Source organism: Eschrichtius robustus, chromosome 9 (assembly GCF_028021215.1).
Source record: "Eschrichtius robustus isolate mEscRob2 chromosome 9, mEscRob2.pri, whole genome shotgun sequence".
NCBI lineage: Eukaryota > Metazoa > Chordata > Mammalia > Artiodactyla > Eschrichtiidae > Eschrichtius > Eschrichtius robustus.
In genome coordinates, this window is record NC_090832.1 from 97,532,239 (window position 1) to 97,604,327 (window position 72,089).

The following is a 72,089-nucleotide window of genomic DNA, read 5'->3' on the forward strand; positions in this document are numbered from 1 at the left end:
GTTATAAGTAATAATCCTAGTTATTACTTTAAAATGTATATCTCAAAAATAACTAACTTTCTTGTCAACTGCATTATTATGAACTTTCATCAAATCTTTAACAGTGGTCATTTTGAAGTCTTTTGTCATTTACAGACAGTTCTGGGCGTACTCTGATGCTTTTGCAAATATGTTCCTACAAAAGGCTTTCATCTTCAAGAAATTCATGGAAAAGGCTCTGACAAGTACAGGTTTCTGGTAACTGACTGTACTGCTGAACTGAATGAATAAGCATTTTCAGAACTCTAATGAAAAACTGATGAACTCATAAAAGTGCTAACAAAAGATCAAGATGAAAAAAAAATTAATTACATGGGACTGAGTGAACTGATGAGGATGAGTATAATTTTTGTGACTTTCTGTCTGAATTAAAAAACAATCCCACAAGGACTCAGAGGCAAAGAATATAGAAATCAATTTTCACTGCAAAGTAAAGGAGCTGTTACAGTGGAGTATTACTGGTCTGAATGTCAATATTATGACACAGTATGAGTGTGTTTCATGTTTGGTAATGGCAATCATTGTTGCTTTTGTTGTGGTCATCCATGTACAATGCTTGGTGTCAGTCTATTTATCTCTTGTAAAAATAAAATACAGTGTGTGTGTGTGAAAAAAAAAAGAGAATCCTAATGTGATTTCTTTATAATGTGTGTATTCCTTATCTTATCCTAGTGTCTAAACTCTTCTCCATGGCTGGACCACAAATAATATTCCTTTACATGCTAAGTGGTATCTAGAGAGTGGGATAGGTTTAATAATTACCCTTACCCTAACGCATACCCTAACCCTAACCGCTATCCTAACCCTAACACGTAACCTAATCCTAACCCGTACCCTAAGCCTAGCCCTAATCCTAAATCTAACCTTAACCCATACCCTACGCCGTACCCGAACCCGTACCCTAAGCCGTACCCTAACCCTAACCCTAACCCTGAGCTTCCCTTGACTGCTTCTGCCTCCAACAGATTTCCTAAGCTCTAGTGTTTTAAGGAACAGGTTAAAAGGGAATCCTAATGTGATTTCTTTATAATGGGTGTGTTCCTTATCTTATCCTAGTGTCTAAACTCTTCTCCATGGCTGGACCCCAAATAATATTCCTTTAACTGCTAAGTGGTATCTAGAGAGTGGGATAGGTTTAATAAATACCCTAACCCTAACGCGTACCCTATCCCTAACCGCTACCCTAACCCTAACACGTTCCCTAATCCTAACCCATACCCTAAACCGAGCCCTAACTCTAAACTAACCCTAACCCATACCCTACGACTTATCCAAACCCGTACCCGAACCCGTACCCTAAGCCGTACCCTAACCCTAACCCTAAGCTACCCTTGACTGCTTCTGCCTCCAATAGATTTCCTAAACACTAGTGTTTTAAGGAACAGGTTAAAAAGAGAATCCTAATGTGATTTCTTATAATGGGTGTGTCCCTTATCTTATCCGAGTGTCTAAACTCTTCTCCATGGCTGGACCCCAAATAATATTTCTTTAGGTGCTAAGTGGTATCTAGAGAGTGGGATAGGTTTAATAAATACCCTAACCCTAAGTCGTTCCCTAACCCTAACCCCTACCCTAACCCTAACACGTACCCTAATCCTAACGTGTACCCTAAACCCAGCCCTATCCCTAAAACTGACCCTAACACTAACCCTAACCCATACCCTACACCGTACCCGAACCAGTACCCTAAGCCGTACCCTAACCCTAACCCTAACACTAAGCTACCCTTGACTGATTCTGCCTCCAATAGATTTCCTAAGCACTAGTGTTTTAAGGAAAAGCAAAAGAAATAAAAGGAATACAAATTGGAAAAGAAGAAGTAAAACTGTCACTGATTGCGGATGACATGATACTCTACATAGAGAATCCTAAGACTGCCAGCAGAAAACTGCTAGAGCTAATTAATGAATATGGTAACGTTGCAGGATACAAAATTAATGCACAGAAATCTCTGGCATTCCTATACACTAATGATGAAAAATCTGAAAGAGAAATTATGGAAACACTCCCATTTACCATTGCAACCAAAAGAATAAAATACCTAGGAATAAACCTACCTAGGGAGACAAAAGACCTGTATGCAGAAAACTATACGACACTGATGAAAGAAATTAAAGATGATACCAACAGATGGAGAGATATACCATGTTCTTGGATTGGAAGAATCAACATTGTGAAAATGAGTATACTACCCAAAGCAATCTACAGATTCAATGCAATCCCTATCAAATTACCAATGGCATTTTTTACGGAGCTAGAACAAATCATCTTAAAATTTGTATGGAGACACAAAAGACCCCGAATAGCCAAAGCAGTCTTGAGGCAAAAAGATGGAGCTGGAGGAATCAGACTCCCTGACTTCAGACTATACTACAAAGCTACAGTAATCAAGACAATATGGTACTGCCACAGAAACAGAAGCATAGATCAATGGAACAAGATAGAAAGCGCAGAGATTAACCCACGCACCTATGGTCAACTAATCTATGACAAAGGAGGCAAAGATATACAATGGAGAAAAGACAGTCTCTTCAATAAGTGGTGCTGGGAAAACTGGACAGCTACATGTAAAAGAATGAAATTAGAATACTCCCTAACACCATACACAAAAATAAACTCAAAATGGATTAGAGACCTAAATATAAGACTGGACACTATACAACTCTTAGAGGAAAACATAGGAAGAACACTCTTTGACATAAATCACAGCAAGATCTTTTTTGATCCACCTCCTAGAGTAATGGAAATAAAAACAAAAATCAACAAATGGGACCTAATGAAACTTCAAAGCTTTTGCACAGCAAAGGAAACCATAAACAAGACGAAAAGACAACCCTCAGAATGGGAGAAAATATTTGCAAACGAATCAACGGACAAAGGATTAATCTCCAAAATATATAAACAGCTCATTCAGCTCAATATTAAAGAAACAAACACCCCAATCCAAAAATGGGCAGAAGACCTAAATAGACATTTCCCCAAAGAAGACATACAGACGGCCACGAAGCACATGAAAAGATGCTCAACATCACTAATTATTAGAGAAATGCAAATCAAAACTACAATGAGGTATCACCTCACTCCTGTTAGAATGGGCATCATCAGAAAATCTACAAACAAATGCTGGAGAGGGTGTGGGGAAAAGGGAACCCTCTTGCACTGTTGGTGGGAATGTAAATTGATACAGCCACTATGGAGAACAATATGGAGGTTCCTTAAAAGACTAAAAATAGAATTACTATATGACCCAGCAATCCCACTACTGGGCATATACCCAGAGAAAACCGTAATTCAAAAAGACACATGCACCCGAATGTTCAATGCAGCACTATTTACAATAGCCAGGTCACGGAAGCAACCTAAATGCCCATCAAGAGACGAATGGATAAAGAAGTTGTGGTACATATATACAATGGAATATTACTCAGCCATAAAAAGGAACGAAATTGAGTCATTTGCTGAGAAGTGGATGGATCTAGAGACTGTCATACAGAGTGAAGTAAGTCAGAGAGAGAAAAACAAATATCGTATATTAATGCATGTATGTGGAACCTAGAAAAATGGTACAGATGAGCCGGTTTGCAGGGCAGAAGTTGAGACACAGATGTAGAGAATGGACATATGGACACCAAGGGGGGAAAACTGCGGTGGGGTGGGGATGGTGGGGTGCTGAATTGGGCGATTGGGATTGACATGTAGACACTGATGTGTATAAAATTGATGCCTAATAAGAACCTGCAGTATAAACAAACAAACAAACAAAACAACTAATACTAAACTTTCATTGGGTTATTTGTATGGAAATATGTTAATATAAATGTTTCAGACATTACATGAAATTTCTAAAAATCTTATATTCATATTTGTATGGAAATATGTTAATATAAATGTTTCACACATTATATGAAATTTCTAAAAATCTTATATTTGTATTTGTATGGAAATATGTATGGAAATATGTTAATATAAATGTTTCAGACATTACATGAAATTTCTAAAAATCTTATATGTTCTGGTATAATGTTATAAGTAATAATCCTAGTTATTACTTTAAAATGTATATCTCAAAAATAACTAACTTTCTTGTCAACTGCATTATTATGAACTTTCATCAAATCTTTAACAGTGGTCATTTTGAAGTCTTTTGTCATTTACAGACAGTTCTGGGCGTACTCTGATGCTTTTGCAAATATGTTCCTACAAAAGGCTTTCATCTTCAAGAAATTCATGGAAAAGGCTCTGACAAGTACAGGTTTCTGGTAACTGACTGTACTGCTGAACTGAATGAATAAGCATTTTCAGAACTCTAATGAAAAACTGATGAACTCATAAAAGTGCTAACAAAAGATCAAGATGAAAAAAAAATTAATTACATGGGACTGAGTGAACTGATGAGGATGAGTATAATTTTTGTGACTTTCTGTCTGAATTAAAAAACAATCCCACAAGGACTCAGAGGCAAAGAATATAGAAATCAATTTTCACTGCAAAGTAAAGGAGCTGTTACAGTGGAGTATTACTGGTCTGAATGTCAATATTATGACACAGTATGAGTGTGTTTCATGTTTGGTAATGGCAATCATTGTTGCTTTTGTTGTGGTCATCCATGTACAATGCTTGGTGTCAGTCTATTTATCTCTTGTAAAAATAAAATACAGTGTGTGTGTGTGAAAAAAAAAAGAGAATCCTAATGTGATTTCTTTATAATGTGTGTATTCCTTATCTTATCCTAGTGTCTAAACTCTTCTCCATGGCTGGACCACAAATAATATTCCTTTACATGCTAAGTGGTATCTAGAGAGTGGGATAGGTTTAATAATTACCCTTACCCTAACGCATACCCTAACCCTAACCGCTATCCTAACCCTAACACGTAACCTAATCCTAACCCGTACCCTAAGCCTAGCCCTAATCCTAAATCTAACCTTAACCCATACCCTACGCCGTACCCGAACCCGTACCCTAAGCCGTACCCTAACCCTAACCCTAACCCTGAGCTTCCCTTGACTGCTTCTGCCTCCAACAGATTTCCTAAGCTCTAGTGTTTTAAGGAACAGGTTAAAAGGGAATCCTAATGTGATTTCTTTATAATGGGTGTGTTCCTTATCTTATCCTAGTGTCTAAACTCTTCTCCATGGCTGGACCCCAAATAATATTCCTTTAACTGCTAAGTGGTATCTAGAGAGTGGGATAGGTTTAATAAATACCCTAACCCTAACGCGTACCCTATCCCTAACCGCTACCCTAACCCTAACACGTTCCCTAATCCTAACCCATACCCTAAACCGAGCCCTAACTCTAAACTAACCCTAACCCATACCCTACGACTTATCCAAACCCGTACCCGAACCCGTACCCTAAGCCGTACCCTAACCCTAACCCTAAGCTACCCTTGACTGCTTCTGCCTCCAATAGATTTCCTAAACACTAGTGTTTTAAGGAACAGGTTAAAAAGAGAATCCTAATGTGATTTCTTATAATGGGTGTGTCCCTTATCTTATCCGAGTGTCTAAACTCTTCTCCATGGCTGGACCCCAAATAATATTTCTTTAGGTGCTAAGTGGTATCTAGAGAGTGGGATAGGTTTAATAAATACCCTAACCCTAAGTCGTTCCCTAACCCTAACCCCTACCCTAACCCTAACACGTACCCTAATCCTAACGTGTACCCTAAACCCAGCCCTATCCCTAAAACTGACCCTAACACTAACCCTAACCCATACCCTACACCGTACCCGAACCAGTACCCTAAGCCGTACCCTAACCCTAACCCTAACACTAAGCTACCCTTGACTGATTCTGCCTCCAATAGATTTCCTAAGCACTAGTGTTTTAAGGAAAAGCAAAAGAAATAAAAGGAATACAAATTGGAAAAGAAGAAGTAAAACTGTCACTGATTGCGGATGACATGATACTCTACATAGAGAATCCTAAGACTGCCAGCAGAAAACTGCTAGAGCTAATTAATGAATATGGTAACGTTGCAGGATACAAAATTAATGCACAGAAATCTCTGGCATTCCTATACACTAATGATGAAAAATCTGAAAGAGAAATTATGGAAACACTCCCATTTACCATTGCAACCAAAAGAATAAAATACCTAGGAATAAACCTACCTAGGGAGACAAAAGACCTGTATGCAGAAAACTATACGACACTGATGAAAGAAATTAAAGATGATACCAACAGATGGAGAGATATACCATGTTCTTGGATTGGAAGAATCAACATTGTGAAAATGAGTATACTACCCAAAGCAATCTACAGATTCAATGCAATCCCTATCAAATTACCAATGGCATTTTTTACGGAGCTAGAACAAATCATCTTAAAATTTGTATGGAGACACAAAAGACCCCGAATAGCCAAAGCAGTCTTGAGGCAAAAAGATGGAGCTGGAGGAATCAGACTCCCTGACTTCAGACTATACTACAAAGCTACAGTAATCAAGACAATATGGTACTGCCACAGAAACAGAAGCATAGATCAATGGAACAAGATAGAAAGCGCAGAGATTAACCCACGCACCTATGGTCAACTAATCTATGACAAAGGAGGCAAAGATATACAATGGAGAAAAGACAGTCTCTTCAATAAGTGGTGCTGGGAAAACTGGACAGCTACATGTAAAAGAATGAAATTAGAATACTCCCTAACACCATACACAAAAATAAACTCAAAATGGATTAGAGACCTAAATATAAGACTGGACACTATACAACTCTTAGAGGAAAACATAGGAAGAACACTCTTTGACATAAATCACAGCAAGATCTTTTTTGATCCACCTCCTAGAGTAATGGAAATAAAAACAAAAATCAACAAATGGGACCTAATGAAACTTCAAAGCTTTTGCACAGCAAAGGAAACCATAAACAAGACGAAAAGACAACCCTCAGAATGGGAGAAAATATTTGCAAACGAATCAACGGACAAAGGATTAATCTCCAAAATATATAAACAGCTCATTCAGCTCAATATTAAAGAAACAAACACCCCAATCCAAAAATGGGCAGAAGACCTAAATAGACATTTCCCCAAAGAAGACATACAGACGGCCACGAAGCACATGAAAAGATGCTCAACATCACTAATTATTAGAGAAATGCAAATCAAAACTACAATGAGGTATCACCTCACTCCTGTTAGAATGGGCATCATCAGAAAATCTACAAACAAATGCTGGAGAGGGTGTGGGGAAAAGGGAACCCTCTTGCACTGTTGGTGGGAATGTAAATTGATACAGCCACTATGGAGAACAATATGGAGGTTCCTTAAAAGACTAAAAATAGAATTACTATATGACCCAGCAATCCCACTACTGGGCATATACCCAGAGAAAACCGTAATTCAAAAAGACACATGCACCCGAATGTTCAATGCAGCACTATTTACAATAGCCAGGTCACGGAAGCAACCTAAATGCCCATCAAGAGACGAATGGATAAAGAAGTTGTGGTACATATATACAATGGAATATTACTCAGCCATAAAAAGGAACGAAATTGAGTCATTTGCTGAGAAGTGGATGGATCTAGAGACTGTCATACAGAGTGAAGTAAGTCAGAGAGAGAAAAACAAATATCGTATATTAATGCATGTATGTGGAACCTAGAAAAATGGTACAGATGAGCCGGTTTGCAGGGCAGAAGTTGAGACACAGATGTAGAGAATGGACATATGGACACCAAGGGGGGAAAACTGCGGTGGGGTGGGGATGGTGGGGTGCTGAATTGGGCGATTGGGATTGACATGTAGACACTGATGTGTATAAAATTGATGCCTAATAAGAACCTGCAGTATAAACAAACAAACAAACAAAACAACTAATACTAAACTTTCATTGGGTTATTTGTATGGAAATATGTTAATATAAATGTTTCAGACATTACATGAAATTTCTAAAAATCTTATATTCATATTTGTATGGAAATATGTTAATATAAATGTTTCACACATTATATGAAATTTCTAAAAATCTTATATTTGTATTTGTATGGAAATATGTATGGAAATATGTTAATATAAATGTTTCAGACATTACATGAAATTTCTAAAAATCTTATATGTTCTGGTATAATGTTATAAGTAATAATCCTAGTTATTACTTTAAAATGTATATCTCAAAAATAACTAACTTTCTTGTCAACTGCATTATTATGAACTTTCATCAAATCTTTAACAGTGGTCATTTTGAAGTCTTTTGTCATTTACAGACAGTTCTGGGCGTACTCTGATGCTTTTGCAAATATGTTCCTACAAAAGGCTTTCATCTTCAAGAAATTCATGGAAAAGGCTCTGACAAGTACAGGTTTCTGGTAACTGACTGTACTGCTGAACTGAATGAATAAGCATTTTCAGAACTCTAATGAAAAACTGATGAACTCATAAAAGTGCTAACAAAAGATCAAGATGAAAAAAAAATTAATTACATGGGACTGAGTGAACTGATGAGGATGAGTATAATTTTTGTGACTTTCTGTCTGAATTAAAAAACAATCCCACAAGGACTCAGAGGCAAAGAATATAGAAATCAATTTTCACTGCAAAGTAAAGGAGCTGTTACAGTGGAGTATTACTGGTCTGAATGTCAATATTATGACACAGTATGAGTGTGTTTCATGTTTGGTAATGGCAATCATTGTTGCTTTTGTTGTGGTCATCCATGTACAATGCTTGGTGTCAGTCTATTTATCTCTTGTAAAAATAAAATACAGTGTGTGTGTGTGAAAAAAAAAAGAGAATCCTAATGTGATTTCTTTATAATGTGTGTATTCCTTATCTTATCCTAGTGTCTAAACTCTTCTCCATGGCTGGACCACAAATAATATTCCTTTACATGCTAAGTGGTATCTAGAGAGTGGGATAGGTTTAATAATTACCCTTACCCTAACGCATACCCTAACCCTAACCGCTATCCTAACCCTAACACGTAACCTAATCCTAACCCGTACCCTAAGCCTAGCCCTAATCCTAAATCTAACCTTAACCCATACCCTACGCCGTACCCGAACCCGTACCCTAAGCCGTACCCTAACCCTAACCCTAACCCTGAGCTTCCCTTGACTGCTTCTGCCTCCAACAGATTTCCTAAGCTCTAGTGTTTTAAGGAACAGGTTAAAAGGGAATCCTAATGTGATTTCTTTATAATGGGTGTGTTCCTTATCTTATCCTAGTGTCTAAACTCTTCTCCATGGCTGGACCCCAAATAATATTCCTTTAACTGCTAAGTGGTATCTAGAGAGTGGGATAGGTTTAATAAATACCCTAACCCTAACGCGTACCCTATCCCTAACCGCTACCCTAACCCTAACACGTTCCCTAATCCTAACCCATACCCTAAACCGAGCCCTAACTCTAAACTAACCCTAACCCATACCCTACGACTTATCCAAACCCGTACCCGAACCCGTACCCTAAGCCGTACCCTAACCCTAACCCTAAGCTACCCTTGACTGCTTCTGCCTCCAATAGATTTCCTAAACACTAGTGTTTTAAGGAACAGGTTAAAAAGAGAATCCTAATGTGATTTCTTATAATGGGTGTGTCCCTTATCTTATCCGAGTGTCTAAACTCTTCTCCATGGCTGGACCCCAAATAATATTTCTTTAGGTGCTAAGTGGTATCTAGAGAGTGGGATAGGTTTAATAAATACCCTAACCCTAAGTCGTTCCCTAACCCTAACCCCTACCCTAACCCTAACACGTACCCTAATCCTAACGTGTACCCTAAACCCAGCCCTATCCCTAAAACTGACCCTAACACTAACCCTAACCCATACCCTACACCGTACCCGAACCAGTACCCTAAGCCGTACCCTAACCCTAACCCTAACACTAAGCTACCCTTGACTGATTCTGCCTCCAATAGATTTCCTAAGCACTAGTGTTTTAAGGAAAAGCAAAAGAAATAAAAGGAATACAAATTGGAAAAGAAGAAGTAAAACTGTCACTGATTGCGGATGACATGATACTCTACATAGAGAATCCTAAGACTGCCAGCAGAAAACTGCTAGAGCTAATTAATGAATATGGTAACGTTGCAGGATACAAAATTAATGCACAGAAATCTCTGGCATTCCTATACACTAATGATGAAAAATCTGAAAGAGAAATTATGGAAACACTCCCATTTACCATTGCAACCAAAAGAATAAAATACCTAGGAATAAACCTACCTAGGGAGACAAAAGACCTGTATGCAGAAAACTATACGACACTGATGAAAGAAATTAAAGATGATACCAACAGATGGAGAGATATACCATGTTCTTGGATTGGAAGAATCAACATTGTGAAAATGAGTATACTACCCAAAGCAATCTACAGATTCAATGCAATCCCTATCAAATTACCAATGGCATTTTTTACGGAGCTAGAACAAATCATCTTAAAATTTGTATGGAGACACAAAAGACCCCGAATAGCCAAAGCAGTCTTGAGGCAAAAAGATGGAGCTGGAGGAATCAGACTCCCTGACTTCAGACTATACTACAAAGCTACAGTAATCAAGACAATATGGTACTGCCACAGAAACAGAAGCATAGATCAATGGAACAAGATAGAAAGCGCAGAGATTAACCCACGCACCTATGGTCAACTAATCTATGACAAAGGAGGCAAAGATATACAATGGAGAAAAGACAGTCTCTTCAATAAGTGGTGCTGGGAAAACTGGACAGCTACATGTAAAAGAATGAAATGAGAATACTCCCTAACACCATACACAAAAATAAACTCAAAATGGATTAGAGACCTAAATATAAGACTGGACACTATACAACTCTTAGAGGAAAACATAGGAAGAACACTCTTTGACATAAATCACAGCAAGATCTTTTTTGATCCACCTCCTAGAGTAATGGAAATAAAAACAAAAATCAACAAATGGGACCTAATGAAACTTCAAAGCTTTTGCACAGCAAAGGAAACCATAAACAAGACGAAAAGACAACCCTCAGAATGGGAGAAAATATTTGCAAACGAATCAACGGACAAAGGATTAATCTCCAAAATATATAAACAGCTCATTCAGCTCAATATTAAAGAAACAAACACCCCAATCCAAAAATGGGCAGAAGACCTAAATAGACATTTCCCCAAAGAAGACATACAGACGGCCACGAAGCACATGAAAAGATGCTCAACATCACTAATTATTAGAGAAATGCAAATCAAAACTACAATGAGGTATCACCTCACTCCTGTTAGAATGGGCATCATCAGAAAATCTACAAACAAATGCTGGAGAGGGTGTGGGGAAAAGGGAACCCTCTTGCACTGTTGGTGGGAATGTAAATTGATACAGCCACTATGGAGAACAATATGGAGGTTCCTTAAAAGACTAAAAATAGAATTATTATATGACCCAACAATCCCACTACTGGGCATATACCCAGAGAAAACCGTAATTCAAAAAGACACATGCACCCGAATGTTCAATGCAGCACTATTTACAATAGCCAGGTCACGGAAGCAACCTAAATGCCCATCAAGAGACGAATGGATAAAGAAGTTGTGGTACATATATACAATGGAATATTACTCAGCCATAAAAAGGAACGAAATTGAGTCATTTGCTGAGAAGTGGATGGATCTAGAGACTGTCATACAGAGTGAAGTAAGTCAGAGAGAGAAAAACAAATATCGTATATTAATGCATGTATGTGGAACCTAGAAAAATGGTACAGATGAGCCGGTTTGCAGGGCAGAAGTTGAGACACAGATGTAGAGAATGGACATATGGACACCAAGGGGGGAAAACTGCGGTGGGGTGGGGATGGTGGGGTGCTGAATTGGGCGATTGGGATTGACATGTAGACACTGATGTGTATAAAATTGATGCCTAATAAGAACCTGCAGTATAAACAAACAAACAAACAAAACAACTAACACTAAACTTTCATTGGGTTATTTGTATGGAAATATGTTAATATAAATGTTTCAGACATTACATGAAATTTCTAAAAATCTTATATTCATATTTGTATGGAAATATGTTAATATAAATGTTTCACACATTATATGAAATTTCTAAAAATCTTATATTTGTATTTGTATGGAAATATGTATGGAAATATGTTAATATAAATGTTTCAGACATTACATGAAATTTCTAAAAATCTTATATGTTCTGGTATAATGTTATAAGTAATAATCCTAGTTATTACTTTAAAATGTATATCTCAAAAATAACTAACTTTCTTGTCAACTGCATTATTATGAACTTTCATCAAATCTTTAACAGTGGTCATTTTGAAGTCTTTTGTCATTTACAGACAGTTCTGGGCGTACTCTGATGCTTTTGCAAATATGTTCCTACAAAAGGCTTTCATCTTCAAGAAATTCATGGAAAAGGCTCTGACAAGTACAGGTTTCTGGTAACTGACTGTACTGCTGAACTGAATGAATAAGCATTTTCAGAACTCTAATGAAAAACTGATGAACTCATAAAAGTGCTAACAAAAGATCAAGATGAAAAAAAAATTAATTACATGGGACTGAGTGAACTGATGAGGATGAGTATAATTTTTGTGACTTTCTGTCTGAATTAAAAAACAAACCCACAAGGACTCAGAGGCAAAGAATATAGAAATCAATTTTCACTGCAAAGTAAAGGAGCTGTTACAGTGGAGTATTACTGGTCTGAATGTCAATATTATGACACAGTATGAGTGTGTTTCATGTTTGGTAATGGCAATCATTGTTGCTTTTGTTGTGGTCATCCATGTACAATGCTTGGTGTCAGTCTATTTATCTCTTGTAAAAATAAAATACAGTGTGTGTGTGTGAAAAAAAAAAAAGAGAATCCTAATGTGATTTCTTTATAATGTGTGTGTTCCTTATCTTATCCTAGTGTCTAAACTCTTTTCCATGGCTGGACCACAAATAATATTCCTTTACATGCTAAGTGGTATCTAGAGAGTGGGATAGGTTTAATAATTACCCTAACCCTAACGCATACCCTAACCCTAACCGCTATCCTAACCCTAACACGTAACCTAATCATAACCCGTACCCTAAGCCTAGCCCTAATCCTAAATCTAACCTTAACCCATACCCTACGCCGTACCCGAACCCGTACCCTAAGCCGTACCCTAACCCTAACCCTAACCCTGAGCTTCCCTTGACTGCTTCTGCCTCCAACAGATTTCCTAAGCTCTAGTGTTTTAAGGAACAGGTTAAAAGGGAATCCTAATGTGATTTCTTTATAATGGGTGTGTTCCTTATCTTATCCTAGTGTCTAAACTCTTCTCCATGGCTGGACCCCAAATAATATTCCTTTAACTGCTACGTGGTATCTAGAGAGTGGGATGGGTTTAATAAATACCCTAACCCTAACGCGTACCCTATCCCTAACCGCTACCCTAACCCTAACACGTTCCCTAATCCTAACCCATACCCTAAACCGAGCCCTAACTCTAAACTAACCCTAACCCATACCCTACGACTTATCCAAACCCGTACCCGAACCCGTACCCTCAGCCGTACCCTAACCCTAACCCTAAGCTACCCTTGACTGCTTCTGCCTCCAATAGATTTCCTAAACACTAGTGTTTTAAGGAACAGGTTAAAAAGAGAATCCTAATGTGATTTCTTATAATGGGTGTGTCCCTTATCTTATCCGAGTGTCTAAACTCTTCTCCATGGCTGGACCCCAAATAATATTTCTTTAGGTGCTAAGTGGTATCTAGAGAGTGGAATAGGTTTAATAAATACCCTAACCCTAAGTCGTTCCCTAACCCTAACCCCTACCCTAACCCTAACACGTACCCTAATCCTAACGTGTACCCTAAACCCAGCCCTATCCCTAAAACTGACCCTAACACTAACCCTAACCCATACCCTACACCGTACCCGAACCAGTACCCTAAGCCGTACCCTAACCCTAACCCTAACACTAAGCTACCCTTGACTGATTCTGCCTCCAATAGATTTCCTAAGCACTAGTGTTTTAAGGAAAAGCAAAAGAAATAAAAGGAATACAAATTGGAAAAGAAGAAGTAAAACTGTCACTGATTGCGGATGACATGATACTCTACATAGAGAATCCTAAGACTGCCAGCAGAAAACTGCTAGAGCTAATTAATGAATATGGTAACGTTGCAGGATACAAAATTAATGCACAGAAATCTCTGGCATTCCTATACACTAATGATGAAAAATCTGAAAGAGAAATTATGGAAACACTCCCATTTACCATTGCAACCAAAAGAATAAAATACCTAGGAATAAACCTACCTAGGGAGACAAAAGACCTGTATGCAGAAAACTATACGACACTGATGAAAGAAATTAAAGATGATACCAACAGATGGAGAGATATACCATGTTCTTGGATTGGAAGAATCAACATTGTGAAAATGAGTATACTACCCAAAGCAATCTACAGATTCAATGCAATCCCTATCAAATTACCAATGGCATTTTTTACGGAGCTAGAACAAATCATCTTAAAATTTGTATGGAGACACAAAAGACCCCGAATAGCCAAAGCAGTCTTGAGGCAAAAAGATGGAGCTGGAGGAATCAGACTCCCTGACTTCAGACTATACTACAAAGCTACAGTAATCAAGACAATATGGTACTGCCACAGAAACAGAAGCATAGATCAATGGAACAAGATAGAAAGCGCAGAGATTAACCCACGCACCTATGGTCAACTAATCTATGACAAAGGAGGCAAAGATATACAATGGAGAAAAGACAGTCTCTTCAATAAGTGGTGCTGGGAAAACTGGACAGCTACATGTAAAAGAATGAAATTAGAATACTCCCTAACACCATACACAAAAATAAACTCAAAATGGATTAGAGACCTAAATATAAGACTGGACACTATACAACTCTTAGAGGAAAACATAGGAAGAACACTCTTTGACATAAATCACAGCAAGATCTTTTTTGATCCACCTCCTAGAGTAATGGAAATAAAAACAAAAATCAACAAATGGGACCTAATGAAACTTCAAAGCTTTTGCACAGCAAAGGAAACCATAAACAAGACGAAAAGACAACCCTCAGAATGGGAGAAAATATTTGCAAACGAATCAACGGACAAAGGATTAATCTCCAAAATATATAAACAGCTCATTCAGCTCAATATTAAAGAAACAAACACCCCAATCCAAAAATGGGCAGAAGACCTAAATAGACATTTCCCCAAAGAAGACATACAGACGGCCACGAAGCACATGAAAAGATGCTCAACATCACTAATTATTAGAGAAATGCAAATCAAAACTACAATGAGGTATCACCTCACTCCTGTTAGAATGGGCATCATCAGAAAATCTACAAACAAATGCTGGAGAGGGTGTGGGGAAAAGGGAACCCTCTTGCACTGTTGGTGGGAATGTAAATTGATACAGCCACTATGGAGAACAATATGGAGGTTCCTTAAAAGACTAAAAATAGAATTACTATATGACCCAGCAATCCCACTACTGGGCATATACCCAGAGAAAACCGTAATTCAAAAAGACACATGCACCCGAATGTTCAATGCAGCACTATTTACAATAGCCAGGTCACGGAAGCAACCTAAATGCCCATCAAGAGACGAATGGATAAAGAAGTTGTGGTACATATATACAATGGAATATTACTCAGCCATAAAAAGGAACGAAATTGAGTCATTTGCTGAGAAGTGGATGGATCTAGAGACTGTCATACAGAGTGAAGTAAGTCAGAGAGAGAAAAACAAATATCGTATATTAATGCATGTATGTGGAACCTAGAAAAATGGTACAGATGAGCCGGTTTGCAGGGCAGAAGTTGAGACACAGATGTAGAGAATGGACATATGGACACCAAGGGGGGAAAACTGCGGTGGGGTGGGGATGGTGGGGTGCTGAATTGGGCGATTGGGATTGACATGTAGACACTGATGTGTATAAAATTGATGCCTAATAAGAACCTGCAGTATAAACAAACAAACAAACAAAACAACTAACACTAAACTTTCATTGGGTTATTTGTATGGAAATATGTTAATATAAATGTTTCAGACATTACATGAAATTTCTAAAAATCTTATATTCGTATTTGTATGGAAATATGTTAATATAAATGTTTCACACATTATATGAAATTTCTAAAAATCTTATATTTGTATTTGTATGGAAATATGTATGGAAATATGTTAATATAAATGTTTCAGACATTACATGAAATTTCTAAAAATCTTATATGTTCTGGTATAATGTTATAAGTAATAATCCTAGTTATTACTTTAAAATGTATATCTCAAAAATAACTAACTTTCTTGTCAACTGCATTATTATGAACTTTCATCAAATCTTTAACAGTGGTCATTTTGAAGTCTTTTGTCATTTACAGACAGTTCTGGGCGTACTCTGATGCTTTTGCAAATATGTTCCTACAAAAGGCTTTCATCTTCAAGAAATTCATGGAAAAGGCTCTGACAAGTACAGGTTTCTGGTAACTGACTGTACTGCTGAACTGAATGAATAAGCATTTTCAGAACTCTAATGAAAAACTGATGAACTCATAAAAGTGCTAACAAAAGATCAAGATGAAAAAAAAATTAATTACATGGGACTGAGTGAACTGATGAGGATGAGTATAATTTTTGTGACTTTCTGTCTGAATTAAAAAACAATCCCACAAGGACTCAGAGGCAAAGAATATAGAAATCAATTTTCACTGCAAAGTAAAGGAGCTGTTACAGTGGAGTATTACTGGTCTGAATGTCAATATTATGACACAGTATGAGTGTGTTTCATGTTTGGTAATGGCAATCATTGTTGCTTTTGTTGTGGTCATCCATGTACAATGCTTGGTGTCAGTCTATTTATCTCTTGTAAAAATAAAATACAGTGTGTGTGTGTGAAAAAAAAAGAGAATCCTAATGTGATTTCTTTATAATGTGTGTGTTCCTTATCTTATCCTAGTGTCTAAACTCTTCTCCATGGCTGGACCACAAATAATATTCCTTTACATGCTAAGTGGTATCTAGAGAGTGGGATAGGTTTAATAATTACCCTAACCCTAACGCATACCCTAACCCTAACCGCTATCCTAACCCTAACACGTAACCTAATCCTAACGCGTACCCTAAGCCTAGCCCTAATCCTAAATCTAACCTTAACCCATACCCTACGCCGTACCTGAACCCGTACCCTAAGCCGTACCCTAACCCTAACCCTAACCCTGAGCTTCCCTTGACTGCTTCTGCCTCCAATAGATTTCCTAAGCTCTAGTGTTTTAAGGAACAGGTTAAAAGGGAATCCTAATGTGATTTCTTTATAATGGGTGTGTTCCTTATCTTATCCTAGTGTCTAAACTCTTCTCCATGGCTGGACCCCAAATAATATTCCTTTAACTGCTAAGTGGTATCTAGAGAGTGGGATAGGTTTAATAAATACCCTAACCCTAACGCGTACCCTATCCCTAACCGCTACCCTAACCCTAACACGTTCCCTAATCCTAACCCATACCCTAAACCGAGCCCTAACTCTAAACTAACGCTAACCCATACCCTACGACGTATCCAAACCCGTACCCGAACCCGTAACCTAAGCCGTACCCTTACCCTATCCCTAAGCTACCCTTGACTGCTTCTGCCTCCAATAGATTTCCTAAACACTAGTGTTTTAAGGAACAGGTTAAAAAGAGAATCCTAATGTGATTTCTTTATAATGGGTGTGTCCCTTATCTTATCCGAGTGTCTAAACTCTTCTCCATGGCTGGACCCCAAATAATATTTCTTTAGGTGCTAAGTGGTATCTAGAGAGTGGGATAGGTTTAATAAATACCCTAACCCTAAGTCGTTCCCTAACCCTAACCCCTACCCTAACCCTAACACGTACCCTAATCCTAACGTGTACCCTAAACCCAGCCCTATCCCTAAAACTGACCCTAACCCTAACCCTAACCCATACCCTACGCCGTACCCGAACCAGTACCCTAAGCCGTACCCTAACCCTAACCCTAACACTAAGCTACCCTTGACTGATTCTGCCTCCAATAGATTTCCTAAGCACTAGTGTTTTAAGGAAAAGCAAAAGAAATAAAAGGAATACAAATTGGAAAAGAAGAAGTAAAACTATCACTGATTGCGGATGACATGATACTCTACATAGAGAATCCTAAGACTGCCAGCAGAAAACTGCTAGAGCTAATTAATGAATATGGTAACGTTGCAGGATACAAAATTAATGCACAGAAATCTCTGGCATTCCTATACACTAATGATGAAAAATCTGAAAGAGAAATTATGGAAACACTCCCATTTACCATTGCAACCAAAAGAATAAAATACCTAGGAATAAACCTACCTAGGGAGACAAAAGACCTGTATGCAGAAAACTATACGACACTGATGAAAGAAATTAAAGATGATACCAACAGATGGAGAGATATACCATGTTCTTGGATTGGAAGAATCAACATTGTGAAAATGAGTATATTACCCAAAGCAATCTACAGATTCAATGCAATCCCTATCAAATTACCAATGGCATTTTTTACGGAGCTAGAACAAATCATCTTAAAATTTGTATGGAGACACAAAAGACCCCGAATAGCCAAAGCAGTCTTGAGGCAAAAAGATGGAGCTGGAGGAATCAGACTCCCTGACTTCAGACTATACTACAAAGCTACAGTAATCAAGACAATATGGTACTGGCACAGAAACAGAAGCATAGATCAATGGAACAAGATAGAAAGCCCAGAGATTAACCCACGCACCTATGGTCAACTAATCTATGACAAAGGAGGCAAAGATATACAATGGAGAAAAGACAGTCTCTTCAATAAGTGGTGCTGGGAAAACTGGACAGCTACATGTAAAAGAATGAAATTAGAATACTCCCTAACACCATACACAAAAATAAACTCAAAATGGATTAGAGACCTAAATATAAGACTGGACACTATAAAACTCTTAGAGGAAAACATAGGAAGAACACTCTTTGACATAAATCACAGCAAGATCTTTTTTGATCCACCTCCTAGAGTAATGGAAATAAAAACAAAAATCAACAAATGGGACCTAATGAAACTTCAAAGCTTTTGCACAGCAAAGGAAACCATAAACAAGACGAAAAGACAACCCTCAGAATGGGAGAAAATATTTGCAAACGAATCAACGGACAAAGGATTAATCTCCAAAATATATAAACAGCTCATTCAGCTCAATATTAAAGAAACAAACACCCCAATCCAAAAATGGGCAGAAGACCTAAATAGACATTTCCCCAAAGAAGACATACAGACGGCCACGAAGCACATGAAAAGATGCTCAACATCACTAATTATTAGAGAAATGCAAATCAAAACTACAATGAGGTATCACCTCACTCCTGTTAGAATGGGCATCATCAGAAAATCTACAAACAAATGCTGGAGAGGGTGTGGGGAAAAGGGAACCCTCTTGCACTGTTGGTGGGAATGTAAATTGATACAGCCACTATGGAGAACAATATGGAGGTTCCTTAAAAGACTAAAAATAGAATTACTATATGACCCAGCAATCCCACTACTGGGCATATACCCAGAGAAAACCGTAATTCAAAAAGACACATGCACCCGAATGTTCAATGCAGCACTATTTACAATAGCCAGGTCACGGAAGCAACCTAAATGCCCATCAAGAGACGAATGGATAAAGAAGTTGTGGTACATATATACAATGGAATATTACTCAGCCATAAAAAGGAACGAAATTGAGTCATTTACTGAGAAGTGGATGGATCTAGAGACTGTCATACAGAGTGAAGTAAGTCAGAGAGAGAAAAACAAATATCGTATATTAATGCATGTATGTGGAACCTAGAAAAATGGTACAGATGAGCCGGTTTGCAGGGCAGAAGTTGAGACACAGATGTAGAGAATGGACATATGGACACCAAGGGGGGAAAACTGCGGTGGGGTGGGGATGGTGGGGTGCTGAATTGGGCGATTGGGATTGACATGTAGACACTGATGTGTATAAAATTGATGCCTAATAAGAACCTGCAGTATAAACAAACAAACAAACAAAACAACTAACACTAAACTTTCATTGGGTTATTTGTATGGAAATATGTTAATATAAATGTTTCACACATTATATGAAATTTCTAAAAATCTTATATTTGTATTTGTATGGAAATATGTATGGAAATATGTTAATATAAATGTTTCAGACATTACATGAAATTTCTAAAAATCTTATATGTTCTGGTATAATGTTATAAGTAATAATCCTAGTTATTACTTTAAAATGTATATCTCAAAAATAACTAACTTTCTTGTCAACTGCATTATTATGAACTTTCATCAAATCTTTAACAGTGGTCATTTTGAAGTCTTTTGTCATTTACAGACAGTTCTGGGCGTACTCTGATGCTTTTGCAAATATGTTCCTACAAAAGGCTTTCATCTTCAAGAAATTCATGGAAAAGGCTCTGACAAGTACAGGTTTCTGGTAACTGACTGTACTGCTGAACTGAATGAATAAGCATTTTCAGAACTCTAATGAAAAACTGATGAACTCATAAAAGTGCTAACAAAAGATCAAGATGAAAAAAAAATTAATTACATGGGACTGAGTGAACTGATGAGGATGAGTATAATTTTTGTGACTTTCTGTCTGAATTAAAAAACAATCCCACAAGGACTCAGAGGCAAAGAATATAGAAATCAATTTTCACTGCAAAGTAAAGGAGCTGTTACAGTGGAGTATTACTGGTCTGAATGTCAATATTATGACACAGTATGAGTGTGTTTCATGTTTGGTAATGGCAATCATTGTTGCTTTTGTTGTGGTCATCCATGTACAATGCTTGGTGTCAGTCTATTTATCTCTTGTAAAAATAAAATACAGTGTGTGTGTGTGAAAAAAAAAAGAGAATCCTAATGTGATTTCTTTATAATGTGTGTGTTCCTTATCTTATCCTAGTGTCTAAACTCTTCTCCATGGCTGGACCACAAATAATATTCCTTTACATGCTAAGTGGTATCTAGAGAGTGGGATAGGTTTAATAATTACCCTAACCCTAACGCATACCCTAACCCTAACCGCTATCCTAACCCTAACACGTAACCTAATCCTAACGCGTACCCTAAGCCTAGCCCTAATCCTAAATCTAACCTTAACCCATACCCTACGCCGTACCCGAACCCGTACCCTAAGCCGTACCCTAACCCTAACCCTAACCCTGAGCTTCCCTTGACTGCTTCTGCCTCCAATAGATTTCCTAAACTCTAGTGTTTTAAGGAACAGGTTAAAAGGGAATCCTAATGTGATTTCTTTATAATGGGTGTGTTCCTTATCTTATCCTAGTGTCTAAACTCTTCTCCATGGCTGGACCCCAAATAATATTCCTTTAACTGCTAAGTGGTATCTAGAGAGTGGGATAGGTTTAATAAATACCCTAACCCTAACGCGTACCCTATCCCTAACCGCTAACCTAACCCTAACACGTTCCCTAATCCTAACCCATACCCTAAACCGAGCCCTAACTCTAAACTAACCCTAACCCATACCCTACGACGTATCCAAACCCGTACCCGAACCCGTAACCTAAGCCGTACCCTTACCCTAACCCTAAGCTACCCTTGACTGCTTCTGCCTCCAATAGATTTCCTAAACACTAGTGTTTTAAGGAACAGGTTAAAAAGAGAATCCTAATGTGATTTCTTTATAATGGGTGTGTCCCTTATCTTATCCGAGTGTCTAAACTCTTCTCCATGGCTGGACCCCAAATAATATTTCTTTAGGTGCTAAGTGGTATCTAGAGAGTGGGATAGGTTTAATAAATACCCTAACCCTAAGTCGTTCCCTAACCCTAACCCCTACCCTAACCCTAACACGTACCCTAATCCTAACGTGTACCCTAAACCCAGCCCTATCCCTAAAACTGACCCTAACCCTAACCCTAACCCATACCCTACGCCGTACCCGAACCAGTACCCTAAGCCGTACCCTAACCCTAACCCTAACACTAAGCTACCCTTGACTGATTCTGCCTCCAATAGATTTCCTAAGCACTAGTGTTTTAAGGAAAAGCAAAAGAAATAAAAGGAATACAAATTGGAAAAGAAGAAGTAAAACTATCACTGATTGCGGATGACATGATACTCTACATAGAGAATCCTAAGACTGCCAGCAGAAAACTGCTAGAGCTAATTAATGAATATGGTAACGTTGCAGGATACAAAATTAATGCACAGAAATCTCTGGCATTCCTATACACTAATGATGAAAAATCTGAAAGAGAAATTATGGAAACACTCCCATTTACCATTGCAACCAAAAGAATAAAATACCTAGGAATAAACCTACCTAGGGAGACAAAAGACCTGTATGCAGAAAACTATACGACACTGATGAAAGAAATTAAAGATGATACCAACAGATGGAGAGATATACCATGTTCTTGGATTGGAAGAATCAACATTGTGAAAATGAGTATATTACCCAAAGCAATCTACAGATTCAATGCAATCCCTATCAAATTACCAATGGCATTTTTTACGGAGCTAGAACAAATCATCTTAAAATTTGTATGGAGACACAAAAGACCCCGAATAGCCAAAGCAGTCTTGAGGCAAAAAGATGGAGCTGGAGGAATCAGACTCCCTGACTTCAGACTATACTACAAAGCTACAGTAATCAAGACAATATGGTACTGGCACAGAAACAGAAGCATAGATCAATGGAACAAGATAGAAAGCCCAGAGATTAACCCACGCACCTATGGTCAACTAATCTATGACAAAGGAGGCAAAGATATACAATGGAGAAAAGACAGTCTCTTCAATAAGTGGTGCTGGGAAAACTGGACAGCTACATGTAAAAGAATGAAATTAGAATACTCCCTAACACCATACACAAAAATAAACTCAAAATGGATTAGAGACCTAAATATAAGACTGGACACTATAAAACTCTTAGAGGAAAACATAGGAAGAACACTCTTTGACATAAATCACAGCAAGATCTTTTTTGATCCACCTCCTAGAGTAATGGAAATAAAAACAAAAATCAACAAATGGGACCTAATGAAACTTCAAAGCTTTTGCACAGCAAAGGAAACCATAAACAAGACGAAAAGACAACCCTCAGAATGGGAGAAAATATTTGCAAACGAATCAACGGACAAAGGATTAATCTCCAAAATATATAAACAGCTCATTCAGCTCAATATTAAAGAAACAAACACCCCAATCCAAAAATGGGCAGAAGACCTAAATAGACATTTCCCCAAAGAAGACATACAGACGGCCACGAAGCACATGAAAAGATGCTCAACATCACTAATTATTAGAGAAATGCAAATCAAAACTACAATGAGGTATCACCTCACTCCTGTTAGAATGGGCATCATCAGAAAATCTACAAACAAATGCTGGAGAGGGTGTGGGGAAAAGGGAACCCTCTTGCACTGTTGGTGGGAATGTAAATTGATACAGCCACTATGGAGAACAATATGGAGGTTCCTTAAAAGACTAAAAATAGAATTACTATATGACCCAGCAATCCCACTACTGGGCATATACCCAGAGAAAACCGTAATTCAAAAAGACACATGCACCCGAATGTTCAATGCAGCACTATTTACAATAGCCAGGTCACGGAAGCAACCTAAATGCCCATCAAGAGACGAATGGATAAAGAAGTTGTGGTACATATATACAATGGAATATTACTCAGCCATAAAAAGGAACGAAATTGAGTCATTTGCTGAGAAGTGGATGGATCTAGAGACTGTCATACAGAGTGAAGTAAGTCAGAGAGAGAAAAACAAATATCGTATATTAATGCATGTATGTGGAACCTAGAAAAATGGTACAGATGAGCCGGTTTGCAGGGCAGAAGTTGAGACACAGATGTAGAGAATGGACATATGGACACCAAGGGGGGAAAACTGCGGTGGGGTGGGGATGGTGGGGTGCTGAATTGGGCGATTGGGATTGACATGTAGACACTGATGTGTATAAAATTGATGCCTAATAAGAACCTGCAGTATAAACAAACAAACAAACAAAACAACTAACACTAAACTTTCATTGGGTTATTTGTATGGAAATATGTTAATATAAATGTTTCACACATTATATGAAATTTCTAAAAATCTTATATTTGTATTTGTATGGAAATATGTATGGAAATATGTTAATATAAATGTTTCAGACATTACATGAAATTTCTAAAAATCTTATATGTTCTGGTATAATGTTATAAGTAATAATCCTAGTTATTACTTTAAAATGTATATCTCAAAAATAACTAACTTTCTTGTCAACTGCATTATTATGAACTTTCATCAAATCTTTAACAGTGGTCATTTTGAAGTCTTTTGTCATTTACAGACAGTTCTGGGCGTACTCTGATGCTTTTGCAAATATGTTCCTACAAAAGGCTTTCATCTTCAAGAAATTCATGGAAAAGGCTCTGACAAGTACAGGTTTCTGGTAACTGACTGTACTGCTGAACTGAATGAATAAGCATTTTCAGAAATCTAATGAAAAACTGATGAACTCATAAAAGTGCTAACAAAAGATCAAGATGAAAAAAAAATTAATTACATGGGACTGAGTGAACTGATGAGGATGAGTATAATTTTTGTGACTTTCTGTCTGAATTAAAAAACAATCCCACAAGGACTCAGAGGCAAAGAATATAGAAATCAATTTTCACTGCAAAGTAAAGGAGCTGTTACAGTGGAGTATTACTGGTCTGAATGTCAAAATTATGACACAGTATGAGTGTGTTTCATGTTTGGTAATGGCAATCATTGTTGCTTTTGTTGTGGTCATCCATGTACAATGCTTGGTGTCAGTCTATTTATCTCTTGTAAAAATAAAATACAGTGTGTGTGTGTGAAAAAAAAAAAGAGAATCCTAATGTGATTTCTTTATAATGTGTGTGTTCCTTATCTTATCCTAGTGTCTAAACTCTTCTCCATGGCTGGACCACAAATAATATCCCTTTACATGCTAAGTGGTATCTAGAGAGTGGGATAGGTTTAATAATTACCCTAACCCTAACGCATACCCTAACCCTAACCGCTATCCTAACCCTAACACGTAACCTAATCCTAACCCGTACCCTAAGCCTAGCCCTAATCCTAAATCTAACCTTAACCCATACCCTACGCCGTACCCGAACCCGTACCCTAAGCCGTACCCTAACCCTAACCCTAACCCTGAGCTTCCCTTGACTGCTTCTGCCTCCAATAGATTTCCTAAGCTCTAGTGTTTTAAGGAACAGGTTAAAAGGGAATCCTAATGTGATTTCTTTATAATGGGTGTGTTCCTTATCTTATCCTAGTGTCTAAACTCTTCTCCATGGCTGGACCCCAAATAATATTCCTTTAACTGCTAAGTGGTATCTAGAGAGTGGGATAGGTTTAATAAATACCCTAACCCTAATGCATACCCTATCCCTAACCGCTACCCTAACCCTAACACGTTCCCTAATCCTAACCCATACCCTAAACCGAGCCCTAACTCTAAACTAACCCTAACCCATACCCTACGACGTATCCAAACCCGTACCCGAACCCGTACCCTAAGCCGTACCCTAACCCTAACCCTAAGCTACCCTTGACTGCTTCTGCCTCCAATAGATTTCCTAAACACTAGTGTTTTAAGGAACAGGTTAAAAAGAGAATCATAATGTGATTTCTTTATAATGGGTGTGTCCCTTATCTTATCCGAGTGTCTAAACTCTTCTCCATGGCTGGACCCCAAATAATATTTCTTTAGGTGCTAAGTGGTATCTAGAGAGTGGGATAGGTTTAATAAATACCCTAACCCTAATGCATACCCTATCCCTAACCGCTACCCTAACCCTAACACGTTCCCTAATCCTAACCCATACCCTAAACCGAGCCCTAACTCTAAACTAACCCTAACCCATACCCTACGACGTATCCAAACCCGTACCCGAACCCGTACCCTAAGCCGTACCCTAACCCTAACCCTAAGCTACCCTTGACTGCTTCTGCCTCCAATAGATTTCCTAAACACTAGTGTTTTAAGGAACAGGTTAAAAAGAGAATCCTAATATGATTTCTTTATAATGGGTGTGTCCCTTATCTTATCCGAGTGTCTAAACTCTTCTCCATGGCTGGACCCCAAATAATATTTCTTTAGGTGCTAAGTGGTATCTAGAGAGTGGGATAGGTTTAATAAATACCCTAACCCTAAGTCGTTCCCTAACCCTAACCCCTACCCTAACCCTAACACGTACCCTAATCCTAACGTGTACCCTAAACCCAGCCCTATCCCTAAAACTGACCCTAACCCTAACCCTAACCCATACCCTACACCGTACCCGAACCAGTACCCTAAGCCGTACCCTAACCCTAACCCTAACACTAAGCTACCCTTGACTGATTCTGCCTCCAATAGATTTCCTAAGCACTAGTGTTTTAAGGAAAAGCAAAAGAAATAAAAGGAATACAAATTGGAAAAGAAGAAGTAAAACTGTCACTGATTGCGGATGACATGATACTCTACATAGAGAATCCTAAGACTGCCAGCAGAAAACTGCTAGAGCTAATTAATGAATATGGTAACGTTGCAGGATACAAAATTAATGCACAGAAATCTCTGGCATTCCTATACACTAATGATGAAAAATCTGAAAGAGAAATTATGGAAACACTCCCATTTACCATTGCAACCAAAAGAATAAAATACCTAGGAATAAACCTACCTAGGGAGACAAAAGACTTGTATGCAGAAAACTATAAGACACTGATGAAAGAAATTAAAGATGATACCAACAGATGGAGAGATATACCATGTTCTTGGATTGGAAGAATCAACATTGTGAAAATGAGTATACTACCCAAAGCAATCTACAGATTCAATGCAATCCCTATCAAATTACCAATGGCATTTTTTACGGAGCTAGAACAAATCATCTTAAAATTTGTATGGAGACACAAAAGACCCCGAATAGCCAAAGCAGTCTTGAGGCAAAAAGATGGAGCTGGAGGAATCAGACTCCCTGACTTCAGACTATACTACAAAGCTACAGTAATCAAGACAATATGGTACTGGCACAGAAACAGAAGCATACATCAATGGAACAAGATAGAAAGCCCAGAGATTAACCCACGCACCTATGGTCAACTAATCTATGACAAAGGAGGCAAAGATATACAATGGAGAAAAGACAGTCTCTTCAATAAGTGGTGCTGGGAAAACTGGACAGCTACATGTAAAAGAATGAAATTAGAATACTCCCTAACACCATACACAAAAATAAACTCAAAATGGATTAGAGACCTAAATATAAGACTGGAAACTATAAAACTCTTAGAGGAAAACATAGGAAGAACACTCTTTGACATAAATCACAGCAAGATCTTTTTTGATCCACCTCCTAGAGTAATGGAAATAAAAACAAAAATCAACAAATGGGACCTAATGAAACTTCAAAGCTTTTGCACAGCAAAGGAAACCATAAACAAGACGAAAAGACAACCCTCAGAATGGGAGAAAATATTTGCAAACGAATCAACGGACAAAGGATTAATCTCCAAAATATATAAACAGCTCATTCAGCTCAATATTAAAGAAACAAACACCCCAATCCAAAAATGGGCAGAAGACCTAAATAGACATTTCCCCAAAGAAGACATACAGACGGCCACGAAGCACATGAAAAGATGCTCAACATCACTAATTATTAGAGAAATGCAAATCAAAACTACAATGAGGTATCACCTCACTCCTGTTAGAATGGGCATCATCAGAAAATCTACAAACAAATGCTGGAGAGGGTGTGGGGAAAAGGGAACCCTCTTGCACTGTTGGTGGGAATGTAAATTGATACAGCCACTATGGAGAACAATATGGAGGTTCCTTAAAAGACTAAAAATAGAATTACTATATGACCCAGCAATCCCACTACTGGGCATATACCCAGAGAAAACCGTAATTCAAAAAGACACATGCACCCGAATGTTCAATGCAGCACTATTTACAATAGCCAGGTCACGGAAGCAACCTAAATGCCCATCAAGAGACGAATGGATAAAGAAGTTGTGGTACATATATACAATGGAATATTACTCAGCCATAAAAAGGAACGAAATTGAGTCATTTGCTGAGAAGTGGATGGATCTAGAGACTGTCATACAGAGTGAAGTAAGTCAGAGAGAGAAAAACAAATATCGTATATTAATGCATGTATGTGGAACCTAGAAAAATGGTACAGATGAGCCGGTTTGCAGGGCAGAAGTTGAGACACAGATGTAGAGAATGGACATATGGACACCAAGGGGGGAAAACTGCGGTGGGGTGGGGATGGTGGGGTGCTGAATTGGGCGATTGGGATTGACATGTAGACACTGATGTGTATAAAATTGATGCCTAATAAGAACCTGCAGTATAAACAAACAAACAAACAAAACAACTAATACTAAACTTTCATTGGGTTATTTGTATGGAAATATGTTAATATAAATGTTTCAGACATTACATGAAATTTCTAAAAATCTTATATTTATATTTGTATGGAAATATGTTAATATAAATGTTTCACACATTATATGAAATTTCTAAAAATCTTATATTTGTATTTGTATGGAAATATGTATGGAAATATGTTAATATAAATGTTTCAGACATTACATGAAATTTCTAAAAATCTTATATGTTCTGGTATAATGTTATAAGTAATAATCCTAGTTATTACTTTAAAATGTATATCTCAAAAATAACTAACTTTCTTGTCAACTGCATTATTATGAACTTTCATCAAATCTTTAACAGTGGTCATTTTGAAGTCTTTTGTCATTTACAGACAGTTCTGGGCGTACTCTGATGCTTTTGCAAATATGTTCCTACAAAAGGCTTTCATCTTCAAGAAATTCATGGAAAAGGCTCTGACAAGTACAGGTTTCTGGTAACTGACTGTACTGCTGAACTGAATGAATAAGCATTTTCAGAACTCTAATGAAAAACTGATGAACTCATAAAAGTGCTAACAAAAGATCAAGATGAAAAAAAAATTAATTACATGGGACTGAGTGAACTGATGAGGATGAGTATAATTTTTGTGACTTTCTGTCTGAATTAAAAAACAATCCCACAAGGACTCAGAGGCAAAGAATATAGAAATCAATTGTCACTGCAAAGTAAAGGAGCTGTTACAGTGGAGTATTACTGGTCTGAATGTCAATATTATGACACAGTATGAGTGTGTTTCATGTTTGGTAATGGCAATCATTGTTGCTTTTGTTGTGGTCATCCATGTACAATGCTTGGTGTCAGTCTATTTATCTCTTGTAAAAATAAAATACAGTGTGTGTGTGTGAAAAAAAAAAGAGAATCCTAATGTGATTTCTTTATAATGTGTGTGTTCCTTATCTTATCCTAGTGTCTAAACTCTTCTCCATGGCTGGACCACAAATAATATTCCTTTACATGCTAAGTGGTATCTAGAGAGTGGGATAGGTTTAATAATTACCCTAACCCTAACGCATACCCTAACCCTAACCGCTATCCTAACCCTAACACGTAACCTAATCCTAACCCGTACCCTAAGCCTAGCCCTAATCCTAAATCTAACCTTAACCCATACCCTACGCCGTACCCGAACCCGTACCCTAAGCCGTACCCTAACCCTAACCCTAACCCTGAGCTTCCCTTGACTGCTTCTGCCTCCAATAGATTTCCTAAGCTCTAGTGTTTTAAGGAACAGGTTAAAAGGGAATCCTAATGTGATTTCTTTATAATGGGTGTGTTCCTTATCTTATCCTAGTGTCTAAACTCTTCTCCATGGCTGGACCCCAAATAATATTCCTTTAACTGCTAAGTGGTATCTAGAGAGTGGGATAGGTTTAATAAATACCCTAACCCTAACGCGTACCCTATCCCTAACCGCTACCCTAACCCTAACACGTTCCCTAATCCTAACCCATACCCTAAACCGAGCCCTAACTCTAAACTAACCCTAACCCATACCCTACGACGTATCCAAACCCGTACCCGAACCCGTAACCTAAGCCGTACCCTTACCCTAACCCTAAGCTACCCTTGACTGCTTCTGCCTCCAATAGATTTCCTAAACACTAGTGTTTTAAGGAACAGGTTAAAAAGAGAATCCTAATGTGATTTCTTTATAATGGGTGTGTCCCTTATCTTATCCGAGTGTCTAAACTCTTCTCCATGGCTGGACCCCAAATAATATTTCTTTAGGTGCTAAGTGGTATCTAGAGAGTGGGATAGGTTTAATAAATACCCTAACCCTAAGTCGTTCCCTAACCCTAACCCCTACCCTAACCCTAACACGTACCCTAATCCTAACGTGTACCCTAAACCCAGCCCTATCCCTAAAACTGACCCTAACCCTAACCCTAACCCATACCCTACGCCGTACCCGAACCAGTACCCTAAGCCGTACCCTAACCCTAACCCTAACACTAAGCTACCCTTGACTGATTCTGCCTCCAAAAGCTTTCCTAAGCACTAGTGTTTTAAGGAAAAGCAAAAGAAATAAAAGGAATACAAATTGGAAAAGAAGAAGTAAAACTGTCACTGATTGCGGATGACATGATACTCTACATAGAGAATCCTAAGACTGCCAGCAGAAAACTGCTAGAGCTAATTAATGAATATGGTAACGTTGCAGGATACAAAATTAATGCACAGAAATCTCTGGCATTCCTATACACTAATGATGAAAAATCTGAAAGAGAAATTATGGAAACACTCCCATTTACCATTGCAACCAAAAGAATAAAATACCTAGGAATAAACCTACCTAGGGAGACAAAAGACCTGTATGCAGAAAACTATACGACACTGATGAAAGAAATTAAAGATGATACCAACAGATGGAGAGATATACCATGTTCTTGGATTGGAAGAATCAACATTGTGAAAATGAGTATATTACCCAAAGCAATCTACAGATTCAATGCAATCCCTATCAAATTACCAATGGCATTTTTTACGGAGCTAGAACAAATCATCTTAAAATTTGTATGGAGACACAAAAGACCCCGAATAGCCAAAGCAGTCTTGAGGCAAAAAGATGGAGCTGGAGGAATCAGACTCCCTGACTTCAGACTATACTACAAAGCTACAGTAATCAAGACAATATGGTACTGGCACAGAAACAGAAGCATAGATCAATGGAACAAGATAGAAAGCCCAGAGATTAACCCACGCACCTATGGTCAACTAATCTATGACAAAGGAGGCAAAGATATACAATGGAGAAAAGACAGTCTCTTCAATAAGTGGTGCTGGGAAAACTGGACAGCTACATGTAAAAGAATGAAATTAGAATACTCCCTAACACCATACACAAAAATAAACTCAAAATGGATTAGAGACCTAAATATAAGACTGGACACTATAAAACTCTTAGAGGAAAACATAGGAAGAACACTCTTTGACATAAATCACAGCAAGATCTTTTTTGATCCACCTCCTAGAGTAATGGAAATAAAAACAAAAATCAACAAATGGGACCTAATGAAACTTCAAAGCTTTTGCACAGCAAAGGAAACCATAAACAAGACGAAAAGACAACCCTCAGAATGGGAGAAAATATTTGCAAACGAATCAACGGACAAAGGATTAATCTCCAAAATATATAAACAGCTCATTCAGCTCAATATTAAAGAAACAAACACCCCAATCCAAAAATGGGCAGAAGACCTAAATAGACATTTCCCCAAAGAAGACATACAGACGGCCACGAAGCACATGAAAAGATGCTCAACATCACTAATTATTAGAGAAATGCAAATCAAAACTACAATGAGGTATCACCTCACTCCTGTTAGAATGGGCATCATCAGAAAATCTACAAACAAATGCTGGAGAGGGTGTGGGGAAAAGGGAACCCTCTTGCACTGTTGGTGGGAATGTAAATTGATACAGCCACTATGGAGAACAATATGGAGGTTCCTTAAAAGACTAAAAATAGAATTACTATATGACCCAGCAATCCCACTACTGGGCATATACCCAGAGAAAACCGTAATTCAAAAAGACACATGCACCCGAATGTTCAATGCAGCACTATTTACAATAGCCAGGTCACGGAAGCAACCTAAATGCCCATCAAGAGACGAATGGATAAAGAAGTTGTGGTACATATATACAATGGAATATTACTCAGCCATAAAAAGGAACGAAATTGAGTCATTTGCTGAGAAGTGGATGGATCTAGAGACTGTCATACAGAGTGAAGTAAGTCAGAGAGAGAAAAACAAATATCGTATATTAATGCATGTATGTGGAACCTAGAAAAATGGTACAGATGAGCCGGTTTGCAGGGCAGAAGTTGAGACACAGATGTAGAGAATGGACATATGGACACCAAGGGGGGAAAACTGCGGTGGGGTGGGGATGGTGGGGTGCTGAATTGGGCGATTGGGATTGACATGTAGACACTGATGTGTATAAAATTGATGCCTAATAAGAACCTGCAGTATAAACAAACAAACAAACAAAACAACTAACACTAAACTTTCATTGGGTTATTTGTATGGAAATATGTTAATATAAATGTTTCACACATTATATGAAATTTCTAAAAATCTTATATTTGTATTTGTATGGAAATATGTATGGAAATATGTTAATATAAATGTTTCAGACATTACATGAAATTTCTAAAAATCTTATATGTTCTGGTATAATGTTATAAGTAATAATCCTAGTTATTACTTTAAAATGTATATCTCAAAAATAACTAACTTTCTTGTCAACTGCATTATTATGAACTTTCATCAAATCTTTAACAGTGGTCATTTTGAAGTCTTTTGTCATTTACAGACAGTTCTGGGCGTACTCTGATGCTTTTGCAAATATGTTCCTACAAAAGGCTTTCATCTTCAAGAAATTCATGGAAAAGGCTCTGACAAGTACAGGTTTCTGGTAACTGACTGTACTGCTGAACTGAATGAATAAGCATTTTCAGAACTCTAATGAAAAACTGATGAACTCATAAAAGTGCTAACAAAAGATCAAGATGAAAAAAAAATTAATTACATGGGACTGAGTGAACTGATGAGGATGAGTATAATTTTTGTGACTTTCTGTCTGAATTAAAAAACAATCCCACAAGGACTCAGAGGCAAAGAATATAGAAATCAATTTTCACTGCAAAGTAAAGGAGCTGTTACAGTGGAGTATTACTGGTCTGAATGTCAATATTATGACACAGTATGAGTGTGTTTCATGTTTGGTAATGGCAATCATTGTTGCTTTTGTTGTGGTCATCCATGTACAATGCTTGGTGTCAGTCTATTTATCTCTTGTAAAAATAAAATACAGTGTGTGTGTGTGAAAAAAAAAAAGAGAATCCTAATGTGATTTCTTTATAATGTGTGTGTTCCTTATCTTATCCTAGTGTCTAAACTCTTCTCCATGGCTGGACCACAAATAATATCCCTTTACATGCTAAGTGGTATCTAGAGAGTGGGATAGGTTTAATAATTACCCTAACCCTAACGCATACCCTAACCCTAACCGCTATCCTAACCCTAACACGTAACCTAATCCTAACCCGTACCTTAAGCCTAGCCCTAATCCTAAATCTAACCTTAACCCATACCCTACGCCGTACCCGAACCCGTACCCTAAGCCGTACCCTAACCCTAACCCTAACCCTGAGCTTCCCTTGACTGCTTCTGCCTCCAATAGATTTCCTAAGCTCTAGTGTTTTAAGGAACAGGTTAAAAGGGAATCCTAATGTGATTTCTTTATAATGGGTGTGTTCCTTATCTTATCCTAGTGTCTAAACTCTTCTCCATGGCTGGACCCCAAATAATATTCCTTTAACTGCTAAGTGGTATCTAGAGAGTGGGATAGGTTTAATAAATACCCTAACACTAACGCGTACCCTATCCCTAACCGCTACCCTAACCCTAACACGTTCCCTAATCCTAACCCATACCCTAAACCGAGCAATAACTCTAAACTAACCCTAACCCATACCCTACGACGTATCCAAACCCGTACCCGAACCCGTACCCTAAGCCGTACCCTTACCCTAACCCTAAGCTACCCTTGACTGCTTCTGCCTCCAATAGATTTCCTAAACACTAGTGTTTTAAGGAACAGGTTAAAAAGAGAATCCTAATGTGATTTCTTTATAATGGGTGTGTCCCTTATCTTATCCGAGTGTCTAAACTCTTCTCCATGGCTGGACCCCAAATAATATTTCTTTAGGTGCTAAGTGGTATCTAGAGAGTGGGATAGGTTTAATAAATACCCTAACCCTAAGTCGTTCCCTAACCCTAACCCCTACCCTAACCCTAACACGTACCCTAATCCTAACGTGTACCCTAAACCCAGCCCTATCCCTAAAACTGACCCTAACCCTAACCCTAACCCATACCCTACACCGTACCCGAACCAGTACCCTAAGCCGTACCCTAACCCTAACCCTAACACTAAGCTACCCTTGACTGATTCTGCCTCCAATAGATTTCCTAAGCACTAGTGTTTTAAGGAAAAGCAAAAGAAATAAAAGGAATACAAATTGGAAAAGAAGAAGTAAAACTGTCACTGATTGCGGATGACATGATACTCTACATAGAGAATCCTAAGACTGCCAGCAGAAAACTGCTAGAGCTAATTAATGAATATGGTAACGTTGCAGGATACAAAATTAATGCACAGAAATCTCTGGCATTCCTATACACTAATGATGAAAAATCTGAAAGAGAAATTATGGAAACACTCCCATTTACCATTGCAACCAAAAGAATAAAATACCTAGGGATAAACCTACCTAGGGAGACAAAAGACCTGTATGCAGAAAACTATACGACACTGATGAAAGAAATTAAAGATGATACCAACAGATGGAGAGATATACCATGTTCTTGGATTGGAAGAATCAACATTGTGAAAATGAGTATACTACCCAAAGCAATCTACAGATTCAATGCAATCCCTATCAAATTACCAATGGCATTTTTTACGGAGCTAGAACAAATCATCTTAAAATTTGTATGGAGACACAAAAGACCCCGAATAGCCAAAGCAGTCTTGAGGCAAAAAGATGGAGCTGGAGGAATCAGACTCCCTGACTTCAGACTATACTACAAAGCTACAGTAATCAAGACAATATGGTACTGGCACAGAAACAGAAGCATAGATCAATGGAACAAGATAGAAAGCGCAGAGATTAACCCACGCACCTATGGTCAACTAATCTATGACAAAGGAGGCAAAGATATACAATGGAGAAAAGACAGTCTCTTCAATAAGTGGTGCTGGGAAAACTGGACAGCTACATGTAAAAGAATGAAATTAGAATACTCCCTAACACCATACACAAAAATAAACTCAAAATGGATTAGAGACCTAAATATAAGACTGGACACTATAAAACTCTTAGAGGAAAACATAGGAAGAACACTCTTTGACATAAATCACAGCAAGATCTTTTTTGATCCACCTCCTAGAGTAATGGAAATAAAAACAAAAATCAACAAATGGGACCTAATGAAACTTCAAAGCTTTTGCACAGCAAAGGAAACCATAAACAAGACGAAAAGACAACCCTCAGAATGGGAGAAAATATTTGCAAACGAATCAACGGACAAAGGATTAATCTCCAAAATATATAAACAGCTCATTCAGCTCAATATTAAAGAAACAAACACCCCAATCCAAAAATGGGCAGAAGACCTAAATAGACATTTCCCCAAAGAAGACATACAGACGGCCACGAAGCACATGAAAAGATGCTCAACATCACTAATTATTAGAGAAATGCAAATCAAAACTACAATGAGGTATCACCTCACTCCTGTTAGAATGGGCATCATCAGAAAATCTACAAACAAATGCTGGAGAGGGTGTGGGGAAAAGGGAACCCTCTTGCACTGTTGGTGGGAATGTAAATTGATACAGCCACTATGGAGAACAATATGGAGGTTCCTTAAAAGACTAAAAATAGAATTACTATATGACCCAGCAATCCCACTACTGGGCATATACCCAGAGAAAACCGTAATTCAAAAAGACACATGCACCCGAATGTTCAATGCAGCACTATTTACAATAGCCAGGTCACGGAAGCAACCTAAATGCCCATCAAGAGACGAATGGATAAAGAAGTTGTGGTACATATATACAATGGAATATTACTCAGCCATAAAAAGGAACGAAATTGAGTCATTTACTGAGAAGTGGATGGATCTAGAGACTGTCATACAGAGTGAAGTAAGTCAGAGAGAGAAAAACAAATATCGTATATTAATGCATGTATGTGGAACCTAGAAAAATGGTACAGATGAGCCGGTTTGCAGGGCAGAAGTTGAGACACAGATGTAGAGAATGGACATATGGACACCAAGGGGGGAAAACTGCGGTGGGGTGGGGATGGTGGGGTGCTGAATTGGGCGATTGGGATTGACATGTAGACACTGATGTGTATAAAATTGATGCCTAATAAGAACCTGCAGTATAAACAAACAAACAAACAAAACAACTAACACTAAACTTTCATTGGGTTATTTGTATGGAAATATGTTAATATAAATGTTTCACACATTATATGAAATTTCTAAAAATCTTATATTTGTATTTGTATGGAAATATGTATGGAAATATGTTAATATAAATGTTTCAGACATTACATGAAATTTCTAAAAATCTTATATGTTCTGGTATAATGTTATAAGTAATAATCCTAGTTATTACTTTAAAATGTATATCTCAAAAATAACTAACTTTCTTGTCAACTGCATTATTATGAACTTTCATCAAATCTTTAACAGTGGTCATTTTGAAGTCTTTTGTCATTTACAGACAGTTCTGGGCGTACTCTGATGCTTTTGCAAATATGTTCCTACAAAAGGCTTTCATCTTCAAGAAATTCATGGAAAAGGCTGTGACAAGTACAGGTTTCTGGTAACTGACTGTACTGCTGAACTGAATGAATAAGCATTTTCAGAACTCTAATGAAAAACTGATGAACTCATAAAAGTGCTAACAAAAGATCAAGATGAAAAAAAAATTAATTACATGGGACTGAGTGAACTGATGAGGATGAGTATAATTTTTGTGACTTTCTGTCTGAATTAAAAAACAATCCCACAAGGACTCAGAGGCAAAGAATATAGAAATCAATTTTCACTGCAAAGTAAAGGAGCTGTTACAGTGGAGTATTACTGGTCTGAATGTCAATATTATGACACAGTATGAGTGTGTTTCATGTTTGGTAATGGCAATCATTGTTGCTTTTGTTGTGGTCATCCATGTACAATGCTTGGTGTCAGTCTATTTATCTCTTGTAAAAATAAAATACAGTGTGTGTGTGTGAAAAAAAAAAAGAGAATCCTAATGTGATTTCTTTATAATGTGTGTGTTCCTTATCTTATCCTAGTGTCTAAACTCTTCTCCATGGCTGGACCACAAATAATATCCCTTTACATGCTAAGTGGTATCTAGAGAGTGGGATAGGTTTAATAATTACCCTAACCCTAACGCATACCCTAACCCTAACCGCTATCCTAACCCTAACACGTAACCTAATCCTAACCCGTACCCTAAGCCTAGCCCTAATCCTAAATCTAACCTTAACCCATACCCTACGCCGTACCCGAACCCGTACCCTAAGCCGTACCCTAACCCTAACCCTAACCCTGAGCTTCCCTTGACTGCTTCTGCCTCCAATAGATTTCCTAAGCTCTAGTGTTTTAAGGAACAGGTTAAAAGGGAATCCTAATGTGATTTCTTTATAATGGGTGTGTTCCTTATCTTATCCTAGTGTCTAAACTCTTCTCCATGGCTGGACCCCAAATAATATTCCTTTAACTGCTAAGTGGTATCTAGAGAGTGGGATAGGTTTAATAAATACCCTAACACTAACGCGTACCCTATCCCTAACCGCTACCCTAACCCTAACACGTTCCCTAATCCTAACCCATACCCTAAACCGAGCAATAACTCTAAACTAACCCTAACCCATACCCTACGACGTATCCAAACCCGTACCCGAACCCGTACCCTAAGCCGTACCCTTACCCTAACCCTAAGCTACCCTTGACTGCTTCTGCCTCCAATAGATTTCCTAAACACTAGTGTTTTAAGGAACAGGTTAAAAAGAGAATCCTAATGTGATTTCTTTATAATGGGTGTGTCCCTTATCTTATCCGAGTGTCTAAACTCTTCTCCATGGCTGGACCCCAAATAATATTTCTTTAGGTGCTAAGTGGTATCTAGAGAGTGGGATAGGTTTAATAAATACCCTAACCCTAAGTCGTTCCCTAACCCTAACCCCTACCCTAACCCTAACACGTACCCTAATCCTAACGTGTACCCTAAACCCAGCCCTATCCCTAAAACTGACCCTAACCCTAACCCTAACCCATACCCTACACCGTACCCGAACCAGTACCCTAAGCCGTACCCTAACCCTAACCCTAACACTAAGCTACCCTTGACTGATTCTGCCTCCAATAGATTTCCTAAGCACTAGTGTTTTAAGGAAAAGCAAAAGAAATAAAAGGAATACAAATTGGAAAAGAAGAAGTAAAACTGTCACTGATTGCGGATGACATGATACTCTACATAGAGAATCCTAAGACTGCCAGCAGAAAACTGCTAGAGCTAATTAATGAATATGGTAACGTTGCAGGATACAAAATTAATGCACAGAAATCTCTGGCATTCCTATACACTAATGATGAAAAATCTGAAAGAGAAATTATGGAAACACTCCCATTTACCATTGCAACCAAAAGAATAAAATACCTAGGGATAAACCTACCTAGGGAGACAAAAGACCTGTATGCAGAAAACTATACGACACTGATGAAAGAAATTAAAGATGATACCAACAGATGGAGAGATATACCATGTTCTTGGATTGGAAGAATCAACATTGTGAAAATGAGTATACTACCCAAAGCAATCTACAGATTCAATGCAATCCCTATCAAATTACCAATGGCATTTTTTACGGAGCTAGAACAAATCATCTTAAAATTTGTATGGAGACACAAAAGACCCCGAATAGCCAAAGCAGTCTTGAGGCAAAAAGATGGAGCTGGAGGAATCAGACTCCCTGACTTCAGACTATACTACAAAGCTACAGTAATCAAGACAATATGGTACTGGCACAGAAACAGAAGCATAGATCAATGGAACAAGATAGAAAGCGCAGAGATTAACCCACGCACCTATGGTCAACTAATCTATGACAAAGGAGGCAAAGATATACAATGGAGAAAAGACAGTCTCTTCAATAAGTGGTGCTGGGAAAACTGGACAGCTACATGTAAAAGAATGAAATTAGAATACTCCCTAACACCATACACAAAAATAAACTCAAAATGGATTAGAGACCTAAATATAAGACTGGACACTATAAAACTCTTAGAGGAAAACATAGGAAGAACACTCTTTGACATAAATCACAGCAAGATCTTTTTTGATCCACCTCCTAGAGTAATGGAAATAAAAACAAAAATCAACAAATGGGACCTAATGAAACTTCAAAGCTTTTGCACAGCAAAGGAAACCATAAACAAGACGAAAAGACAACCCTCAGAATGGGAGAAAATATTTGCAAACGAATCAACGGACAAAGGATTAATCTCCAAAATATATAAACAGCTCATTCAGCTCAATATTAAAGAAACAAACACCCCAATCCAAAAATGGGCAGAAGACCTAAATAGACATTTCCCCAAAGAAGACATACAGACGGCCACGAAGCACATGAAAAGATGCTCAACATCACTAATTATTAGAGAAATGCAAATCAAAACTACAATGAGGTATCACCTCACTCCTGTTAGAATGGGCATCATCAGAAAATCTACAAACAAATGCTGGAGAGGGTGTGGGGAAAAGGGAACCCTCTTGCACTGTTGGTGGGAATGTAAATTGATACAGCCACTATGGAGAACAATATGGAGGTTCCTTAAAAGACTAAAAATAGAATTACTATATGACCCAGCAATCCCACTACTGGGCATATACCCAGAGAAAACCGTAATTCAAAAAGACACATGCACCCGAATGTTCAATGCAGCACTATTTACAATAGCCAGGTCACGGAAGCAACCTAAATGCCCATCAAGAGACGAATGGATAAAGAAGTTGTGGTACATATATACAATGGAATATTACTCAGCCATAAAAAGGAACGAAATTGAGTCATTTGCTGAGAAGTGGATGGATCTAGAGACTGTCATACAGAGTGAAGTAAGTCAGAGAGAGAAAAACAAATATCGTATATTAATGCATGTATGTGGAACCTAGAAAAATGGTACAGATGAGCCGGTTTGCAGGGCAGAAGTTGAGACACAGATGTAGAGAATGGACATATGGACACCAAGGGGGGAAAACTGCGGTGGGGTGGGGATGGTGGGGTGCTGAATTGGGCGATTGGGATTGACATGTAGACACTGATGTGTATAAAATTGATGCCTAATAAGAACCTGCAGTATAAACAAACAAACAAACAAAACAACTAACACTAAACTTTCATTGGGTTATTTTTATGGAAATATGTTAATATAAATGTTTCAGACATTACATGAAATTTCTAAAAATCTTATATTCGTATTTGTATGGAATTATGTTAATATAAATGTTTCACACATTATATGAAATTTCTAAAAATCTTATATTTGTATTTGTATGGAAATATGTATGGAAATATGTTAATATAAATGTTTCAGACATTACATGAAATTTCTAAAAATCTTATATGTTCTGGTATAATGTTATAAGTAATAATCCTAGTTATTACTTTAAAATGTATATCTCAAAAATAACTAAGTTTCTTGTCAACTGCATTATTATGAACTTTCATCAAATCTTTAACAGTGGTCATTTTGAAGTCTTTTGTCATTTACAGACAGTTCTGGGCGTACTCTGATGCTTTTGCAAATATGTTCCTACAAAAGGCTTTCATCTTCAAGAAATTCATGGAAAAGGCTCTGACAAGTACAGGTTTCTGGTAACTGACTGTACTGCTGAACTGAATGAATAAGCATTTTCAGAACTCTAATGAAAAACTGATGAACTCATAAAAGTGCTAACAAAAGATCAAGATGAAAAAAAAATTAATTACATGGGACTGAGTGAACTGATGAGGATGAGTATAATTTTTGTGACTTTCTGTCTGAATTAAAAAACAATCCCACAAGGACTCAGAGGCAAAGAATATAGAAATCAATTTTCACTGCAAAGTAAAGGAGCTGTTACAGTGGAGTATTACTGGTCTGAATGTCAATATTATGACACAGTATGAGTGTGTTTCATGTTTGGTAATGGCAATCATTGTTGCTTTTGTTGTGGTCATCCATGTACAATGCTTGGTGTCAGTCTATTTATCTCTTGTAAAAATAAAATACAGTGTGTGTGTGTGTGAAAAAAAAAAAGAGAATCCTAATGTGATTTCTTTATAATGTGTGTGTTCCTTATCTTATCCTAGTGTCTAAACTCTTCTCCATGGCTGGACCACAAATAATATTCCTTTACATGCTAAGTGGTATCTAGAGAGTGGGATAGGTTTAATAAATACCCTAACCCTAACGCATACCCTAACCCTAACCGCTATCCTAACCCTAACATGTAACCTAATCCTAACCCGTACCCTAAGCCTAGCCCTAATCCTAAATCTAACCTTAACCCATACCCTACGCCGTACCCGAACCCGTACCCTAAGCCGTACCCTAACCCTAACCCTAACCCTGAGCTTCCCTTGACTGCTTCTGCCTCCAATAGATTTCCTAAGCTCTAGTGCTTTAAGGAACAGTTTAAAAGGGAATCCTAATGTGATTTCTTTATAATGGGTGTGTTCCTTATCTTATCCTAGTGTCTAAACTCTTCTCCATGGCTGGACCACAAATAATATTCCTTTACATGCTAAGTGGTATCTAGAGAGTGGGATAGGTTTAATAAATACCCTAACCCTAACGCATAGCCTAACCCTAACAGCTACCCTAACACTAACACGTAACCTAATCCTAACGCATACCCTAAACCGAGCCCTAACCCTAAATCTAAACTTAACCCATGCCCTACGCCATACCCGAACCCATACGCTAAACCGTACTCTAACCCTAACCCTAACCCTGAGTTTCCCTTAACTGCTTCTGCCTCCAATAGATTTCCTAAGCACTAGAGTTTTAAGGAACAGGTTAAAAAGAGAATCCTAATGTGATTTCTTTATAATGGGTGTGTTCCTTATCTTATCCTAGTGTCTAAACTCTTCTCCATGGCTGGACCCCAAATAATATTCCTTTAACTGCTAAGTGCTATCTAGAGAGTGGGATAGGTTTAATAAATACCCTAACCCTAACGCGTACCCTATCCCTAACCGCTACCCTAACCCTAACATGTTCCCTAATCCTAACCCATACCCTAAACCGAGCCCTAACTCTAAAACTAACCCTAACCATTACCCTACGATGTATCCGAAACCGTACCCGAACCCGTACCCTAAGCCGTACCCTAACCCTAACCCTGAGCTTCCCTTGACTGCTTCTGCCTCCCATAGATTTCCTAAGCTCTAGTGCTTTAAGGAACAGTTTAAAAGGGAATCCTAATGTGATTTCTTTATAATGTGTGTGTTCCTTATCTTATCCTAGTGTCTAAACTCTTCTCCATGGCTGGACCACAAATAATATTCCTTTACATGCTAAGTGGTATCTACAGAGTGGGATAGGTTTAATAAATACCCTAACCCTAACGCATACCCTAACCCTAACCGCTATCCTAACCCTAACATGTAACCTAATCCTAACCCGTACCCTAAGCCTAGCCCTAATCCTAAATCTAACCTTAACCCATACCCTACGCCGTACCCGAACCCGTACCCTAAGCCGTACCCTAACCCTAACCCTAACCTGAGCTTCCCTTGACTGCTTCTGCCTCCAATAGATTTCCTAAGCTCTAGTGCTTTAAGGAACAGTTTAAAAGGGAATCCTAATGTGATTTCTTTATAATGGGTGTGTTCCTTATCTTATCCTAGTGTCTAAACTCTTCTCCATGGCTGGACCACAAATAATATTCCTTTAACTGCTAAGTGGTATCTAGAGAGTGGGATAGGTTTAATAAATACCCTAACCCTAACGCGTACCCTATCCCTAACCGCTACCCTAACCCTAACACGTTCCTAATCCTAACCCATACCCTAAACCGAGCCCTAACTCTAAAACTAACCCTAACCCATACCCTACGGCGTATCCGAACCCGTACCCGAACCCGTACCCTAAGCCGTACCCTAACACTAACCCTAAGCTACCCTTGCCTGCTTCTGCCTCCAATAGATTTCCTAAACACTAGTGTTTTAAGGAACAGGTTAAAAAGAGAATCCTAATGTGATTTCTTTATAATGGGTGTGTCCCTTATCTTATCCGAGTGTCTAAAGTCTTCTCCATGGCTGGACCACAAATAATATTTCTTTAGGTGCTAAGTGGTATCTAGAGAGTGGGATAGGTTAAATAAATACCCTAACCCTAAGTCGTTCCCTAACCCTAACCCCTACCCTAACCCTAACACGTACCCTAATCCTAACGTGTACCCTAAACCCAGCCCTATCCCTAAAACTGACCCTAACCCTAACCCATACCCTACGCCGTACCCGAACCAGTACCATAAGCCGTACCCTAACCCTAACCCTAACACTAAGCTACCCTTGACTGATTCTGCCTCCAATAGATTTCCTAAGCACTAGTGTTTTAAGGAAAAGCAAAAGAAATAAAAGGAATAAAAATTGGAAAAGAAGAAGTAAAACTGTCACTGTTGCGGATGACATGATAGTCTACATAGAGAATCCTAAGACTGCCAGCAGAAAACTGCTAGAGCTAATGAATGAATATGGTAACGTTGCAGGATACAAAATTAATGCACAGAAATCTCTGGCATTCCTATACACTAATGATGAAAAATCTGAAAGAGAAATTATGGAAACACTCCCATTTACCATTGCAACCAAAAGAATAAAATACCTAGGAATAAACCTACCTAGGGAGACAAAAGACCTGTATGCAGAAAACTATACGACACTGATGAAAGAAATTAAAGATGATACCAACAGATGGAGAGATATACCATGTTCTTGGATTGGAAGAATCAACATTGTGAAAATGAGTATACTACCCAAAGCAATCTACAGATTCAATGCAATCCCTATCAAATTACCAATGGCATTTTTTACGGAGCTAGAACAAATCATCTTAAAATTTGTATGGAGACACAAAAGACCCCGAATAGCCAAAGCAGTCTTGAGGCAAAAAGATGGAGCTGGAGGAATCAGACTCCCTGACTTCAGACTATACTACAAAGCTACAGTAATCAAGACAATATGGTACTGGCACAGAAACAGAAGCATACATCAATGGAACAAGATAGAAAGCCCAGAGATTAACCCACGCACCTACGGTCAACTAATCTATGACAAAGGAGGCAAAGATATACAATGGAGAAAAGACAGTCTCTTCAATAAGTGGTGCTGGGAAAACTGGACAGCTACATGTAAAAGAATGAAATTAGAATACTCCCTAACACCATACACAAAAATAAACTCAAAATGGATTAGAGACCTAAATATAAGACTGGACACTATAAAACTCTTAGAGGAAAACAGGAAGAACACTCTTTGACATAAATCACAGCAAGATCTTTCTTGATCCACCTCCTAGAGTAATGGAAATAAAAACAAAAATCAACAAATGGGACCTAATGAAACTTCAAAGCTTTTGCACAGCAAAGGAAACCATAAACAAGACGAAAAGACAACCCTCAGAATGGGAGAAAATATTTGCAAACGAATCAACGGACAAAGGATTAATCTCCAAAATATATAAACAGCTCATTCAGCTCAATATTAAAGAAACAAACACCCCAATCCAAAAATGGGCAGAAGACCTAAATAGACATTTCCCCAAAGAAGACATACAGACGGCCACGAAGCACATGAAAAGATGCTCAACATCACTAATTATTAGAGAAATGCAAATCAAAACTACAATGAGGTATCACCTCACTCCTGTTAGAATGGGCATCATCAGAAAATCTACAAACAAATCCTGGAGAGGGTGTGGGGAAAAGGGAACCCTCTTGCACTGTTGGTGGGAATGTAAATTGATACAGCCACTATGGAGAACAATATGGAGGTTCCTTAAAAGACTAAAAATAGAATTACTATATGACCCAGCAATCCCACTACTGGGCATATACCCAGAGAAAACCGTAATTCAAAAAGACACATGCACCCGAATGTTCAATGCAGCACTATTTACAATAGCCAGGTCACGGAAGCAACCTAAATGCCCATCAAGAGACGAATGGATAAAGAAGTTGTGGTACATATATACAATGGAATATTACTCAGCCATAAAAAGGAACGAAATTGAGTCATTTGCTGAGAAGTGGATGGATCTAGAGACTGTCATACAGAGTGAAGTAAGTCAGAGAGAGAAAAACAAATATCGTATATTAATGCATGTATGTGGAACCTAGAAAAATGGTACAGATGAGCCGGTTTGCAGGGCAGAAGTTGAGACACAGATGTAGAGAATGGACATATGGACACCAAGGGGGGAAAACTGCGGTGGGGTGGGGATGGTGGGGTGCTGAATTGGGCGATTGGGATTGACATGTAGACACTGATGTGTATAAAATTGATGCCTAATAAGAACCTGCAGTATAAACAAACAAACAAACAAAACAACTAACACTAAACTTTCATTGGGTTATTTTTATGGAAATATGTTAATATAAATGTTTCAGACATTACATGAAATTTCTAAAAATCTTATATTCGTATTTGTATGGAATTATGTTAATATAAATGTTTCACACATTATATGAAATTTCTAAAAATCTTATATTTGTATTTGTATGGAAATATGTATGGAAATATGTTAATATAAATGTTTCAGACATTACATGAAATTTCTAAAAATCTTATATGTTCTGGTATAATGTTATAAGTAATAATCCTAGTTATTACTTTAAAATGTATATCTCAAAAATAACTAAGCTTCTTGTCAACTGCATTATTATGAACTTTCATCAAATCTTTAACAGTGGTCATTTTGAAGTCTTTTGTCATTTACAGACAGTTCTGGGCGTACTCTGATGCTTTTGCAAATATGTTCCTACGAAAGGCTTTCATCTTCAAGAAATTCATGGAAAAGGCTCTGACAAGTACAGGTTTCTGGTAACTGACTGTACTGCTGAACTGAATGAATAAGCATTTTCAGAACTCTAATGAAAAACTGATGAACTCATAAAAGTGCTAACAAAAGATCAAGATGAAAAAAAAATTAATTACATGGGACTGAGTGAACTGATGAGGATGAGTATAATTTTTGTGACTTTCTATCTGAATTAAAAAACAATCCCACAAGGACTCAGAGGCAAAGAATATAGAAATCAATTTTCACTGCAAAGTAAAGGAGCTGTTACAGTGGAGTATTACTGGTCTGAATGTCAATATTATGACACAGTATGAGTGTGTTTCATGTTTGGTAATGGCAATCATTGTTGCTTTTGTTGTGGTCATCCATGTACAATGCTTGGTGTCAGTCTATTTATCTCTTGTAAAAATAAAATACAGTGTGTGTGTGTGTGAAAAAAAAAAGAGAATCCTAATGTGATTTCTTTATAATGTGTGTGTTCCTTATCTTATCCTAGTGTCTAAACTCTTCTCCATGGCTGGACCACAAATAATATTCCTTTACATGCTAAGTGGTATCTAGAGAGTGGGATAGGTTTAATAAATACCCTAACCCTAACGCATACCCTAACCCTAACCGCTATCCTAACCCTAACATGTAACCTAATCCTAACCCGTACCCTAAGCCAAGCCCTAATCCTAAATCTAACCTTAACCCATACCCTACGCCGTACCCGAACCCGTACCCTAAGCCGTACCCTAACCCTAACCCTAACCCTGAGCTTCCCTTGACTGCTTCTGCCTCCAATAGATTTCCTAAGCTCTAGTGCTTTAAGGAACAGTTTAAAAGGGAATCCTAATGTGATTTCTTTATAATGGGTGTGTTCCTTATCTTATCCTAGTGTCTAAACTCTTCTCCATGGCTGGAGCACAAATAATATTCCTTTACATGCTAAGTGGTATCTAGAGAGTGGGATAGGTTTAATAAATACCCTAACCCTAACGCATAGCCTAACCCTAACAGCTACCCTAACACTAACACGTAACCTAATCCTAACGCATACCCTAAACCGAGCCCTAACCCTAAATCTAAACTTAACCCATGCCCTACGCCATACCCGAACCCATACGCTAAACCGTACTCTAACCCTAACCCTAACCCTGAGTTTCCCTTAACTGCTTCTGCCTCCAATAGATTTCCTAAGCACTAGTGTTTTAAGGAACAGGTTAAAAAGAGAATCCTAATGTGATTTCTTTATAATGGGTGTGTTCCTTATCTTATCCTAGTGTCTAAACTCTTCTCCATGGCTGGACCCCAAATAATATTCCATTAACTGCTAAGTGCTATCTAGAGAGTGGGATAGGTTTAATAAATACCCTAACCCTAACGCGTACCCTATCCCTAACCGCTACCCTAACCCTAACACGTTCCCTAATCCTAACCCTTACCCTAAACCGAGCCCTAACTAAAAAACTAACCCTAAACCATACCCTACGGCGTATCCGAACCCGTACCCGAACCCGTACCCTAAGCCGTACCCTAACCCTAACCCTAAGCTACCCTTGACTGCTTCTGCCTCCAATAGATTTCCTAAACACTAGTGTTTTAAGGAACAGGTTAAAAAGAGAATCCTAATGTGATTTCTTTATAATGGGTGTGTCCCTTATCTTATCCGAGTGTCTAAACTCTTCTCCATGGCTGGACCCCAAATAATATTTCTTTAGGTGCTAAGTGGTATCTAGAGAGTGGGATAGGTTTAATAAATAACCTAACCCTAAGTCGTTCCCTAACCCTAACCCCTACCCTAACCCTAACACGTAACCTAATCCTAACGTGTACCCTAAACCCAGCCCTATCCCTAAAACTGACCCTAACCCTAACCCATACCCTACGCCGTACCCGAACCAGTACCCTAAGCCGTACCCTAACCCTAACCCTAACACTAAGCTACCCTTGACTGATTCTGCCTCCAATAGATTTCCTAAGCACTAGTGTTTTAAGGAAAAGCAAAAGAAATAAAAGGAATAAAAATTGGAAAAGAAGAAGTAAAACTGTCACTGTTGCGGGTGACATGATAGTCTACATAGAGAATCCTAAGACTGCCAGCAGAAAACTGCTAGAGCTAATGAATGAATATGGTAACGTTGCAGGATACAAAATTAATGCACAGAAATCTCTGGCATTCCTATACACTAATGATGAAAAATCTGAAAGAGAAATTATGGAAACACTCCCATTTACCATTGCAACCAAAAGAATAAAATACCTAGGAATAAACCTACCTAGGGAGACAAAAGACCTGTATGCAGAAAACTATACGACACTGATGAAAGAAATTAAAGATGATACCAACAGATGGAGAGATATACCATGTTCTTGGATTGGAAGAATCAACATTGTGAAAATGAGTATACTACCCAAAGCAATCTACAGATTCAATGCAATCCCTATCAAATTACCAATGGCATTTTTTACGGAGCTAGAACAAATCATCTTAAAATTTGTATGGAGACACAAAAGACCCCGAATAGCCAAAGCAGTCTTGAGGCAAAAAGATGGAGCTGGAGGAATCAGACTCCCTGACTTCAGACTATACTACAAAGCTACAGTAATCAAGACAATATGGTACTGGCACAGAAACAGAAGCATACATCAATGGAACAAGATAGAAAGCCCAGAGATTAACCCACGCACCTACGGTCAACTAATCTATGACAAAGGAGGCAAAGATATACAATGGAGAAAAGACAGTCTCTTCAATAAGTGGTGCTGGGAAAACTGGACAGCTACATGTAAAAGAATGAAATTAGAATACTCCCTAACACCATACACAAAAATAAACTCAAAATGGATTAGAGACCTAAATATAAGACTGGACACTATAAAACTCTTAGAGGAAAACAGGAAGAACACTCTTTGACATAAATCACAGCAAGATCTTTCTTGATCCACCTCCTAGAGTAATGGAAATAAAAACAAAAATCAACAAATGGGACCTAATGAAACTTCAAAGCTTTTGCACAGCAAAGGAAACCATAAACAAGACGAAAAGACAACCCTCAGAATGGGAGAAAATATTTGCAAACGAATCAACGGACAAAGGATTAATCTCCAAAATATATAAACAGCTCATTCAGCTCAATATTAAAGAAACAAACACCCCAATCCAAAAATGGGCAGAAGACCTAAATAGACATTTCCCCAAAGAAGACATACAGACGGCCACGAAGCACATGAAAAGATGCTCAACATCACTAATTATTAGAGAAATGCAAATCAAAACTACAATGAGGTATCACCTCACTCCTGTTAGAATGGGCATCATCAGAAAATCTACAAACAAATGCTGGAGAGGGTGTGTGGAAAAGGGAACCCTCTTGCACTGTTGGTGGGAATGTAAATTGATACAGCCACTATGGAGAACAATATGGAGGTTCCTTAAAAGACTAAAAATAGAATTGCTATATGACCCAGCAATCCCACTACTGGGCATATGCCCAGAGAAAACCGTAATTCAAAAAGACACATGCACCCGAATGTTCAATGCAGCACTATTTACAATAGCCAGGTCATGGAAGCAACCTAAATGCCCATCAAGAGACGAATGGATAAAGAAGTTGTGGTACATATATACAATGGAATTATACTCAGCCATAAAAAGGAACGAAATTGAGTCATTTGCTGAGAAGTGGATGGATCTAGAGACTGTCATACAGAGTGAAGTAAGTCAGAGAGAGAAAAACAAATATCGTATATTAATGCATGTATGTGGAACCTCGAAAAATGGTACAGATGAGCCGGTTTGCAGGGCAGAAGTTGAGACACAGATGTAGAGAATGGACATATGGACACCAAGGGGGGAAAACTGCGGTGGGGTGGGGATGGTGGGGTGCTGAATTGGGCGATTGGGATTGACATGTAGACACTGATGTGTATAAAATTGATGCCTAATAAAACCTGCAGTACAAACAAACAAACAAACAAAACAACTAATACTAAACTTTCATTGGTTTATTTGTATAGAAATATGTTAATATAAATGTTTCAGACATTACATGAAATTTCTAAAAATCTTATATTCGTATTTGTATGGAAATATGTTAATATAAATGTTTCACACATTATATAAAATTTCTAAAAATCTTATATTTGTATTTGTATGGAAATATGTATGGAAATATGTTAATATAAATGTTTCAGACATTACATGAAATTTCTAAAAATCTTATATGTTCTGGTATAATGTTATAAGTAATAATCCTAGTTATTACTTTAAAATGTATATCTCAAAAATAACTAATTTTCTTGTCAACTGCATTATTATGAACTTTCATCAAATCTTTAACAGTGGTCATTTTTAAGTCTTTTGTCATTTACAGACAGTTCTGGGCGTACTCTGATGCTTTTGCAAATATGTTCCTACAAAAGGTTTTCATCTCAAGAAATTCATGGAAAAGACTCTGACAAGTACAGGTTTCTGGTAACTGACTGTACTGCTGAACTGAATGAATAAGCATTTTCAGAACTCTAATGAAAAACTGATGAACTCATAAAAGTGCTAACAAAAGATCAAGATGAAAAAAAAATTAATTACATGGGACTGAGTGAACTGATGAGGATGAGTATAATTTTTGTGACTTTCTGTCTGAATTAAAAAACAATCCCACAAGGACTCAGAGGCAAAGAATATAGAAATCAATTTTCACTGCACAGTAAAGGAGCTGTTACAGTGGAGTATTACTGGTCTGAATGTCAATATTATGACACAGTATGAGTGTGTTTCATGTTTGTTAATGGCAATCATTGTTGCTTTTGTTGTGGTCATCCATGTACAATGCTTGGTGTCAGTCTATTTATCTCTTGTAAAAATAAAATACAGTGTGTGTGTGTGAAAAAAAAAGAGAATTCTAATGTGATTTCTTTATAATGTGTGTGTTCCTTATCTTATCCTAGTGTCTAAACTCTTCTCCATGGCTGGACCACAAATAATATTCCTTTACATGCTAAGTGCTGTCTAGAGAGTGGGATAGGTTTAATAAATACCCTAACCCTAACGCATACCCTAACCCTAACAGCTACCCTAAACCTAACACGTAACCTAATCCTAACCCATACCCTAAACCGAGCCCTAACCCTAAATCTAACCTTAACCCATACTCTACGCCGTACCTGAACCCTTACCCTAAGCCGTACCCTAACCCTAAACCTAACCCTGAGCTTCCCTTGACTGCTTCTGCCTCCAATAGATTTCCTAAGCACTAGAGTTTTAAGGAACATGTTAAAAAGAGAATCCTAATGTGATTTCTTTATAATGTGTGTGTTCCTTATCTTATCCTAGTGTCTAAACTCTTCTCCATGGCTGGACCACAAATAATATTCCTTTACATGCTAAGTGGTATCTAGAGAGTGGGATAGGTTTAATAAATACCCTAACCGTAACGCATACCCTAACCCTAACCGCTATCCTAACCCTAACACGTAACCTAATCCTAACCCGTACCCTAAGCCTAGCCCTAATCCTAAATCTAACCTTAACCCATACCCTACGCCGTACCCGAACCCGTACCCTAAGCCGTACCCTAACCCTAACCCTAACCTGAGCTTCCCTTGACTGCTTCTGCCTCCAATAGATTTCCTAAGCTCTAGTGCTTTAAGGAACAGTTTAAAAGGGAATCCTAATGTGATTTCTTTATAATGGGTGTGTTCCTTATCTTATCCTAGTGTCTAAACACTTCTCCATGGCTGGACCACAAATAATATTCCTTTAACTGCTAAGTGGTATCTAGAGAGTGGGATAGGTTAAATAAATACCCTAACCCTAAGTCGTTCCCTAACCCTAACCCCTACCATAACCCTAACACGTACCCTAATCCTAACGTGTACCCTAAACCCAGCCCTATCCCTAAAACTGACCCTAACCCTAACCCATACCCTACACCGTACCCGAACCAGTACCCTAAGCCGTACCCTAACCCTAACCCTAACACTAAGCTACCCTTGACTGATTCTGCCTCCAATAGATTTCCTAAGCACTAGTGTTTTAAGGAAAAGCAAAAGAAATAAAAGGAATACAAATTGGAAAAGAAGAAGTAAAACTGTCACTGTTGCGGATGACATGATAGTCTACATAGAGAATCCTAAGACTGCCAGCAGAAAACTGCTAGAGCTAATGAATGAATATGGTAACGTTGCAGGATACAAAATTAATGCACAGAAATCTCTGGCATTCCTATACACTAATGATGAAAAATCTGAAAGAGAAATTATGGAAACACTCCCATTTACCATTGCAACCAAAAGAATAAAATACCTAGGAATAAACCTACCTAGGGAGACAAAAGACCTGTATGCAGAAAACTATAAGACACTGATGAAAGAAATTAAAGATGATACCAACAGATGGAGAGATATACCATGTTCTTGGATTGGAAGAATCAACATTGTGAAAATGAGTATACTACCCAAAGCAATCTACAGATTCAATGCAATCCCTATCAAATTACCAATGGCATTTTTTACGGAGCTAGAACAAATCATCTTAAAATTTGTATGGAGACACAAAAGACCCCGAATAGCCAAAGCAGTCTTGAGGCAAAAAGATGGAGCTGGAGGAATCAGACTCCCTGACTTCAGACTATACTACAAAGCTACAGTAATCAAGACAATATGGTACTGGCACAGAAACAGAAGCATAGATCAATGGAACAAGATAGAAAGCCCAGAGATTAACCCACGCACCTATGGTCAACTAATCTATGACAAAGGAGGCAAAGATATACAATGGAGAAAAGACAGTCTCTTCAATAAGTGGTGCTGGGAAAACTGGACAGCTACATGTAAAAGAATGAAATTAGAATACTCCCTAACACCATACACAAAAATAAACTCAAAATGGATTAGAGACCTAAATATAAGAGTGGACACTATAAAACTCTTAGAGGAAAACATAGGAAGAACACTCTTTGACATAAATCACAGCAAGATCTTTCTTGATCCACCTCCTAGAGTAATGGAAATAAAAACAAAAATCAACAAATGGGACCTAATGAAACTTCAAAGCTTTTGCACAGCAAAGGAAACCATAAACAAGACGAAAAGACAACCCTCAGAATGGGAGAAAATATTTGCAAACGAATCAACGGACAAAGGATTAATCTCCAAAATATATAAACAGCTCATTCAGCTCAATATTAAAGAAACAAACACCCCAATCCAAAAATGGGCAGAAGACCTAAATAGACATTTCCCCAAAGAAGACATACAGACGGCCACGAAGCACATGAAATGATGCTCAACATCACTAATTATTAGAGAAATGCAAATCAAAACTACAATGAGGTATCACCTCACTCCTGTTAGAATGGGCATCATCAGAAAATCTACAAACAAATGCTGGAGAGGGTGTGTGGAAAAGGGAACCCTCTTGCACTGTTGGTGGGAATGTAAATTGATACAGCCACTATGGAGAACAATATGGAGGTTCCTTAAAAGACTAAAAATAGAATTGCTATATGACCCAGCAATCCCACTACTGGGCATATACCCAGAGAAAACCGTAATTCAAAAAGACACATGCACCCGAATGTTCAATGCAGCACTATTTACAATAGCCAGGTCATGGAAGCAACCTAAATGCCCATCAAGAGACGAATGGATAAAGAAGTTGTGGTACATATATACAATGGAATTATACTCAGCCATAAAAAGGAACGAAATTGAGTCATTTGCTGAGAAGTGGATGGATCTAGAGACTGTCATACAGAGTGAAGTAAGTCAGAGAGAGAAAAACAAATATCGTATATTAATGCATGTATGTGGAACCTAGAAAAATGGTACAGATGAGCCGGTTTGCAGGGCAGAAGTTGAGACACAGATGTAGAGAATGGACATATGGACACCAAGGGGGGAAAACTGCGGTGGGGTGGGGATGGTGGGGTGCTGAATTGGGCGATTGGGATTGACATGTAGACACTGATGTGTATAAAATTGATGCCTAATAAAAGCTGCAGTATAAACAAAAAAACAAACAAAACAACTAATACTAAACTTTCATTGGTTTATTTGTATGGAAATATGTTAATATAAATGTTTCAGACATTACATGAAATTTCTAAAAATCTTATATTCGTATTTGTATGGAAATATGTTAATATAAATGTTTCACACATTATATAAAATTTCTAAAAATCTTATATTTGTATTTGTATGGAAATATGTATGGAAATATGTTAATATAAATGTTTCAGACATTACATGAAATTTCTAAAAATCTTATATGTTCTGGTATAATGTTATAAGTAATAATCCTAGTTATTACTTTAAAATGTATATCTCAAAAATAACTAATTTTCTTGTCAACTGCATTATTATGAACTTTCATCAAATCTTTAACAGTGGTCATTTTGAAGTCTTTTGTCATTTACAGACAGTTGTGGGCGTACTCTGATGCTTTTGCAAATATGTTCCTACAAAAGGCTTTCATCTTCAAGAAATTCATGGAAAAGACTCTGACAAGTACAGGTTTCTGGTAACTGACTGTACTGCTGAAATGAATGAATAAGCATTTTCAGAACTCTAATGAAAAACTGATGAACTCATAAAAGTGCTAACAAAAGATCAAGATGAAAAAAAAATTAATTACATGGGACTGAGTGAACTGATGAGGATGAGTATAATTTTTGTGACTTTCTGTCTGAATTAAAAAACAATCCCACAAGGACTCAGAGGCAAAGAATATAGAAATCAATTTTCACTGCAAAGTAAAGGAGCTGTTACAGTGGAGTATTACTGGTCTGAATGTCAATATTATGACACAGTATGAGTGTGTTTCATGTTTGGTAATGGCAATCATTGTTGCTTTTGTTGTGGTCATCCATGTACAATGCTTGGTGTCAGTCTATTTATCTCTTGTAAAAATAAAATACAGTGTGTGTGTGTGAAAAAAAAAAAGAGAATCCTAATGTGATTTCTTTATAATGTGTGTGTTCCTTATCTTATCCTAGTGTCTAAACTCTTCTCCATGGCTGGACCACAAATAATATCCCTTTACATGCTAAGTGGTATCTAGAGAGTGGGATAGGTTTAATAAATACCCTAACCCTAACGCATACCCTAACCCTAACAGCTACCCTAACACTAACATGTAACCTAATCCTAACCCGTACCCTAAACCGAGCCCTAACCCTAAATCTAACCTTAACCCATGCCCTACGCCATACCCGAACACATACCCTAAACCGTACCCTAACCCTAACCCTAACCCTGAGCTTCCCTTAACTGCTTCTGCCTCCAATAGATTTCCTAAGCACTAGAGTTTTAAGGAACAGGTTAAAAAGAGAATCCTAATGTGATTTCTTTATAATGGGTGTGTTCCTTATCTTATCCTAGTGTCTAAACTCTTCTCCATGGCTGGACCCCAAATAATATTCCTTTAACTGCTAAGTGGTATCTAGAGAGTGGGATAGGTTTAATAAATACCCTAACCCTAACGCGCACCCTATCCCTAACCGCTACCCTAACCCTAACACGTTCCCTAATCCTAACCCATACCGTAAACCGAGCCCTAACTCTAAAACTAACCCTAACCCATACCCTACGACGTATCCGAACCCGTACCCGAACCCGTACCCTAAGCCGTACCCTAACCCTAACCCTAAGCTACCCTTGACTGCTTCTGCCTCCAATAGATTTCCTAAACACTAGTGTTTTAAGGAACAGGTTAAAAAGAGAATCCTAATGTGATTTCTTTATAATGGGTGTGTCCCTTATCTTATCCGAGTGTCTAAACTCTTCTCCATGGCTGGACCCCAAATAATATTTCTTTAGTTGCTAAGTGGTATCTAGAGAGGGGGATAGGTTTAATAAATACCCTAACCCTAAGTCGTTCCCTAACCCTAACCCCTACCCTAACCCTAACACGTACCCTAATCCTAACGTGTACCCTAAACCCAGCCCTATCCCTAAAACTGACCCTAACCCTTACCCATACCCTACGCCGTACCCGAACCAGTACCCTAAGCCGTACCCTAACCCTAACCCTAACACTAAGCTACCCTTGACTGATTCTGCCTCCAATAGATTTCCTAAGCACTAGTGTTTTAAGGAAAAGCAAAAGAAATAAAAGGAATACAAATTGGAAAAGAAGAAGTAAAACTGTCACTGATTGCGGATGACATGATACTCTACATAGAGAATCCTAAGACTGCCAGCAGAAAACTGCTAGAGCTAATTAATGAATATGGTAACGTTGCAGGATACAAAATTAATGCACAGAAATCTCTGGCATTCCTATACACTAATGATGAAAAATCTGAAAGAGAAATTATGGAAACACTCCCATTTACCATTGCAACCAAATGAATAAAATACCTAGGGATAAACCTACCTAGGGAGACAAAAGACCTGTATGCAGAAAACTATAAGACACTGATGAAAGAAATTAAAGATGATACCAACAGATGGAGAGATATACCATGTTCTTGGATTGGAAGAATCAACATTGTGAAAATGAGTATACTACCCAAAGCAATCTACAGATTCAATGCAATCCCTATCAAATTACCAATGCCATTTTTTACGGAGCTAGAACAAGTCATCTTAAAATTTGTATGGAGACACAAAAGACCCCGAATAGCCAAAGCAGTCTTGAGGCAAAAAGATGGAGCTGGAGGAATCAGACTCCCTGACTTCAGACTATACTACAAAGCTTCAGTAATCAAGACAATATGGTACTGGCACAGAAACAGAAGCATACATCAATGGAACAAGATAGAAAGCCCAGAGATTAACCCACGCACCTATGGTCAACTAATCTATGACAAAGGAGGCAAAGATATACAATGGAGAAAAGACAGTCTCTTCAATAAGTGGTGCTGGGAAAACTGGACAGCTACATGTAAAAGAATGAAATTAGAATACTCCCTAACACCATACACAAAAATAAACTCAAAATGGATTAGAGACCTAAATATAAGACTGGACACTATAAAACTCTTAGAGGAAAACATAGGAAGAACACTCTTTGACATAAATCACAGCAAGATCTTTTTTGATCCACCTCCTAGAGTAATGGAAATAAAAACAAAAATCAACAAATGGGACCTAATGAAACTTCAAAGCTTTTGCACAGCAAAGGAAACCATAAACAAGACGAAAAGACAACCCTCAGAATGGGAGAAAATATTTGCAAACGAATCAACGGACAAAGGATTAATCTCCAAAATATATAAACAGCTCATTCAGCTCAATATTAAAGAAACAAACACCCCAATCCAAAAATGGGCAGAAGACCTAAATAGACATTTCCCCAAAGAAGACATACAGACGGCCACGAAGCACATGAAAAGATGCTCAACATCACTAATTATTAGAGAAATGCAAATCAAAACTACAATGAGGTATCACCTCACTCCTGTTAGAATGGGCATCATCAGAAAATCTACAAACAAATGCTGGAGAGGGTGTGGGGAAAAGGGAACCCTCTTGCACTGTTGGTGGGAATGTAAATTGATACAGCCACTTTGGAGAACAATATGGAGGTTCCTTAAAAGACTAAAAATAGAATTACTATATGACCCAGCAATCCCACTACTGGGCATATACCCAGAGAAAACCGTAATTCAAAAAGACACATGCACCCGAATGTTCAATGCAGCACTATTTACAATAGCCAGGTCACGGAAGCAACCTAAATGCCCATTAAGAGAGGAATGGATAAAGAAGTTGTGGTACATATATACAATGGAATATTACTCAGCCATAAAAAGGAACGAAATTGAGTCATTTGCTGAGAAGTGGATGGATCTAGAGACTGTCATACAGAGTGAAGTAAGTCAGAGAGAGAAAAACAAATATCGTATATTAATGCATGTATGTGGAACCTAGAAAAATGGTACATATGAGCCGGTTTGCAGGGCAGAAGTTGAGACACAGATGTAGAGAATGGACATATGGACACCAAGGGGGCAAAACTGCGGTGGGGTGGGGATGGTGGGGTGCTGAATTGGGCGATTGGGATTGACATGTAGACACTGATGTGTATAAAATTGATGCCTAATAAGAACCTGCAGTATAAACAAACAAACAAACAAAACAACTAACACTAAACTTTCATTGGGTTATTTGTATGGAAATATGTTAATATAAATGTTTCAGACATTACATGAAATTTCTAAAAATCTTATATTCGTATTTGTATGGAAATATGTTAATATAAATGTTTCACACATTATATGAAATTTCTAAAAATCTTATATTTGTATTTGTATGGAAATATGTATGGAAATATGTTAATATAAATGTTTCAGACTTTACATGAAATTTCTAAAAATCTTATATGTTCTGGTATAATGTTATAAGTAATAATCCTAGGTATTACTTTAAAATGTATATCTCAAAAATAACTAATTTTCTTGTCAACTGCATTATTATGAACTTTCATCAAATCTTTAACAGTGGTCATTTTGAAGTCTTTTGTCATTTACAGACAGTTCTGGGCGTACTCTGATGCTTTTGCAAATATGTTCCTACAAAAGGCTTTCATCTTCAAGAAATTCATGGAAAAGACTCTGACAAGTACAGGTTTCTGGTAACTGACTGTACTGCTGAACTGAATGAATAAGCATTTTCAGAACTCTAATGAAAAACTGATGAACTCATAAAAGTGCTAACAAAAGATCAAGATGAAAAAAAAATTAATTACATGGGACTGAGTGAACTGATGAGGATGAGTATAATTTTTGTGACTTTCTGTCTGAATTAAAAAACAATCCCACAAGGACTCAGAGGCAAAGAATATAGGAATCAATTTTCACTGCAAAGTAAAGGTGCTGTTACAGTGGAGTATTACTAGTCTGAATGTCAATATTATGACACAGTATGAGTGTGTTTCATGTTTGGTAATGGCAATCATTGTTGCTTTTGTTGTGGTCATCCATGTACAATGCTTGGTGTCAGTCTATTTATCTCTTGTAAAAATAAAATACAGTGTGTGTGTGTGTGAAAAAAAAAAGAGAATCCTAATGTGATTTCTTTATAATGTGTGTGTTCCTTATCTTATCCTAGTGTCTAAACTCTTCTCCATGGCTGGACCACAAATAATATCCCTTTACATGCTAAGTGGTATCTAGAGAGTGGGATAGGTTTAATAAATACCCTAACCCTAACGCATACCCTAACCCTAACCGCTATCCTAACCCTAACAAGTAACCTAATCCTAACCCGTACCCTAAGCCTAGCCCTAATCCTAAATCTAACCCTAACCCATACCCTACGCCGTACCCGAACCCGTACCCTAAGCCGTACCCTAACCCTAACCCTAACCCTGAGCTTCCCTTGACTGCTTCTGCCTCCAATAGATTTCCTAAGCTCTAGTGTTTTAAGGAACAGGTTAAAAGGGAATCCTAATGTGATTTCTTTATAATGGGTGTGTTCCTTATCTTATCCTAGTGTCTAAACTCTTCTCCATGGCTGGACCCCAAATAATATTCCTTTAACTGCTAAGTGGTATCTAGAGAGTGGGATAGGTTTAATAAATACCCTAACCCTAACGCATACCCTAACCCTAACAGCTACCCTAACACTAACACGTAACCTAATCCTAACCCGTACCCTAAACCGAGCCCTAACCCTAAATCTAACCTTAACCCATGCCCTACGCCATACCCGAACCCATACCCTAAACCGTACCCTAACCCTAACCCTAACACTGAGCTTCCCTTAACTGCTTCTGCCTCCAATAGATTTCCTAAGCACTAGTGTTTTAAGGAACAGGTTAAAAAGAGAATCCTAATGTGATTTCTTTATAATGGGTGTGTTCCTTATCTTATCCTAGTGTCTAAACTCTTCTCCATGGCTGGACCCCAAATAATATTCCTTTAACTGCTAAGTGGTATCTAGAGAGTGGGATAGGTTTAATAAATACCCTAACCCTAACGCGTACCCTATCCCTAACCGCTACCCTAACCCTAACACGTTCCCTAATCCTAACCCATACCCTAAACCGAGCCCTAACTCTATAACTAACCCTAACCCATACCCTACGGCGTATCCGAACCCGTACCCGAACCCGTACCCTAAGCCGTACCCTAACCCTAACCCTAAGCTACCCTTGACTGCTTCTGCCTCCAATAGATTTCCTAAACACTAGTGTTTTAAGGAACAGGTTAAAAAGAGAATCCTAATGTGATTTCTTTATAATGGGTGTGTCCCTTATCTTATCCGAGTGTCTAAACTCTTCTCCATGGCTGGACCCCAAATAATATTTCTTTAGGTGCTAAGTGGTATCTAGAGAGTGGGATAGGTTTAATAAATACCCTAACCCTAAGTCGTTCCCTAACCCTAACCCCTACCCTAACCCTAACACGTACCCTAATCCTAACGTGTACCCTAAACCCAGCCCTATCCCTAAAACTGACCCTAACCCTTACCCATACCCTACGCCGTACCCGAACCAGTACCCTAAGCCGTACCCTAACCCTAACCCTAACACTAAGCTACCCTTGACTGATTCTGCCTCCAATAGATTTCCTAAGCAGTAGTGTTTTAAGGAAAAGCAAAAGAAATAAAAGGAATACAAATTGGAAAAGAAGAAGTAAAACTGTCACTGATTGCGGATGACATGATACTCTACATAGAGAATCCTAAGACTGCCAGCAGAAAACTGCTAGAGCTAATGAATGAATATGGTAACGTTGCAGGATACAAAATTAATGCACAGAAATCTCTGGCATTCCTATACACTAATGATGAAAAATCTGAAAGAGAAATTATGGAAACACTCCCATTTACCATTGCAACCAAAAGAATAAAATACCTAGGGATAAACCTACCTAGGGAGACAAAAGACCTGTATGCAGAAAACTATAAGACACTGATGAAAGAAATTAAAGATGATACCAACAGATGGAGAGATATACCATGTTCTTGGATTGGAAGAATCAACATTGTGAAAATGAGTATACTACCCAAAGCAATCTACAGATTCAATGCAATCCCTATCAAATTACCAATGCCATTTTTTACGGAGCTAGAACAAGTCATCTTAAAATTTGTATGGAGACACAAAAGACCCCGAATAGCCAAAGCAGTCTTGAGGCAAAAAGATGGAGCTGGAGGAATCAGACTCCCTGACTTCAGACTATACTACAAAGCTTCAGTAATCAAGACAATATGGTACTGGCACAGAAACAGAAGCATACATCAATGGAACAAGATAGAAAGCCCAGAGATTAACCCACGCACCTATGGTCAACTAATCTATGACAAAGGAGGCAAAGATATACAATGGAGAAAAGACAGTCTCTTCAATAAGTGGTGCTGGGAAAACTGGACAGCTACATGTAAAAGAATGAAATTAGAATACTCCCTAACACCATACACAAAAATAAACTCAAAATGGATTAGAGACCTAAATATAAGACTGGACACTATAAAACTCTTAGAGGAAAACATAGGAAGAACACTCTTTGACATAAATCACAGCAAGATCTTTTTTGATCCACCTCCTAGAGTAATGGAAATAAAAACAAAAATCAACAAATGGGACCTAATGAAACTTCAAAGCTTTTGCACAGCAAAGGAAACCATAAACAAGACGAAAAGACAACCCTCAGAATGGGAGAAAATATTTGCAAACGAATCAACGGACAAAGGATTAATCTCCAAAATATATAAACAGCTCATTCAGCTCAATATTAAAGAAACAAACACCCCAATCCAAAAATGGGCACAAGACCTAAATAGACATTTCCACAAAGAAGACATACAGACGGCCACGAAGCACATGAAAAGATGCTCAACATCACTAATTATTAGAGAAATGCAAATCAAAACTACAATGAGGTATCACCTCACTCCTGTTAGAATGGGCATCATCAGAAAATCTACAAACAAATGCTGGAGAGGGTGTGGGGAAAAGGGAACCCTCTTGCACTGTTGGTGGGAATGTAAATTGATACAGCCACTATGGAGAACAATATGGACGTTCCTTAAAAGACTAAAAATAGAATTACTATATGACCCAGCAATCCCACTACTGGGCATATACCCAGAGAAAACCGTAATTCAAAAAGACACATGCACCCGAATGTTCAATGCAGCACTATTTACAATAGCCAGGTCACGGAAGCAACCTAAATGCCCATCAAGAGACGAATGGATAAAGAAGTTGTGGTACATATATACAATGGAATATTACTCAGCCATAAAAAGGAATGAAATTGAGTCATTTGCTGAGAAGTGGATGGATCTAGAGACTGTCATACAGAGTGAAGTAAGTCAGAGAGAGAAAAACAAATATCGTATATTAATGCATGTATGTGGAACCTAGAAAAATGGTACAGATGAGCCGGTTTGCAGGGCAGAAGTTGAGACACAGATGTAGAGAATGGACATATGGACACCAAGGGGGCAAAACTGCGGTGGGGTGGGGATGGTGGGGTGCTGAATTGGGCGATTGGGATTGACATGTAGACACTGATGTGTATAAAATTGATGCCTAATAAGAACCTGCAGTATAAACAAACAAACAAACAAAACAACTAACACTAAACTTTCATTGGGTTATTTGTATGGAAATATGTTAATATAAATGTTTCAGACATTACATGAAATTTCTAAAAATCTTATATTCGTATTTGAATGGAAATATTTTAATATAAATGTTTCACACATTATATGAAATTTCTAAAAAACCTTATATTTGTATTTGTATGGAAATATGTATGGAAATATGTTAATATAAATGTTTCAGACTTTACATGAAATTTCTAAAAATCTTATATGTTCTGGTATAATGTTATAAGTAATAATCCTAGTTATTACTTTAAAATGTATATCTCAAAAATAACTAATTTTCTTGTCAACTGCATTATTATGAACTTTCATCAAATCTTTAACAGTGGTCATTTTGAAGTCTTTTGTCATTTACAGACAGTTCTGGGCGTACTCTGATGCTTTTGCAAATATGTTCCTACAAAAGGCTTTCATCTTCAAGAAATTCATGGAAAAGACTCTGACAAGTACAGGTTTCTGGTAACTGACTGTACTGCTGAACTGAATGAATAAGCATTTTCAGAACTCTAATGAAAAACTGATGAACTCATAAAAGTGCTAACAAAAGATCAAGATGAAAAAAAAATTAATTACATGGGACTGAGTGAACTGATGAGGATGAGTATAATTTTTGTGACTTTCTGTCTGAATTAAAAAACAATCCCACAAGGACTCAGAGGCAAAGAATATAGGAATCAATTTTCACTGCAAAGTAAAGGAGCTGTTACAGTGGAGTATTACTGGTCTGAATGTCAATATTATGACACAGTATGAGTGTGTTTCATGTTTGGTAATGGCAATCATTGTTGCTTTTGTTGTGGTCATCCATGTACAATGCTTGGTGTCAGTCTATTTATCTCTTGTAAAAATAAAATACAGTGTGTGTGTGTGTGAAAAAAAAAGAGAATCCTAATGTGATTTCTTTATAATGTGTGTGTTCCTTATCTTATCCTAGTGTCTAAACTCTTCTCCATGGCTGGACCACAAATAATATCCCTTTACATGCTAAGTGGTATCTAGAGAGTGGGATAGGTTTAATAAATACCCTAACCCTAACGCATACCCTAACCCTAACCGCTATCCTAACCCTAACAAGTAACCTAATCCTAACCCGTACCCTAAGCCTAGCCCTAATCCTAAATCTAACCCTAACCCATACCCTACGCCGTACCCGAACCCGTACCCTAAGCTGTACCCTAACCCTAAACCTAACCCTGAGCTTCCCTTGACTGCTTCTGCCTCCAATAGATTTCCTAAGCTCTAGTGTTTTAAGGAACAGGTTAAAAGGGAATCCTAATGTGATTTCTTTATAATGGGTGTGTTCCTTATCTTATCCTAGTGTCTAAACTCTTCTCCATGGCTGGACCACAAATAATATTCCTTTACATGCTAAGTGGTATCTAGAGAGTGGGATAGGTTTAATAAATACCCTAACCCTAACGCATACCCTAACCCTAACAGCTACCCTAACACTAACACGTAACCTAATCCTAACCCGTACCCTAAACCGAGCCCTAACCCTAAATCTAACCTTAACCCATGCCCTACGCCATACCCGAACCCATACCCTAAACCGTACCCTAACCCTAACCCTAACCCTGAGCTTCCCTTAACTGCTTCTGCCTCCAATAGATTTCCTAAGCACTAGTGTTTTAAGGAACAGGTTAAAAATAGAATCCTAATGTGATTTCTTTATAATGGGTGTGTTCCTTATCTTATCCTAGTGTCTAAACTCTTCTCCATGGCTGGACCCCAAATAATATTCCTTTAACTGCTAAGTGGTATCTAGAGAGTGGGATAGGTTTAATAAATACCCTAACCCTAACGCGTACCCTATCCCTAACCGCTACCCTAACCCTAACACGTTCCCTAATCCTAACCCATACCCTAAACCGAGCCCTAACTCTAAAACTAACCCTAACCCATACCCTACGGCGTATCCGAACCCGTACCCGAACCCGTACCCTAAGCCGTTCTCTAACCCTAACCCTAAGCTACCCTTGACTGCTTCTGCCTCCAATAGATTTCCTAAACACTAGTGTTTTAAGGAACAGGTTAAAAAGAGAATCCTAATGTGATTTCTTTATAATGGGTGTGTCCCTTATCTTATCCGAGTGTCTAAACTCTTCTCCATGGCTGGACCCCAAATAATATTTCTTTAGGTGCTAAGTGGTATCTAGAGAGTGGGATAGGTTTAATAAATACCCTAACCCTAAGTCGTTCCCTAACCCTAACCCCTACCCTAACCCTAACACGTACCCTAATCCTAACGTGTACCCTAAACCCAGCCCTATCCCTAAAACTGACCCTAACCCTAACCCTAACCCATACCCTACGCCGTACCCGAACCGGTACCCTAAGGCGTACCCTAACCCTAACCCTAACACTAAGCTACCCTTGACTGATTCTGCCTCCAATAGATTTCCTAAGCACTAGTGTTTTTAGGAAAAGCAAAAGAAATAAAAGGAATACAAATTGGAAAAGAAGAAATAAAACTGTCACTGATTGCGGATGACATGATACTCTACATAGAGAATCCTAAGACTGCCAGCAGAAAACTGCTAGAGCTAATGAATGAATATGGTAACGTTGCAGGATACAAAATTAATGCACAGAAATCTCTGGCATTCCTATACACTAATGATGAAAAATCTGAAAGAGAAATTATGGAAACACTCCCATTTACCATTGCAACCAAAAGAATAAAATACCTAGGAATAAACCTACCTAGGGAGACAAAAGACCTGTATGCAGAAAACTATACGACACTGATGAAAGAAATTAAAGATGATACCAACAGATGGAGAGATATACCATGTTCTTGGATTGGAAGAATCAACATTGTGAAAATGAGTATACTACCCAAAGCAATCTACAGATTCAATGCAATCCCTATCAAATTACCAATGGCATTTTTTACGGAGCTAGAACAAGTCATCTTAAAATTTGTATGGAGACACAAAAGACCCCGAATAGCCAAAGCAGTCTTGAGGCAAAAAGATGGAGCTGGAGGAATCAGACTCCCTGACTTCAGACTATACTACAAAGCTACAGTAATCAAGACAATATGGTACTGGCACAGAAACAGAAGCATAGATCAATGGAACAAGATAGAAAGCCCAGAGATTAACCCACGCACCTATGGTCAACTAATCTATGACAAAGGAGGCAAAGATATACAATGGAGAAAAGACAGTCTCTTCAATAAGTGGTGCTGGGAAAACTGGACAGCTACATGTAAAAGAATGAAATTAGAATACTCCCTAACACCATACACAAAAATAAACTCAAAATGGATTAGAGACCTAAATATAAGACTGGACACTATAAAACTCTTAGAGGAAAACATAGGAAGAACACTCTTTGACATAAATCACAGCAAGATCTTTTTTGATCCACCTCCTAGAGTAATGGAAATAAAAACAAAAATCAACAAATGGGACCTAATGAAACTTCAAAGCTTTTGCACAGCAAAGGAAACCATAAACAAGACGAAAAGACAACCCTCAGAATGGGAGAAAATATTTGCAAACGAATCAACGGACAAAGGATTAATCTCCAAAATATATAAACAGCTCATTCAGCTCAATATTAAAGAAACAAACACCCCAATCCAAAAATGGGCAGAAGACCTAAATAGACATTTCCCCAAAGAAGACATACAGACGGCCACGAAGCACATGAAAAGATGCTCAACATCACTAATTATTAGAGAAATGCAAATCAAAACTACAATGAGGTATCACCTCACTCCTGTTAGAAAGGGCATCATCAGAAAATCTACAAACAAATGCTGGAGAGGGTGTGGGGAAAAGGGAACCCTCTTGCACTGTTGGTGGGAATGTAAATTGATACAGCCACTATGGAGAACAATATGGAGGTTCCTTAAAAGACTAAAAATAGAATTACTATATGACCCAGCAATCCCACTACTGGGCATATACCCAGAGAAAACCGTAATTCAAAAAGACACATGCACCCGAATGTTCAATGCAGCACTATTTACAATAGCCAGGTCACGGAAGCAACCTAAATGCCCATCAAGAGACGAATGGATAAAGAAGTTGTGGTACATATATACAATGGAATATTACTCAGCCATAAAAAGGAACGAAATTGAGTCATTTGCTGAGAAGTGGATGGATCTAGAGACTGTCATACAGAGTGAAGTAAGTCAGAGAGAGAAAAACAAATATCGTATATTAATGCATGTATGTGGAACCTAGAAAAATGGTACAGATGAGCCGGTTTGCAGGGCAGAAGTTGAGACACAGATGTAGAGAATGGACATATGGACACCAAGGGGGGAAAACTGCGGTGGGGTGGGGATGGTGGGGTGCTGAATTGGGCGATTGGGATTGACATGTAGACACTGATGTGTATAAAATTGATGCCTAATAAGAACGTGCAGTATAAACAAACAAACAAAGAAAACAACTAACACTAAACTTTCATTGGGTTATTTGTATGGAAATATGTTAATATAAACGTTTCAGACATTACATGAAATTTCTAAAAATCTTATATTCATATTTGTATGGAAATATGTTAATATAAATGTTTCACACATTATATGAAATTTCTAAAAATCTTATATTTGTATTTGTATGGAAATATGTGTGGAAATATGTTAATATAAATGTTTCAGACATTACATGAAATTTCTAAAAATCTTATATGTTCTGGTATAATGTTATAAGTAATAATCCTAGTTATTACTTTAAAATGTATATCTCAAAAATAACTAACTTTCTTGTCAACTGCATTATTATGAACTTTCATCAAATCTTTAACAGTGGTCATTTTGAAGTCTTTTGTCATTTACAGACAGTTCTGGGCGTACTCTGATGCTTTTGCAAATATGTTCCTACAAAAGGCTTTCATCTTCAAGAAATTCATGGAAAAGGCTCTGACAAGTACAGGTTTCTGGTAACTGACTGTACTGCTGAACTGAATGAATAAGCATTTTCACAACTCTAATGAAAATCTGATGAACTCATAAAAGTGCTAACAAAAGATCAAGATAAAAAAAAAATTAATTACATGGGACTGAGTGAACTGATGAGGATGAGTATAATTTTTGTGACTTTCTGTCTGAATTAAAAAACAAAACAATCCCACAAGGACTCAGAGGCAAAGAACATAGAAATCAACTTTCACTGCAAAGTAAAGGAGCTGTTACTGTGGAGTATTACTGGTCTGAAGGTCAATATTATGACACAGTATGAGTGTGTTTCATGTTTGGTAATGGCAATCATTGTTGCTTTTGTTGTGGTCATCCATGTACAATGCTTGGTGTCAGTCTATTTATCTCTTGTAAAAATAAAATACAGTGTGTGTGTGTGAAAAAAAAAGAGAATCCTAATGTGATTTCTTTATAATGTGTGTGTTCCTTATCTTATCCTAGTGTCTAAACTCTTCTCCATGGCTGGACCACAAATAATATCCCTTTACATGCTAAGTGGTATCTAGAGAGTGGGATAGGTTTAATAAATAACCTAACCCTAACGCATACCCTAACCCTAACCGCTATCCTAACCCTAACATGTAACCTAATCCTAACCCGTACCCTAAGCCAAGCCCTAATCCTAAATCTAACCTTAATCCATACCCTACGCCGTACCCGAACCCGTACCCTAAGCCGTACCCTAACCCTAACCCTAACCCTGAGCTTCCCTTGACTGCTTCTGCCTCCAATAGATTTCCTAAGCTCTAGTGCTTTAAGGAACAGTTTAAAAGGGAATCCTAATGTGATTTCTTTATAATGGGTGTGTTCCTTATCTTATCCTAGTGTCTAAACTCTTCTCCATGGCTGGACCACAAATAATATTCCTTTACATGCTAAGTGGTATCTAGAGAATGGGATAGGTTTAATAAATACCCTAACCCTAACGCATACCCTAACCCTAACAGCTACCCTAACACTAACACGTAACCTAATCCTAACCCATACCCTAAACCGAGCCCTAACCCTAAATCTAACCTTAACCCATGCCCTCCGCCATACCCGAACCCATACGCTAAACCGTACTCTAACCCTAACCCTAACCCTGAGTTTCCCTTAACTGCTTCTGCCTCCAATAGATTTCCTAAGCACTAGTGTTTTAAGGAACAGGTTAAAAAGAGAATCCTAATGTGATTTCTTTATAATGGGTGTGTTCCTTATCTTATCCTAGTGTCTAAACTCTTCTCCATGGCTGGACCCCAAATAATATTCCTTTAACTGCTAAGTGCTATCTAGAGAGTGGGATAGGTTTAATAAATACCCTAACCCTAACGCGTACCCTATCCCTAACCGCTACCCTAACCCTAACATGTTCCCTAATCCTAACCCATACCCTAAACCGAGCCCTAACTCTAAAACTAACCCTAACCATTACCCTACGATGTATCCGAAACCGTACCCGAACCCGTACCCTAAGCCGTACCCTAACCCTAACCCTGAGCTTCCCTTGACTGCTTCTGCCTCCCATAGATTTCCTAAGCTCTAGTGCTTTAAGGAACAGTTTAAAAGGGAATCCTAATGTGATTTCTTTATAATGTGTGTGTTCCTTATCTTATCCTAGTGTCTAAACTCTTCTCCATGGCGGAACCACAAATAATATTCCTTTACATGCTAAGTGGTATCTACAGAGTGGGATAGGTTTAATAAATACCGTAACCCTAACGCATACCCTAACCCTAACCGCTATCCTAACCCTAACATGTAACCTAATCCTAACCCGTACCCTAAGCCTAGCCCTAATCCTAAATCTAACCTTAACCCATACCCTACGCCGTACCCGAATCCGTACCCTAAGCCGTACCCTAACCCTAACCCTAACCAGAGCTTCCCTTGACTGCTTCTGCCTCCAATAGATTTCCTAAGCTCTAGTGCTTTAAGGAACAGTTTAAAAGGGAATCCTAATGTGATTTCTTTATAATGGGTGTGTTCCTTATCTTATCCTAGTGTCTAAACTCTTCTCCATGGCTGGACCACAAATAATATTCCTTTAACTGCTAAGTGGTATCTAGAGAGTGGGATAGGTTTAATAAATACCCTAACCCTAACGCGTACCCTATCCCTAACCGCTACCCTAACCCTAACACGTTCCCTAATCCTAACCCATACCCTAAACCGAGCCCTAACTCTAAAACTAACCCTAACCCATACCCTACGGCGTATCCGAACCCGTACCCGAACCCGTACCCTAAGCCGTACCCTAACACTAACCCTAAGCTACCCTTGCCTGCTTCTGCCTCCAATAGATTTCCTAAACACTAGTGTTTTAAGGAACAGGTTAAAAAGAGAATCCTAATGTGATTTCTTTATAATGGGTGTGTCCCTTATCTTATCCGAGTGTCTAAAGTCTTCTCCATGGCTGGACCACAAATAATATTTCTTTAGGTGCTAAGTGGTATCTAGAGAGTGGGATAGGTTAAATAAATACCCTAACCCTAAGTCGTTCCCTAACCCTAACCCCTACCCTAACCCTAACACGTACCCTAATCCTAACGTGTACCCTAAACCCAGCCCTATCCCTAAAACTGACCCTAACCCTGACCCATACCCTACGCCGTACCCGAACCAGTACCCTAAGCCGTACCCTAACCCTAACCCTAACACTAAGCTACCCTTGACTGATTCTGCCTCCAATAGATTTCCTAAGCACTAGTGTTTTAAGGAAAAGCAAAAGAAATAAAAGGAATAAAAATTGGAAAAGAAGAAGTAAAACTGTCACTGTTGTGGATGACATGATAGTCTACATAGAGAATCCTAAGACTGCCAGCAGAAAACTGCTAGAGCTAATGAATGAATATGGTAACGTTGCAGGATACAAAATTAATGCACAGAAATCTCTGGCATTCCTATACACTAATGATGAAAAATCTGAAAGAGAAATTATGGAAACACTCCCATTTACCATTGCAACCAAAAGAATAAAATACCTAGGAATAAACCTACCTAGGGAGACAAAAGACCTGTATGCAGAAAACTATACGACACTGATGAAAGAAATTAAAGATGATACCAACAGATGGAGAGATATACCATGTTCTTGGATTGGAAGAATCAACATTGTGAAAATGAGTATACTACCCAAAGCAATCTACAGATTCAATGCAATCCCTATCAAATTACCAATGGCATTTTTTACGGAGCTAGAACAAATCATCTTAAAATTTGTATGGAGACACAAAAGACCCCGAATAGCCAAAGCAGTCTTGAGGCAAAAAGATGGAGCTGGAGGAATCAGACTCCCTGACTTCAGACTATACTACAAAGCTACAGTAATCAAGACAATATGGTACTGGCACAGAAACAGAAGCATACATCAATGGAACAAGATAGAAAGCCCAGAGATTAACCCACGCACCTACGGTCAACTAATCTATGACAAAGGAGGCAAAGATATACAATGGAGAAAAGACAGTCTCTTCAATAAGTGGTGCTGGGAAAACTGGACAGCTACATGTAAAAGAATGAAATTAGAATACTCCCTAACACCATACACAAAAATAAACTCAAAATGGATTAGAGACCTAAATATAAGACTGGACACTATAAAACTCTTAGAGGAAAACAGGAAGAACACTCTTTGACATAAATCACAGCAAGATCTTTCTTGATCCACCTCCTAGAGTAATGGAAATAAAAACAAAAATCAACAAATGGGACCTAATGAAACTTCAAAGCTTTTGCACAGCAAAGGAAACCATAAACAAGACGAAAAGACAACCCTCAGAATGGGAGAAAATATTTGCAAACGAATCAACGGACAAAGGATTAATCTCCAAAATATATAAACAGCTCATTCAGCTCAATATTAAAGAAACAAACACCCCAATCCAAAAATGGGCAGAAGACCTAAATAGACATTTCCCCAAAGAAGACATACAGACGGCCACGAAGCACATGAAAAGATGCTCAACATCACTAATTATTAGAGAAATGCAAATCAAAACTACAATGAGGTATCACCTCACTCCTGTTAGAATGGGCATCATCAGAAAATCTACAAACAAATGCTGGAGAGGGTGTGTGGAAAAGGGAACCCTCTTGCACTGTTGGTGGGAATGTAAATTGATACAGCCACTATGGAGAACAATATGGAGGTTCCTTAAAAGACTAAAAATAGAATTGCTATATGACCCAGCAATCCCACTACTGGGCATATGCCCAGAGAAAACCGTAATTCAAAAAGACACATGCACCCAAATGTTCAATGCAGCACTATTTACAATAGCCAGGTCATGGAAGCAACCTAAATGCCCATCAAGAGACGAATGGATAAAGAAGTTGTGGTACATATATACAATGGAATTATACTCAGCCATAAAAAGGAACGAAATTGAGTCATTTGCTGAGAAGTGGATGGATCTAGAGACTGTCATACAGAGTGAAGTAAGTCAGAGAG